Source organism: Chelmon rostratus, chromosome 6, assembly GCF_017976325.1.
Source record: "Chelmon rostratus isolate fCheRos1 chromosome 6, fCheRos1.pri, whole genome shotgun sequence".
Lineage (NCBI taxonomy): Eukaryota > Metazoa > Chordata > Actinopteri > Chaetodontiformes > Chaetodontidae > Chelmon > Chelmon rostratus.
Window position 1 is genome coordinate 20,958,407 of NC_055663.1, and position 71,380 is coordinate 21,029,786.

Consider the following 71,380-nt stretch of genomic DNA (forward strand, 5'->3'; position numbering starts at 1 on the left):
CACTGGCATGCAGATAAGAAGTGACTCTTTACAGTATTAACCCAAATCCTAGCTTCTTGAGGATTGTGGAGGTGGTGTAGACAAGTAAATGCTTCTCCATTAAAACCTTTACTAACAAAGAAATAGTATAAGAAGATACTTAAAGTATCAAAAGTAAAAGTATCACTGGATTATAATTACTGATGTGTAAGCAGCACTTTCATTTTGTAGCTGTTGGTTGTTGTCAATGCATCATATTTTATAAGTGATCACGTTTTGTTTGTAAAATGTCATTATGCAAAGTACTGATCTGTAAAATAAATATGGAGGAGTGAAATGCACAATATTTCCCTCTGAAATGCAGTGAGGTAAAGGTATAAAGGAGCAGGTGGAAATACTCAAGTACAGCAGTGTATACAATGTAATTAGCTACTTTCCACCACTGCTTTTTAAGGAACATGGTATGACACACACACACACACACACACACACACACACACACACACACACACACACACACACACACACCTGAACCGGTTACGTGAGTCAAATAGGTGTATTGCCTTTTCATGCCTTTCCCTTATGAAACCTATCAGTCATGATATGAAAAAGGACAGTTTCAAAACAAACAACCCCCCTCAAATCCATTAACTATTGAAATGCTAAAGCAAATCATTGAAGGAAATAGTTGTTTCAATAAGACACCCTTGGAGAAACCCAGGTTTCTTACAAACTGTTCCGGTAATAATGAAAACTTAAAAACATACCCAAGTATCTACAACTTATTTTATTTAACGTTACTTTACAATATAAACCATTCTATAGATTAAATCATGCTTAACTCTACCAAGTGAAGGAGAAGCATAGTTAGAATAATTATTCAATATTTTTACTCAAATGTTAGACAGTAAAACAATTAATGGCATCAAATGGCATAAAATGAGAGCTGGATAAGGCCAGTAACCAAAAGTGTTATGATTTACTGATAATGGTAAAGTGGAAATAATGCTAAAAAAAATGTTATCATGAAAACAGGATGCCATTAAGTGCAAATAATGATAACAAAATTCAAGGATAAACTACAATTCTGAGATGACTTCTTCATATTTTCTTTCGTAATGCATCATTTATTCTGTGCAGCAACGACCAACTGAGCGTGACGCTGAAGAAACACATAGGTGTTAAAACCCAAGTCACCACAACACGTGGCACAGATCCACTGACATCCGGGATTTAATGCTACAGTTCCTCTTTTCAGTTCATCATGACAGTTCCTTGAATTGAACATACAGCATACGTCTTGACTCCTGAATTCTTTACCATCGTGAGAAGGCAGTGAAAAATACAACCCCGAATGGAAGTGAATGCTATCATATTGGCATGTATAGTATTGTTAGAAAAAACGTGCATGTTGAAGTTTAATCTCTGGTTGAGGCTGTAGAGAGAGTGCAGTAGAACGGGTTGTGCAGACTGCAGGTGTGAAGGTTAGTGAGTCTCTCCATTAACCGACGAGCCTTCGCCGTGTGGCGAGGAGCATCTGGAGACCCCTCGTTCAGTGTTATCAGAGCTTGAGCCACTTTGGCTGTGTTGGTCTGCTGAAGCAGCGCTCGTTGAAGTGGACATGGGCTTGGCTTTCTCCTTAAAGTCTGTGATTATTACAGTCAAGTCTCCTACTGTGACCTCTAGATGCTGGGCGCTGCTCCTGTCTATGTTTTTTAACCTGGGCCTGGTGAAGAGACAAACAGAAACAAGATCTAAAAGCTGTTTGGAAGATGCTAAATATTTCAGTGGTGACAAAGCCCAAAGACCAGTCAATATAACGAATTCAATACCTCAACTTTTTATGGCTTTTCTTTTTCAGCGTTGGTTCTTTATCACTCTTGTCTTTCTCTGATTTTTCTTTTTTCTCCTTTTTAGGGTGTGTGGGTGGTGCAAACTGCTGATTTACTTGCTGTGCAACCAGCTGAGAGACAGGTCGTGGTTTTCTGTAAGAGAGAGAGAGAGAGAAAAAAAGGTTATTGGCCCTATAGTTACCTTTACATTATACCAGAAGAAGTGTGTAACTATTCAATATGACCAGGAAGAGCAGGGGGATTACAACACTAACTTAAAATCAAACAAGATGCTAAATCTCCACAACTCCCTAAAACTGACAAAAAGTCAAAGGATAGGTATACAGTTTTCCCAAGTCTGTCTTAAAACAGTACTCAGGTGTCTATACTGTATGTACACTGAAGCAGGTCTTGCTTGCTGTAATCATTCATCCTGGCCATGAAGAGACACCTCCCTAATGTGATTCTAGTGTAAGCAATGGGGAACAAAATCTACATTCTTCCTTCTGTGTAAAAATACGTTCTTACGTTTATCTAAGGTTAATATGAAGCTTCAGCAGAGTATCGTCCAAAGGCACAGTCTTTTGAATATAAACTGCCCTCTTTCTTATTATCTGAACAGCATTTCCTGGATGCAGTGGGGGTACAGAAAGAGGGAATTTCACACTTTAACGAGAGTAAATTTGGGAGATCAGTCAGTCTTTTTAGTACCAGAGTTCCTCTTTGTGTTACTACTCTGCCACTGCCAGAAACACAAAGAAGGAGAAAGACACCCACTTGATATGATTAACTAAGATTACTGAAGCTTCATACTAACTTGAGATACATTTTGGAATGTATTTTTGCACAGAAGGAGGACTTTGTATTTTAATGCCCCATCTCTTTGATTGGAAGCACACAAGAAAAGATCTCCTCACGGCCAGTATGAAGAGGAGACGTGATTACAGCAAGCGAACCTGTTTCAATGTTCATTTGGACACCTGACGACTACTTACTAGCACTGCTTAAGACCGACAAATGTATAACCTGATCCTGTGAAATATGGATCTGCCAGGTATTTATGCAGAGGTGGAGAAACGTCCTCTACATTCTACCACCTTTGGTACTGTGTTTAATAATAGCAGTTTGGCAGTTTAGGCCCAGCCACAACAAGAAACTGACACAAGCTTTTCTCCAGCACTACTACTGCAAAAAATGGGAGGTATTACTGTAAAGCTGACAATGTAAGACAACACAAAAATTACTCATCTAAAAAAATATATATTGTAAATAATGTATATTATTTATACCTTTTTTGCTACCTGGTATGATGAGAGTTTGTGAATTTTTAGTAAATACATAGATGAGATTACTCTCAGTTACGTCTTTGGCCTAGTTCCCAAACATAGACTCAATTCATTTTGTCCACCTGGCTAAAACTCATGCAGTCTAGTAAAACAGCCTTGCAATAACTCCTTTATGAAGGTTCTCGTGTTGTTTTGTTGGGTTTTAGAGAGGTGTTGATTCAACTCTATAATGTTTGTGATGCTGTTGAGCGTATTGGCCTTATACTGAGGTGCTTCTAATATTAAGTCTTCCCTACCCTCAATAATATAAAAGGAGTGGACAAGACATTTAAAAAAACCCTCAGTATAATGCTGTACAATTTAACAGCTCATGAAATAGGAAGCAATACTGAGGTCATGAGTCAGAGTCCTCGCAAGAAACATCCATTTAGATCACACACCAAAACTTTTCAATTTTCTTTATTCGCTCAACTGTTAAAGGATGGAGCACCCATGCACAGCCTCATATAACGCATAATCTGCAGGTTAGGCTGCGCATGGGTGCCCCGAGTACTAGCATTATACTGATATACGCGCCGCTCCTCTGGGGCTTATTTCTTCAAAATTACTCCAAATGCAACCAAAGTTGTCTGGGTGAGTAAATAGTCGTATTTAATCCTTCAAATAAGGTCCAGGTTGTAAAAAACTAAAGTTATCCTTTGAGGTGTATTTTCTGCATTTTCCCCCACATTAAGTTTATTTTTGTCTGACTAAAAAGTTGTCAAATGTGCTAAATTCCCATAAGAAATACTAAGGACATGACCTCTGTGTCCTCAGTGGTAGATATGGCCCTGACCACAAACTATAAAATGTCCATGACGTTGAACTAACAGCAAAAACATTAACCCTTGATGAAGACAGGGTTTACTGCAGGGCTGTTCTAAGAGATAGTGTGTGTACCTAATAAACCTGCAACCGAGATTTCTTCTTTTTATTTGTAAAAAATCATGTAATGTAAATTAGGACTGTTCTGGTCGTTAAAAATGATCAGCCACAGTTATTCTTACCGAGTTGACGTCCCCTTCCTGACATCGCACATCAAGCACTTGAACGCCTCAGCGCTGTTCCTGAACGTGCACACGCTACAGTCCCAGTACCCGTCGTCAGAGGACGGCTTGGATTGCCGCTTCGGCCTTTAGACAAAAACAAAACAAAAACACTGTGATAACGACCCATTTTTAACGATAAAAAAAGCGTGTTAAATAAAGATGACCAGAACATGAAAGACACGGCTGTAAAAGCCGTTTACTGCTCACACGTCAGACACAGTGGAACGGGGAGCTTTCAGTTTACACGGGCAGTTGCCCCGTATTAAAGCAGCAGCCAGCCGCCATGAACAGTTCAGCAAAACAGCTCCATCCATTGACCGAGCTTTCTGTTATCAAGCGGCGCGATAAAGTCCTCATTCAAAGACACCAGCGACAGTTTTACCTTGTGGGGCTCTTCTTGTCTCCCATTCTAAGAAAACTTCGACTCACTGGAGTTGAAAAGGGGCAATGTTACAGGTGAAAAAACGCATTTAGCTGCTACTCAGCTGTCGTGGAAACTCCTGTCGAAGGACGGTCACGTGACACGGGTTCACCCAATCACTTTTAATGTAATCACAACAGAGAGCAATAAAAGTGACACAGCGCTGATGAAAGGCGCTTTGTAAAATTCACGGCGTGGTGTTCGTGAGGCGCGCGCACGTAGACAGGTTAGAATGAGGAGAGGGGACGTAAAACTGTACACATGTGCACTTTATAAATCTGCACAACAGTAAATGCTCAGGAGAAATGTATGTAGGGTCAACTGACTGAGGTTTGTGGGCTGGTTCTTTCTTATGTTTCTTTGAAGCCTTGAGTAAATGACTTTTTACTTAAGTCCGACACAAAATTACGATTTTGAGATGGTGGGTGTGCATGCGTATTTCTATTTTGTAAGATAAGACAGAAATAACATCACTGATTCCACACAGGCAAGCTAAACTGTCACAGCGAATGGGATCACAATAACCAACCAATCTTACAATTAGAGAGCTGTCTTTATTATGAGTCTCCATAAAATGAAGAATGAAAAACAAAAATTAAAGAAACGATATTCACCATACATATTGGTCAGAAATTTGCTCCCCATGGACAAGCTACAACATTAAAATGCGGGTTAAAGGGCAACATGGATTATAATACTGTCATGATGTATACTGTGCTTTTGATATTTCAATTCCCATACCTTGCATTTAATTGAGTATTTTTAATTGTTATTTCTACTACTATTGGTGAAGAAAGCTTCCTCTACTGGCCAGAAAAGTTTAGACATACCAGCAGTTCCCGCTAGTGGGTGACAGCGTATTGTTTTCCGGAAGCACGTTGTTCAGCGAAGAAGAGCAGACAGGAAACGTAGAATACAGCAAACGAAACATAACTGGCGATGTGGTTTGTTTTGGTTTTAGATTGTTGCGTCTTCACTTGCACAGACCTTTGACTCAGGCACAGGTGTCCTTAAGCTATAGGAGAAATATGCAAAACGCACTTTTTGGCTAGGAGAACTCAGATCAGTGTTTGGTGAGTGAGTTACTTACGACTTCCTCTTGAGCTATGATACGAGCTGGAATTGCTAACAACAGTGCTAATACCATGGCGCTTTCTCATTCAGTCATAATAACGTCATACATTTCAGCAAAACGCAAAGTCGCGTATTACCATTGAGAGCAGCGGCGGTGTCATATGAAGTATTCAGGTACTTGGATGTTTTCAGTCAAAAATGTCAGAAGTTCTGTCGCTATCTTTTTTTTTTAAAAAAAGGGTAAGCAGTGACTCCTGCAGAAGTCACCGTTTGGAAGTAAAGTATGGTTATGGCAGAGTGTGTGAAGTGTATGTAAACTACACCTGTTTTCAATCACTTAAATAGTGTATTGAAGTTTCTTAAATGAATGGATTGCGCTGTTTTGGCATGGCCACCCTGCCTGCTTAGGGCTGTGAATGACATTGGCGGAGTTGTGGGTGGAAGATTTTGTAGAAATCACGAACTGAAGTCTGAGTTCGTGTGTGTGAATGTCATAATGCTAATTTTTCTGTGTGTTTGGCTATGTGTCCAAAAGGGTCTAAAACCTATGCTGAGTCAGTTAAGCAAGGTTATACCCTTTCCCTTCTTATAAGTGTTTCATTCTCTAGATAGACATCTTGAGCATACCAGACGGGGAACCAAAATCATTCCTTCAACAGTGAGTAAGTGAAAACAATTGCAGTTTTACATGATTTACAAGCACAGTTAATTTTATTGTTTTTTTTTTTTCTCATACAAAGTTCAGTCTCTAACTGGATCGTTTTGGCTGTGCCACTTCAATATACTCAAGCACAAGCTCAGCAAGTCATTGTAAGCCTGTTGTAGTGCTTTGCCCTGTGCATATTTTTCAATGTCTCAAGATGCTAATTTTGGGGAGATGGGGTAAATCATCATCCCCCTCTGCAGCCTCCTGCTCCTTCATTGTTTTTCAAATATAGTCTGGAAAAAAATTAACTTAGAAGAATAGAAGTGCAGTACCTTTATCCCACTAAACATATCTATCCAACCCTCCTTTAGTTTAAATCAATGTTATGCACAATGTAAAAGTGACTTCATAGATGTACTTAGAACTCATAGTCTCACAAACACTTCTTTTTATTTTGCAGTGGCATATCAACGCTGTCGAAAATCAATTAGAGAGGAGTATGAGGAGCAGTTCCCCGCATTGGATGGAAGAGAGGTAAGGACAGATGCTGTTTTTTGTTATCAGAGTATTATAGTTTGGAGAGGCCTGTAGTAGTTAGTAGGAAGAACTGGTTAGTTTGTTATCATGGCACTGTTTCTTCAATTGCAGTATTGTGATTCGCTTTTTATGACGTGGTAGGTTTTTATGGTAGTATTCATTTACTTTTTCTTCTATTGTAAGCCACATTTTAAGGGGATATTTATGCTATCTTCTATTCTTGAGACAGTTTTGTATCTTAGTTTGTATCAAAATATTGTGGACAGTGTTTTTCAGCTGTTTTTGTTATCTTAGTCTGACTGAATGATGTTTAAAAGCGGTTGTTTGTATTCTATGATACTATGAATCAAGCTATTCATTGTGCGCTTAGACTGCACAGACCAGTTCAATCCAATAAGACTTCTTTACTGGAGTAGGGCATTGCTAAATGATCAAGACCATGCGTTGAAATTACTTTAAAGATCATAATTTCATTTTGGACAATGCAATGTCGATTGTCATCATAGTAATATGTAACTTTGGGTATAAATTGGGGGTGCTTCCAAGCAGTCTGCCTACAAATTTAATCTTGTGTAAAGAATATCTATATTTTTGAACAATTTATGTTTTTGTTTTCTTTAAAATTGAAATTTATACTTTCACATTGTGTCATTTCAGGTGACAGTCCATCGAGTTGTTAATATTGTTGAAAAGAAGAACCCTATGCCTCGACCAGGGATAGAATTTGACAGAGGCTTTAATGATGACCAGTGGTATGGTGGTCCTCGAAATTACCAGGACGCAAGAGAATGTCACGGTGAAGGCAGTTACCCATCCAATGAACGCCGATACTTTGATGACAATCCCAATTTTCGCAGAAATTCTTCACAGCCTCGAAATGTAAGACAAATTTGATTTCTGAACTAAAATCTGGTTTGTGTTACAGGTTTGAAAGCAAGTGTAAAAGAAATATAGGACTACAGCCAGATCAGACTGACTGTTGAATAGTTTGCTCATATTTAGCTGCTTGTAAGTCATTTTGTAGATTCCAGCGTCATCAACAATTCACCAACCATTTTCCAATTAAAGGGGCCCTGTGGAGTTTTCCTGTAAACAAACAAGTTATGGTTACATTATTTCTCACTCAAGCTCACTGTAGTTTTTTAAACTTTGTCATCCATGCTTTAGAGTCATCCTCCTCTTCACTGTCTTTACTTACACATTGCAGCATACCGTGTCACATTACAACCACCTGTTGATCAGCGGAATATTGTGAAACCATTGACGGGAGTGTGTGTGCCATGTCACTATCATGTATGTGTGTTCTCATGTGTGAGCAAGAGGAAGAAAACAGGGACCCACTCAGAAAAACACCTCCATAGTGTACTGTAGGTCAAAAACTCCACAGGGAACCTTTAAGATTGTTATAATTGTGATTTTTGTTTCAGGAGGGCCCGTACTCCCAACAGTGTTATAGCAGAGATGATTTGAGGCATCAGTTAGGCTCAAGGTAATTCATTTTTCTTTGTCACGTACTTATTATTGTCAGTCGTTCCACTGAATTTCTATGTAATGCACCAAACGGACCACTAGGTGGAGGCAGAGTGTAGTCTTTTGAAAGGTGAATATTATTAGCTTGATAGAGATGTAATGGTGTGTGGCTTTCCTTGCATGTAATATAATTGGGGGGGGGGTTAAGCTTTTAAGTGTAAAATCACTTTAAGTACTAGTACTATTACTTCTACCCAATAGTAAAGAATATAACAGATGTTATTACAAATTGTTGCTTTTGCAAATGCCTTTGCAGTAAAGTATAGCTTTGGAAAATATATTTAGGAAACATATTTTAATTATCTATGACCACAATGCTTAAACTAAGCTGAAGAGCTTAACCCCGCACCGATCAGCTAACAGACACTCTTCACGCCCGGGTCACTTCAACATACCAACAGTTTACAAGCCTGGGCTCCCCTTCCCAAAAGCCATACCAGGCTGGAGAGGGGGACAAAGGGCACTAGTGTCTACTCACTCTGCCAAACAGCCCCTCCACCCCTTACCCCACCCTGAGAGGAAAAACAGCTGGACCACTCCCTCTCCAGTGAAACACCAACACACACCTCAGATATTCTGAGCGGAGTTTATCTTGTGTCTCTTTTGGTCCTCGCTGTATTAAACTGAAATCTGTATTAAGTATATATCAAGTTTCTAATCACTCTAAATTACTCATTACACAGAATCAAAAAACGTTTCTCTGTACATGTGACTTCCTGACGGTTTCTAGACACGTTGATGACACCCATGTAATAATGCTCCATCATTTCACATCACAACAGTGTAACTTCAGTGTTTTTGGTCAGGGGAAGTTTTTACTAATGCTTCCTGATGTTAAGAGGCAGCTGATTACCTCCTCCCTCATCGTATCGCTGAGACAACGAATCAGGAAGTCTGTCCATCGGATCCTTTCTTGCATAAGGTGCTACAGTTACCATGTGGACATGAGGCCACATTTTAAATGGCTCCGTTACTCCTAGCACGAGACAGAAACCCCAGCAAGCAGCTCAAGCCAGGCTTAAACTCATGGGGCAGCTTCATGCTTAGACTCCATAGATACTCCACTCTCCATACCACTATATATCAAGCCTATGGGTTCTGGGATAAAGACGAGCAGTGCGTAAACGCAGCAGTGTTCTGCAATGGTGATGTGGTTACTCCCAGATTATGAAATGAGTTCACTGTCTGATGTGCAACTCCTTGTTATTAACTCGTTCAAAGCACAGTCAAAAGCCCCTGTGCTAAATGTAGCTGTGTCTTGTTTTTGTAAACTGTCTTTTTAAATCCATCCAGTCAAATGAGGTACTGTTATTTATAGACAAGCCAGGTCTTTGTGTAGCTATGAAAGACAGCAAAGGGATGAAAAATACAAATATAATAGTCATTATTATTAGTTTGATTTCTCTTTTGGGACCTGCATTTATTTCATGTCTCACCAAACGATCACATCTTTCTGGTAGTTTCTGAGTGTGCCGACTGTTACTATTACAAGTGTGTTTCATGCAATACATCTCTGCTTCTGTGTAATTTCTCAGTGATTGTCTGATAAGTGCCTTAACTCATTCCTATAGAACTTTTGCTTTTCTAAGATAAAATACACAATTTGTTTTCTGTCTGTAGCCTTTTGATGTCAGTTGTGTCCTGCCTAGATGGCAATTCAGTTCAGGCGAATTCAGTTCAGGCAAATGGCAGGCTTAGTCTTGGCTACTTCAAACAGACCATGCGTCGTAAAAGTTTGAGTCCTTGTTAGACCTGCTCTTTGTTTGAGATGTGACTTGAGTTCAGGCGGAGGTCATGTCAACCAGGTGCCTTTGGCTCGTTTCTACCTCTGGGCCTAAAGGTTGTTGCTTGGACACAAGCTTTGAGTCTGGAAAATTGTAAAAATTAGGTCCAGTTAGCAGAAATGAATTTCAGTACTTGTGTTAGGCCTATAAAACGTTTAATGCTCTAAAATTGGTCTTCACATTACATGGTTGGTGACAGTGCTTTGTGACTTCATCTCCAAATTTATGCTTAGTCATAGCTCTGCCTACAATTGAAAACAGATAGTAGTGAAACAAGCCCAGAAATTGGCCAGCTGTCAGCCAACTGTTGCTTGTGCCAAAGCAGAAGATTGCCTCCATTCCTCAAATTGATCAGCGTGCCACACCACAGTGCCCCACTGACTCTGAATTTTGAAGTCTTTGTGGTTTTGTCCTCTGTTTATCCTGTTTCCATTACCCATCTGAAGGAGCTCACTGACAAACACCCGACCCCTTTTCTTCGTAAACCAGTTACGATGAAGATTATGCATTTAAATTTACACACAACATGCTCTTGATTTACTGATCCTATTTTTTACCGGAGCTTTCTTTGTCAAGCAGCTGTTTCCAGGGTGCGGAGCAGCTTTGCCAGCCATTGATTTATCTGTATTTTCTATGTTTTCCAGGAACAGTCGCAGAACTCGGCCCTATTTCCGCAACAGAGGCCGAGGGTCCGGCCCTCCTCAAAGGTCGGTGCCGGCCAAGTGTGGTTAACTCGTACACATTTAATAAACTGCCAACTGCCAGGGCTTGAAATCAGCTGTCCAGTTTTTGATTTAGAAAGTGGGCTTTCAATTAAAATCGACAAAATTATCTACCCCACTCTTAAAATCGTTTAGAGAGAAGATAGTGTCTAGTGTGCAAGTTATTCACAATAGGTTTATATTTATGAAAAACCTGTCACACTGCAAAATGTCTTTTCTTTGAAAATGTCACTTATTAGGAAAGTCTAAAAACGCATATTTAAAAGACTTATTTTTCAGGTGAACCTACATCACAAGAATTAATGCCAAAGGTCTACAGATCCACAATAATTACATCGTTTTAAGTGCAGCACACTTGTGTTCCTACCTCAAGCTATCATGTGTAGATACAAATGGATAAATGCCTTTATAGATTAGTATTATTGATCTAAAGCTAAATCTTTTGTTTTGTCACCAGAATTCACAACATTATTTTGCATATTTTCGTAGAGAGGACCACAGTGACTACCGGATCTCTGCGCCTGTGGCAGCCAAACGGGAACGCTCTCCCGGAAGCAGGGAAGCCCAGCCACCAGTCCGCTCCGGATCAAACACCAGCAACAGGAGCTTCTCCCCAGACAGGGACAAAGGCTACACGCACCAGCAGGCCCAGAAAAAGCGTAAGACTACTAAGTCTTCTCAAACAGTTCGAGTTTACAGGTTTGAAGCGGCTCACTTCCAAGCTTGCACTGCAATCAGCTGAAAAGAGGGAAAGAATGAATGGCACTGACCTATTTTGTGGAAAATGTGTTAGTTGAGTCTTAACAAGCTTTCTCAAGATCTCTGTTGTACATTTCTAGGCACCTAATATCAATATCAATAATGACACTGTGGTATAATAACAGTAATACACTGTTAGTAGGGTATAATATATGTGTTGTGCTCTCAACCTTGGGTGTGAGAGCACATTTAGTTTTAGTGATCAGTTCATGTACAGTATAACACAGATTCATATATTTGGAGACACTGGGCTGTTCCCTGTTGTGTTTGTAATAAAACGTTCATACCTCTGATATTTCAGCAATCACATCTTAACCTGAGGTTGCTTTTTTTAATTTTATGCAACCAAACTGTAAGTCAATACATTTTGAAACACTCTGAAAGAGGCAGAGAAAAGGTCAAACTCCAAATCTATTACACCTTCGCTTTTAAATCTGTTGCAAAGAACAAGCTGTAATGGACCATGCTGTCTGACCTGCTGCCCGAGGGGATTGTATGACGTCCAATAACTCAGCACTGCTCTGAGCTACCTGAGACTCTGTGATTGGCCACAGCATGCGCAACTGAAAGCATAGATAATGGGAGTGCTACTGTACAGTTGTGAATTTACCCACATCTGATGCAATGTTTGTCTTTGCAGCTGTTGTGTCCTCCGTAATGACAACAATGGAGATAATTTTCCCATTTTACAGAGGCATACATATAATTATAATGTAATTATAATGTCTAAAGGTATTAAGCCGTTCCAGGTGAAGCATCTGTTTTCAGAGGTGGTGTGTAATGTCAGGGGTCATGGTGTGCTGAAACACGTTAAGATGTTAATTACACTGCACACACTTTAGTGGCTGGGAAAAGGATACTCTTGGTTTATGGGGTGGTTTGGCTTTGGATTCAGAACCTGACCTTTTCTTCAGTGAGAAAATAGTTCATGCATTGACTTAACGATGTCTTCAGAATCACTTTGGGTCTGTCATTTTACATGCTTTCTTTTGTGATTTTTACAGGTTTTAGTACTTTTATTAGCAATGCAGAACCAATGAAATTTATAGATTCACATTTTGTGATCTGACATAAGCAATATTATTAGTCTGAGGGAAAACAGTGTGGACAATAATTTCTCCAGTGCTTTGATTTCTAAGATGCACAAACGTATTAATGTGCTGAAAGCATAGCTCTGTGTTGTACCACCCTTTTAAGATGCAATAAAACTGTGAGAAAACAGTTGTACCTCCCACCTCCACTCCCATCTGGGATACTAATTAGGCCAGCACAGCAAAGTACACAAAAATAAGGGTTTGGTTAAAGGCTTTGTCATGCACGCAGAAGCTGTGTACGCTGTCTTTTTGCAAAATCTTGGTGACTATTATGGGTGAGGAACACAGGAGAAGATGCAATGTGAGACCACCACCTGCAAGGCTTGGTGATGGGTCTTGGTGAACAGACAGTAAGGAAGCATTTGGTTTGAATGCTCCCTATAATTAACCTGTGTAAGGTTAATTCTCCTGCCAGTGCTCTTGACCAAGGCATTGGCTTCCAGCTGGATTTGGTCCCTGGGAGCTGCACATTGGCTGCCCAGTGCTCCTAAAGGGTTAAATGCAGACAAGGAATTTCCCTACAGGGATCAGTAAAGGATAACTTAAACCTGCAGTGCATGACTTTTACATAAAAATGAACAACCGTCACATTCAAGCAAATTCACGCTATCACCACTCGGTAAATCTGTCAGCATTTTGCAGAATACAGGGGTTTTTAAATCTGTTGTCTGTGGTGACATCCCCGTGCTGGTGCACCAGTAGCGGTGTGTTTTATGTCAGCCAGCAATGACTGGTGGACCTGAAGGTGGGCCAACCGTTTAATCGCTCTCACTACCAGAAGGGGCAGACAAAAGTTCAGCACTGCAGGTTGACTTACCTTACATTACGTTTAAGAAATCAGCTTGCAGGAACAAACTGAGGGTGTGAGAATACTCGCCACAGAATGAGCTAGTCGCATCTCCTCTACCTCAAGATTTTCTATCTTTCCGAAATCGATAATCTTGAGAAGTGTGAATACACTGTGCAGCGATTTGCCAGGTGTCCAGAGGTGCGAACTACCACAACCACCACTCTCCTGTCCTTGAGGAGAGGCTGTCTACATGTTGTTGTTATTCACATTTGAACAATAATTACATCAAACCCCTGTGTGCGATGGCAGGTTTTCTGCCGCTGCAGGAGTGGCAGATACAAACACTTCTTCCTTTAGACATGATTGAACAACATGTCATATTAGGTAGTTTGTTTTGAGCATACCCCAGGCTGCACCATTCTGTGTCTCTATTGTCCAAACTACAATATCTGAATATCTGAGTAGTGGAGTGAGCGCCACCTGGGGACTCTGTAGTCCTGCCGAGGAACTCAGATTAAGATGAAAGTTTTACCTTGTTTCACTTGAATCACTGCTGGGGATTCTTTGAGTAAAAACAAACAACTTGGCCATATTTGTTTCTTTCCAGACACGTTGGAGCCGCCACAGGACAATATTTCAATTTAAGGACAGCTGAACTCCTCGACCACTATTGTGTGGGAGGATCTAACAAGGGAGTATTTAAGAAAAACAGCGATTTATACTTTTCAGCTGCAGCATAATGCCTTGGCTTCACGATTGTTCACAATGATAAGTGAGTGATTGTTTGATGTCTCACAGTAGAAAGTAATTGCTCTGCAGGGTATTTAAAAAAAAAGTTTTTTCATGGCAGTTTATGATACAACACAGTGGAGAGAGCTAAGGCACATGTGTAGAGAGAAAGGGAAATATAATACAAAATATGTCCCTATCCAGATTTAAACCCGGGATGCTGCAGTTTATGTGGCATGCATCCCGGACCACCGACCCACCAGGATGCTCCCCCAGGGTTTATTTTTATAACAGAGCAAAATTAAAATAAAGAATGCTGTGGTCGCCCACGTGTGTTCTTTAGATCAACCTCTTTTTATAGCCGACCCCCCTTAGTCAGAATTTTTTTTATTTACCATAGTTATCGAAGGAAGATCATCCGCTTGTTTGCTCACCGTTCTTTCTGTCTGTCTCCACAGATAAACCCAATGTGCTGACGAGCCACGCTCCCAGCAGCTCTGTGGAGGGGTCTCCTCACAGCTCAGGATCTTCAAAGGTAAAACCAGAATTTGAGGGTAGTCTCAATCAGTCAGGAAACATGTTGAAAGTAAAGTAAAACGCAGTAACATTTGCAGTACTTGTACTGTTGCACCTAATGTAACAACTTGAAAACACTCTCAGTTGTCATGTCAACTGTGCAGAGGTGTTAATATATTATCAAATGCACTTATATATACTGCAATGACACAAAATTGTTGTCCTTACATCTCCTAAGCTCTTGGTGGAACAAATTTTCGCATAATTCCTGTGGTCTTGCGTCTCCTCTTCCTTGTATATTGATAAAACACGTCCGACCTAGTCATTCCTAGGAACATAGTACTTATAATGGGATAATAATAAATACTATATGTGAAAACAAGGACACGAAACCATCACACTGCCACACATTTATATTATTGCATCAATTGGTTTTGTAATAACGGACATGGCTCTTAAATAGAAAAACTGACAGCAAACTCAGTTCTTGTGTGTGAGTGTCCTTGAATTGATCAAAAGGAGAGCTATTAAACTGTGTTCTTTAATTCGTCAACTTCAATGCAACGATTATGCAAGTTTTAGATATAAAGGTAAATATCCGTATATTATTTGTTGTAAAAACTCCAAAAACAGACACAGCCTGTACTGGTACTGTAAAGAGTAAAGTAACAGAAAAATGTGTTCTTTGATTTGGCAACATTTAGGTTTTGTTTCCTTTAACAGTAAATATAACTGACTGATCTATTTGTGTCACTGGGCCTTTGCTTTGAACCCTGTCTGTAGGGATCCTGTAATCATAGAGATGTACTGTATATGGGACCTCATTTCTGTTTACTGTTGACATGCTGCACCCATAATGACACATGTACAATAACAAGAACTCAACAACCGTAAGAGAGCAGAGTTGTCTGCATTTAAAACACTTTGAAATCAGATCCAGCTTCTAACCCTGGTGACCTCAACTCCTAACCCTTAACCTTTGGCCTGCCAGGAAAAAACCCCTGCATCTGCAGCGGAGACGGAGGAGGCGGTGGCTGCCAGCATGGAGCCAAAGCTGACACCAGAGGACGGCTTCAAGGCTCGCCGGTTGGAGGCCATTAAAGCTAAGGCTCTGGAAATTGAGAAGGTAGTAAGATTTGCTCCAAGAAACAACCTCCCTTCTCTGAATTCTCTTTACTCTTGTTGATTATGCCATAACATCGCCATCACTGGGTTTCTAACATACAGCAAAAAGCTTCATCTTAACCAAACGTCAGCTATGAATGAGGTCTGCCACTGAGTTCAGATCGTTTTCCTGGTTTTCTTTACAGACTCTGAGCTTTAAGTGACATTCTGTTCACAATAAAGGAGCAATCTGCTTTGTTCTGTCTAGTTTCAGGTACAAGAAGCTGCGACTTCTCTCACCTCACTGGCGTTCTTAAATCATGGCATTTATTTGTTGTTAGCAGTTGCATACTAATATGAGGCTGACCCCCAGGTCGACTCCACACCTGAAGACCTTTAATATCATGAGTCAGGGTTATACAGGACATGGGCACAGGTTAGGGAGCAGTTCCCTGTCATGTTCAGTAACACTTTATTTTATTTATATAAAAAGAATATTTTATACACTGCAGCAGAGGTTCCCAATGGCCTCAGCTTGTTGTGTAGTTGCACCATGCTACACGTGTGGGCTTTACCCTTATTTCGAGTTGGGTCGTGCATCCACGACTTTATGATTTGGCTGAGAGTCAGTGGGTTGATGTAAAAGGTGTATAAATGTGCCTTGGCTTGCCACACATAATATTTAAGATGCATTCTATTTGAGAAGCATTTTTTGGTGGAGAGAAGGAGGATAAGTCAGCAGAAAAGTCCTTAGCACCCCAGGTTGTGATGCCTCTTGTGGCCTGCTATTTGGAGTCGCGCTTTTTTCCCTCCCCTTCATCGCTCTCTGCTACAGTGCCACTTATCTGTTCCCGTTAAAGCAGGGCAGGAATTGCCCTGCAGGATGCAGGCGGCCCACCCACAGTGTGTTACGTCTCTTGGCATTAGCACACACATGCTTACCCTGCCATTTCCAAATGCTGCTGCAGACGCGGTGAGAGGTAGAAACCTCTGCTGTGTCTTTACTGAAACATCTGGCCCGGACTCAGTGAAACACACACGGATCCATCGCTGCTGTGGGTTGCCAAACTGAGCCGATCAGGCAGTGGGCAGAGCGGGATGTCGGATCTCCCGAAAGTGCTTTGAATGAACGGCTCTAATCCACAGCAGTTAGTGTAAAATATGTGTCACATACTTCTGAATTAACTGCTCCATCCCTTTTTGTCTTTCCTAATTGGCTGTTCTGCTGATTGGCAATGCTGTGTATACAGCCCTGTTAGCATGGAGCCAGATCAGATGGAAATGGAGTTGTCACACCAGCACATTGTTTTTCAGATAAGAGCTTGTTGTAATGCACATTTTCTGAGAGTTTTGAATGAAATTCTGAACCCTCAAACAAATCCATTGACACGGTAAACATCCCTGTTAATGAGACTGCATGTCATGAGATGTTTAAAAATGTTAAATCATTTCTCTACTGCCGTAATGACCAGCATGCAGTTCTTTTGCAAACCTTCATCACTGTACCTCATTCTGTTTTTGTTTTGTTTTTTTGTGACGCAACATGACGTATGGAGCAATTTATCACTCTTGGGACTGATAGCAGAACAAATCCAAGCATGTAAAATAACAACAAAAACCCAGGAACTTGGAAAATATCAGTTCAAAACCTAGCTAAGTGCCTGGGAGTGATTTTCAGAGTCCATTCATCATCTCAATCAGCACAAATGAAACATATCCATTTCAACTATTAGCCCCTCCATCGAGAGGTCCGGTTTGCAGCTTGAGTGATTAAAATGGCTCTTTTAATATCCCCTAATGTGTACCAGCCCTCAAGTCATTACCCTACTTCCCTTATTATGCAGGACCCCTGCCTGCATCAGTGCTCATTTGAACAGAGCCTCACTAAATGTCCATGTGAGTGCCTTATGTATAATCTCACTCGGCCTCCCAACCCCCACCCGGCATCCCAGCGCACACGCCTGTCGGTATGTTCACAATTTGGACCTCCACAAACATCCGATTTGGGCAGAAGCCCACTTTTTTTAAGGCTCCTCCTTAAGGCCCCTAGTGTTGCTGTTTCTCTCGGGGCTCCAGCCCGTTCTGTGTGGCCCCTTAGTATCGGGCTTCAATATCAGCTCATGGCTCCCACTCTAGGGAGGGAACTTAGGCAGAACCTCCCTGCAACCTTTTCTCACAGCATACAGAGCACACTCAGGTCAAAATCACCCTTCCTGTTTGTTCAAGTAACATGGGAGCACTTTTTACAAAAATAGCTGGCTCTTTGAAGTCACCCCACCATTGTTAGTGCTTTAATAAACGTGCAGCTATGCTCTTCATCTCACACACATTTGTATGTGTAGTCATGTGCATGTAAGCATATGATAGCTCACAGTCTTCTAAGCTCCAGTACCATCAAGGGAAATCTCTTAATTTGAGTTCAGAGTTCATTATAGGGCCACTTTTTCCAGCCCTTAACTCATCCTATTGTGACGCTTTCAAGTGTGCAAAACAGTGTATATGTGATATAATGAAGTGAAAATGTAATCACTGTGAACAAAGCCTGTAGCTTGGGACAGGCTTAGGAAGGTTTTGTTTTGAAAGATGGCAAACATAATCAACCCTAAACGATTAGGGGTGTGCTGGTTTGTGGGACACACGCCACATGTTTGTGTCACATTTAGTCCACGTTTCCTCTCACATCTTCGAACCTGGAACCAATTTTTGCCTCTGCTAAATATTGCTCACTTCGTGAAATGTTTATCAAAGGAGAAATCTCCACTGAAGCTGGAGGTGGTGCTCCACTGCTGGAGATCCACCTGAAATCTAGGTTGTGTAATGTGAACTAAAACAGTTGAGAGTAGCCTGAGAAGGGACAGCTCACACAGTACGCAGACAGAAGCAAACCTGTGCTGTTGAATGAGGTTGACCCTGAGCTTTGCTGGCCACACGTGTCGTGCGTCTCTCACTTCCTTGTGGTCGGGCCTGAAGGCTATCATTATGTGGGGCCGCGAATTCGCTTGACATGATCTGCAGACATTAAATCATCAGCCTGAGTCCAAACATCTCCCACAGTCTGGGATATTTCTGTAGGAGTTTACGTGACTTGCCTTCCTCTGTGTGTGTACAATGCATGTTGTGATACAGTAATAATAAGCTGCATTGCTATAGTATTCATAGTCATAATAGTTATTTTACCCTACCATAACATTTGATGAAGTGCCTACCTGTAACTGGGGCAAGCACTGTTCCAAATACATGTTCTGTAACACAGAATGTGGGTTAGGGATGCGGGAATGGGCAGATAGGTGTGCGTCAAGTATCTGAACATGCTCTAGCTAGTTCAGCAGGGGAATTATCTGGTGGGGGGCGCGGGGAGAAATTAAACTTTAAAAAAGCCATGAAGGAGAATTGAAGTGATCTAAGGGCTGGAGGCATTGCAGTTTTTGATATCATTGTAATTAGCAGGTAGAGCAGAAAATGGAGACCCTTCATTTTGTCCCACAAACTCTTTGTGTGTAATTCTATGGTTTCACATAACCTTATTTAACCTACTTTAGTCCTCGTCTGACGCACTGTCACAGTGTGTCACACTAGGACACGGTATTCTGTCTTTGAGCCTTGTGTTTTTTTTTTAAAACATGGGACCTTTCTTTTGTTGGAAAACACTGTGAGTGGTTCCCATGTGCCAAATTGTTTCCATCCTTATTGTTCCAAGCTGAATGCCATATTATTTGTGTTTCGTTGACCTTTTCTGTATGTTCAGAGCACCACCCAGCGGAGCTCCCTCCCAGGTTTTGATGGAAAAGATCATCTTGATACTGGCGGTTTCTTTAAACACTGGATTTTCTTCCTGTTCTCTCTCAGTAGTGACAGTAATACACGTCAGTAAATCATATATTACAAACACCTTCCTTGCTCAAAATATTGAAATTCTCATCAAGTACAGTTCAGTTATGTGATATAATGAATTTACACTACGGCACTTGTGATCACTGTACAAATTGATGGATCCCGATCAAGAGTTAGCCTAGATACACATTATGTAATGTGTATCTAGGCAAAGAAAGAGCAGTTGTGGTTTTAAATTTCCCCATAACTGACAGAACGCTGGAATATGGCCGTTTAACCGGTTAACCTCACATTCTGCTCAGGACTGGACACTGATTTAAGTTGACAGGCAGCATTTTTCTTTTCAAAGTTAGAAAAGCTGGTGCCTTGTGTTTTATTGCATTTAACAGACAGTTAATGTTTGATGAGATAATGTCCACTGATTTTGTTCTACAACTTAAGTCTGCAGAGCCCGCATTCCTAAAACGGTTATCCGGTCTGAGCATGACACAGATATGCAGTACCTCTAAGGAAGCTGCAACCGTTTGATTAAATCGCTGCGTCGAAGAAGTAGGTCATATCTCTTGACACTTCAGTAAAATTGATGCAAAGATTGACTGTTTTCCATCTGACGAAGTAATTACCTACAGCTGATTCTAAAAATAAAGCATTATTATCTGTGAAAAAAAGATATTTCATAAAGACTGTGTGTTGGGTGGTAAATACAGTATGTCCTCTATGGCCACATTTAATAGCATAGTTTTCGTAAGTAGACATGTATCTCATTTTAACCAGTAATTGGATTTGATTTCTTACTTGTAGTGGCCAAGAGAGTGGTTGTTGTTAAGCCACAGAGAAGCCTTATGGCTGCCCCAGTGACTCTAATTTGAGGGGAGAGGAGATCTGGCTGTAACTCAACCCTGGAGACCCTGATGTCCCAGATTGCTCCTTGACAGGCTGGTGTAGCCCTGAACCTCTACGTGGCTTCAGTGGCGGGGCCCCACATTCACCCTTTTCTCCCCAGGTGATAAAGATGTTGTGAGCTTGCACCTGGGACGCTAATAAAGAACTTAACGGCCGTTTTGGGTCAGCAGTAAAATCTGAGAGGGATGTGAGAGCTTGTTACAATGTGGTGTAAAAGAATGCTGCAGCACCAGTAACATACTCTTGACACCTCATGTCCCCTTTGTTATGGGCGGACATGCGCTTGAATAGGCTCGCATACTCTCATTCACACACCTGTTTTGTGGAACACACCAATTTACCACAGCTTGGTTCATTAAGTTCACAGTTGATATAAGAGCTGGTTTGTAGAATTCAAAGAGCTGTCACAGAGAGGTGCTGACCTATTTCTGAGGTCAAATCTTTGCTCATATATGCATAAAATGACATATATATGTGTTTTGTAACTTGACTTTAACAAATATAAAAATATGTACTTTAGTCAGTAAATTTGAAGAGCAAAATATGTATGTTCTCCTTGTGCAGCAATTTGTAACACAACTTGCTAACTTAGATGTAGCAGTAATAGATTTCATAGTTGTTATTTCAAATAGATATCAGATAGATATTTCAGATTTTTTAAACATGAATAAGCGGGCACCATGTACTCTTCTTAAAAAAAAAACATAACATTTGCAGCCATTTTGCTCAAAGAGTACAGAATACGTTAGACGGCCTCATTTTCATCATAAAACTAATCAATAACTACGACTGCATCACCGCCAAGAGATAGAAAGTTGCTGTTGCTATAGGGTTGGCACAACTTTGTAGACCAATAAACAAATCCTATTATTGTGAACCGATGAACTGATGCAGCTAAAAATTTTACACTCCTCTTAATTATCACGTTACTATAAACTTCCAGATGCTTCACAAATGAATTTATTTTTTCTCAAAAGCAAATAGTTCAGCATGGTCAGAGAAAGGTTCTTGAGATCATGTGTGAGAACTGATGTAGAAGTGAGCCAGCAGATGAGCCTTCATTTGAGTGGCTCAAGCATGGAGGCAGTGCTAACACACCAATGAAAAGGTCCAGTGATGCCTCCCACGAGAGTCTACGACAGACGACCCGCAAGGTTCTATGACAAGCGGTTCATGAGTTATGACGTGTGCAGGCTAAAGTATAGGGGATGGGGCTAACACACCAATGAAAAAGGAACTCTGCTGAGTTCATTGTGTGACAAATGGGTCGTGTGTTATGAAAGAGCCGTGCTTCAAGTGTAGGGTTTGGGAAAATCATCACAGATGGAAAAGGAGCTCTGCTTAGTCCAATGATGCCTCCCACAAGTTTAAATGACAACCGGTTCATGAGGAGTGAAAGGAGAAGTGACAAAATTGTGTGCATGTTCGCCAGATTTCAGCCTCCTACTGAAAACTGTGGTGCAAAAAGTTTTGAGGACCAACCGACTAACTAAAAGTAAGCTACAGAGCTGCTGGTCGGAGCTTAAAATGACCAGTAAACACACTTGGGTACCTCAAGGACAGAGTGTGTGTCATGCTTCATTGCATCATTATGAATATTGACGTTCCTGACAGTTTTTTTTTCTTTTTTTGTTTTGTGCAGCATTACAGGCAGGACTGTGAGACATTTTGCACAGTGGTGAAGATGTTGGTGGCCAAGGAGCCCAGTTTGGGTAATCTGCTGCAGGCTCCACTGGATGAGAACCTGTTGGAGATCAAACAGCGCTGCCTAGAGTCCCTAAGGCACTTTGTGAAGGAGCTGGACGAGGTATTAGAAGCCACAGGTCACAAAACACTGAAGTGACAATATGGGTCTGAAAATCTTAGCTTTTAATAAGTGTTAATAATAATGATAAGGCCAAGACTGCAATCTGCCAGTGTTCGCCAATCTTAAGAGACTGAGAGACTGACGAGCTGAAAAAACATGCTGTTATTTTGGATTTGCTCAAAAAAACAGGAACTTCATCCTGTTTATGTAAATCATGCATGAATATTCTCTATAACCAATGAGGATCTTTGTATTCAGTTTTAACCACATGCTGTATAGGCAAAAAACCCCTGTTATATAGAAGGCATGGTAACCCTTTCAACTCCACTCTTTAAAGGAATGTAGGTAGGACCCTATCAAATCCATTTTAATTTTCATTATGTTTTTCTAGCTTTTTACAAATTTTGTCTTTAGAAAGAGTGTATAATCATGTTGTGTATGAATAAATCAAAAATTCAAGAAAATATTACAAATTTTAATGACTATTGAGGAATTTGAAGTAACACTACATTGCACAACTTTTTGTCAAACGCATCTTTTGCAAGACAGCCTCCAAATGAAACACCAGGTAAGTGGGTTTGATGAAGGCTACTCTTGCGTTTGGACATTTCTCCTTGTTCCCTACAGAGATGGACCTTTTTGTGAAAGAATAAGATCCTTTTTGTTTAACCAGAAACAGCTGCTATATCACTCTTGCCAAGCCACCAGACTCCATTTACAGAAACACAAAAACACACTTCATTCAAACTTGAATAAAACTCACCAAAACCCCCTTTGCTCGTCTTTCCACTGTTCGAACAATCATCACTAGCTCTGCTTTGGTCGAAGCAGACCCTTAATTCACTGAATCGGGAGAGGAGCGAGAAAGAGGGCAGACAATAGAAGCAGCTGGAGAAAATGTGTGGAAATGTGGATATATCTGCAATTATTTTCACTTGATATTATGACAGGAGACGTTAATGCCAATAATATGCTAGATTTAAACATTCAGCCTAGAGGAAACCCTGCTAGCACCATGAAGGCATTATCCTCTGATATAAGTTCATTAATAAAATAATGAGAATACATTTAAATGACTAGTATTCTGGTGACTTCTAGGGAGTGTAGCAAGGTTTAATCGACTAGTCAACTAATCATGTGCACCGCTAATTGCACATGAGGAATATTGATATTACAAACTTCTATGGCACAAGTGAATTTGTCAGTTTTTGTGTGTGTGGTCTACTGGAAGCACCGTGAACAGTGTCTTTAACCATAAGAGAAAAGGGAGGAGAGAACCTCAAGGCAGAAACAGACATTTGCCAGAAAATGAAACGGTGAGGAAAATCCCTGCTGGGGAAGTCAGACGTACACGGCCACACAAGCTAGCCCACAACTACGTCAGGCATATACGTAGTCGTGTTCTAAGAACATAAGGTCCCTTAGAGAGTAACAAACAGGACCTGGAGCATGATTACACAGTTGGATTAGGGATTGTCCCTCCCTACTGTCCCTACACCACCAGGGAACAGTATTAAACAGTGTCATACTGTGACCCTCTTCTGATGTACTGTGCGGTATTATATGAAATATGCCTGAAGCACAACAAAATGAATGTGCCCTGAGAGGGAAATCACAAAACAAACCCTCATAGGGGGGGCCCCTAATGCCCCACCTGGCTCCTCTGAGGGAATTAGTACACCAGTTGCCAGAATTAAACCTGAAAGATCCATAGTTACAATGCCCTCAACACCCCCAAAGGGAACATATATCTCAACAAGTACACATTTAGTCAGCTCCCAGATTAGGATAAATGGTATTGCCCAAGGCCACAGCAAGCATTGGAGGTGTCCCCCTATTAGCACAAGGGGCTCGAGTGGCCACTAAAGCCACAGAAAATCTCACCTAGGCACAGGGAGGATACACCCTGACAAGACAGGAAAAAGGCAGTAGTATGGACACCTTACACCCCCAGGTCTTGTAACTCAGTCACAGCAGGAGTCCACTGGAGAGGCCCAGTTAAGGAAGTACCCAAAAAGGACTCAGGTAATTTGCTGGTTCAACATAAACAGACAGGGGATAAAAGGAGATAAAGTCTGTTACTCCTTTAGAATGGAAAACCTTTTGTTTTTGTTTCCCACCTGCCAGAGTGGACTCTTATACCTATTCTCACCAAAATTACAGGCCTTGAGAACCGTCTCCCCAGCCAGCCTGAAAACATGACAATTGCGGTTTTTAACGAAATCTTGTATTCAAAGTATAGTTCACTGATTTCTGAGTTTACGGGATAAAATGTATTTGAAATCCGATTTTTTTGATACTACTACTACTACTACTACTTGAAATACTTACAGTTGTAGACAATGGTCTACACTAGCAGTTGTAAAGGAACAGGTTGTTGGTAGAATACATTTTTTTGAAAATTGGCAATTATTGACTTCATAACTTGATTTGCGTCAGTTTCTTCAGACACACTAAAAGCATTTTATTTTAATTTGATCAATCTAAACAAGTTTGAAATGTCGGTGATCACCAAGTTTAGTAATAAAATGTATTATACAGTGGAGGAAAAAAGTATTAAATACATCCACATTTTTCACTAAACATAATTCCAATGTAGCTATTCACGTAAAACTGAGACCAGACATGCCTCTATGGAGGAAGTGATCACTCACAGTGTTCAGGTGTGATTCTTCCACACAGTCTTCTTTAAGATTCTCGCTGTTGAATCTTGATCTTCAGTTCCTTCCATAAATGTTCTATTGGGTTTAAGTCTGTTAATTGACTGGGCCATTCCAGCACCTTTGTTTTCTTCCTCTGAAATCCATTGAGAGTCTTTTTTCTAATATGTGGTGGATTTTTGTTCTGCTGGAAGGTCCACCCTCATCTCATGTTCATTGTCCTGGTGGATGGAAGTAGATTGTTCTCAAGACTTTCCTGGCAAATGACTCCAATCATCTTCTCCTTGATAATTTGGATTCAGCCAGTGCCATGAACACAAACAGCTTCATACCATGATGCTTTTACCTCTCAGACTTGCTGTCTGTCTAGGGTCACATATTGAGCCATTTTTCCTCCAAACATGACTTGTCCTATCGTTGCGGAAAAGTTTGATATTTGTCCCATCTGACCACACTCCATTCTCCCAGAAATATGGAGCTTTCTCCAAATGATGTGTGGCAAACTTCAGATGGGCTTGGGAAGATGAGCAAACGCCTTTTCTTCAGTAATGGAGACTTGAGTGATTGTGCATGGTGGTGGTGGATGCATTGCCTACTGTTTTTTCTGTGATAACTGTACCTGCTGCTTCCAGGTCTTTGTGGAGCTCTTATGGAGTGGTCTTTCGGTCTTGGCCTACTCTTTTGACTAACTTTTTCACTGCTCGGTTGGAAATCTAGTGAGAATCCTCTGTGCGTGGTCACTTGATGATGGCGTGATGTAATGGCCCCAATGGTGCGTATAGGAACATTTAGGAGTTTGGAAATCTGTCGTAACCAGTGCCATTGTTGCTTAACAAGTTGCTGTAAACGTCTTGGAAAGCTCTTTGCCTCTCCCCTCATGAAATGTTTCTTGCGTGACAGCTTGTTAACAAATGATTTGTTTACTTACATTGAGAGGTAGGTAAGCCCTTCTCAGCAAGTGGAACTCCCAACCTACCAATGTGCCCTAACCCAGTTGATTCAAATTAGTACAGGTAAGAAAACGAATCAGTAGAGTCAGCTTGTTTAGTGCTTTTTCTTACTGTCTTCAATACTTTTTTCCCATGCCATTTTAAAGACATTGTATGTATTAGTACTTGGGTAAATTTGGGACAATAATAGTAAACAAGACATGTAGGTTTTTACAGAAGAGTTTGCAAAATGTAAAAAACAGTCATCAGGGCATAAAACCGATGATCTTTGCAAATCAAGACTACATAGTCTAACAAAGGCATAGCGTCAATGCTGCTGTTGTGTAAATGTTTAAATCAAATCATGACCTTAAATTGGAGAATTGTGACACCCCTATAAATAAGCCCATATATATATATTTATATATATATATATAAGTATGTGTAAGTAAAACCATGTAGAGTTGAATATAGGGCAACTGGACTGGAAGCTGCGATTGAAAAACACAGGCATGTGGTGTGCACCATGCTTGTCAAACAGGCAACATATTAAAACAAAAGAAGAGCAATCTAGTGTATGCATTCCAATGCAGTAAGGAGTGTATAGACTTGTGTATTTGGGAAAGTAAACTACCATTTAACAAACACCTGGCTCAATCTGGGAGGGCTAACTCCTCAGGTTACGACTCAGCAGTTTACTTACACCTGAAAAATAAAGGGACACTCCTCCAAGGACAACACTATGTATTTTGATAGGGAAGGAAGATGGTTTGAAAGAGGCGTGAAGGAGGATATTTACATCAAAGTAGAGATGCAATTCCTCAACAGAGGAGAGAAAGTCTATAACATCACTTATTCACCACCTACAATGTTGTCCTTCCATCCCCGCTCAGGAGATTTAACAATGATTCACATTTGGCCATGTTTGGCCCCAAATTAACTATGTGTTGTACACTGTATATGATCATAGTTTAAAGACTGCTGTGGCCGCAGTGATGTCAACATTCAGACGTTGGTTGTGATTGAATAGTGTTTTTTTTTGCTGAGAAAAGTTAGGCAACTCATGCATCTTTAATAGTCTGGTTCAATTTAAACAATAGCCCCTTCATATGGAGGTCACGAACTACATTCAACCTTCCTATATTCTTTTCAAGAAGAGAATATAGGAAGGCCTCTAATGAACTAATATTACTTTTACTACTGTTTTAAACTGATGTCTACTTATATACAGCTTGCATGAAACAACACAGTGAGAACGCACAGGAAGAAGTATCTGATGCACTTTTAGTAGTCCATCCTCATAACATTGTAGTTGCACCACAGCAGACCACGTCTGTAACATCCGCCATTGCATTATTATGTTGCCTTGTTTAAATGCTGTTAAATTCTCTCAGCACCACTGTTGTCTTTTCCTTAAATACACCATGACAAGGCGTTATGAATTTTCCTTCACATCTTTAACGCATTTGGCAGCTTGACAGTGTGACAAATTGATGAGGACAGACTAAATACATGTACTGTCTGGGTACAGAGCCTTTTAAGAAATTATGCTGAAATCATTTTTTTTCAAATGTGAAATAAATGTTGTGAGTATACACGATTCTTTTACATGTAACATTTAAGGAGTTTTATTATTGTCATTTTTTTAACACAAATCTTTTCTATGTAGGACTTGTTGTGTCTCTTATCTCAAGAATCAGTGAGTTATAATTCAAGAGCCCCTGGAGCAGTTCCAACCTGGTCTAGATACTGTCCAGGAAACAGATCACTAATGTGCTGTCTTACCCCTAGACCATTGGCCGAGGAGGAGACAGGCCTGACCTTGGCAGCCCCCACACATCGTCTACCACACACATGCAGACAGAAGAGGATTTTTCGCACCAATGTTGCACCAACACCACTTGCACTGATGAAAAACAAGAGGGAAGTAGGCAACCTGCAAATAGAGGGGACTCTGCCCCTGTCCCAGCCGGGAATCAAGGAGAAGGAAGAGGAAAGCACACTGGGGACACAGAGGATTCCACATCTGTCCCAGAAACATGTAGACCTGGGAGACCAGAGAATCTGGCTACTCCTGGATCAGAAGATAGTCACTCTGAGCCGATGGAGTTGCTGTCTGTGAGCCCCCTGCCTCCTGCTCAGCAAGGCCTTCAAAAGCGCCTGCAGCTGTACAACAGCAAGGGTGAAAAATTCAGTTGTACCCATCTCTCAAATCCTCAGGCCTGGCAGGATATAACCTATGCAAGGCCAGGATGGATACCAGACCACCTGCCATATCTAACACCGGGTAAACGGTATTGGGAACTCAGGGCTAACAGCACTGTTGTCTTTAGAGGTACTCCGCCATATGGAGAAGGTCAGAAGAAGGAGAAGGTTGCCTGTGGAGTCACCTGTTACATACACGTCGAAGGCCCTTGGTGCGAGGTCCAGTCCCACAATGGGACCAGGATCTGTGCCCTCGCTGCCCCTCCAACAACTGCCTGGATCTCACCTGTGATCATGCAGGGACCACCAGAGCTGAATGCAAGAGAGGGTTTAAGGAGAAGGCCAAGAGTGCATTCTGCCAGCGTTCCCTATCTGAGCAAGCAAAAGGGGAGTCAAGCTTAAGAGATGAAAAAACATGCTCTAATTTAAGCTTTTCCTCAAAAACCATTAACTTCACCCTGCTTGGGTGAATCATGGATGCATGTTGTGTATAACCAAAGAGGCGTGTTGTATTCAGTGTTTAACCATGTATAGACAAAGACACCCTGTTATACAGCAGGAGTGGAAACCCCCTCAGCTCCACTGTAAAAAAAGGAACAGTAGCATAAAGAGAGCACATGGAGAGAACACAGAACACACAAGAAGAGTTTAGAGAGACTAAAGCAGTACCCTTCATGGGGCAAAATCTAGAAGCGCAGCCTTTAATACTGTTGACCATATAATCTTTCGTCAGTGCCTTGACCACTCTTTAGGCCTTAGGGGCACAGTTCTTAACTGCCTTTGCTCTGATTGTACTGGAAAATCATTCTCTGTTTCTATTGGCAACTTTGAATCAGATCACGTCAGGATTCAATATGGAGTCCCTCAGGGCTCAATTCTTGGTGCACTGGTGTTTAGTTTGTTTATGCCACCACCTTGCTTTTTATTTTGAAGTGCATTGAGTCTACTCCTTTTGAATGAAATAGGCTATATAAGTATTTTGATCGTTTCCATTCTCTCACCTAAGGCTGCTTCAGTGACACTTTGGTCAATTTGAGACCCCTTGGCTTTATGATTCTCTACAAAAATTCAAATCTTAGCCACTGAGACAGATGGGCTAGCACTAGAGGTGTTGTGACAGGAGCCCTAGGTAGAGAGGTACTGATACTGATAACCTCTAGAAGTAAAGATACCTTCTTAACACATCCTGAAAATCCTGATCAGCTGGGCAGGAGGTAGTGTAGTAGATCAGTAAAGTATGTATTAAAAAATTCTGAAGGTGGCACTTTTCCACATCCTGAGGCATAAATAGATTAAATACACAATGCCAGATTAAGTAACTGTTAAAATGGATGTACTGTTGTGGAGTACCTATACTATTATTCAAAGTAAAATCAAAAGGGTCTTAACACTTAATACACCCTGAAATTTGCTGTGTAATGTCCTGCAATTTATAGTGTAATTTCATTTTATGAATTGCTACGTATAAAATACTTAGAGATTCTTACTGGTACTTAAAGCAGAATAAACCAGACAAAGGGAAATAAGAGGGAAACAAGTGGAAATTTTAGAGGAAAGGAGAAAAAATAATATTGTGTAAAGTATTGGGTACCTGCAGGATACAGTGCTGGTAAACACAGTATCTATACAGTATCTAATAAGTAATGATGGTATAGCGTGATGATGACTGTGATGTGCCACCAAAACATAGCATAACGATGAAGTGCAGTAAAAACAAGTGCTTATGCCTTTCTATCATGGCAGCTGTGACAATCATTTCTTAAAGGTGTGGCCTCATGAGGTGAGCTACACCCACATTCCAGGCATAAAGTATTCCTCTGTCTTCTACTTCATTGTATGATTTGTAATAATAAGTCAAAAAATGGATCTATACATTTGAAAATTTGCTCCTAGCAGGAATGTTTGTCCAGCACTACAGCGGGTAGGCTGGACATAAAAAACATAAAAATGTAGTGTGAAAATATAATCCTGCACGTACAAACCGAAGGACACACAGGAAACATTTAAGTGAAACAGAAGTTCTTACTAATTAATTAACTGTCATTATTGAATATGAAAATACTATATTAGCATAATAAATATTTTGAGGGCAATGAAAGTGTCAGTACTGCTCCTCTGATTGACACAGAAGTGAGCCAATTGGGTGAATTGTTATAGAGCAGAGTCACCAATTAGCACTGCTTGCTAGCTAACGGGGTGTCTTAGCCCAGACTGCTGTAGGGGGATTCCTCATCGAGGTTTTTTACTTTTTACAAACTCTATTTTTATGCTTTTTTTATGCACTCTGCCACCTTGTTTGGATTCTAAATACATGCCTTAATCACTGAAAAATTGAAATGTGTACATCAAAAACTGTTGCTTACTTGATGATGAGAGACACTGGTTGAATGGATGGTGAGCCAAGCTACAGAAAGTAGTTGGACTCCCATTCTTCCTGCATGCTTTTTTAGTTTTCAATTCACCTGGTCTTTCAGATTTATACTATTGCTGAACCTCTTATTCAAATCTCAGGCTCCTGTTGTCCTACTTCTTCTGACACTGGTCCACATTCACAGTCTTATTGATAAGACTATCTTAATCCAGGTTGCACATGGGGGTTGTGCAATTAACCCTATATTTGAGAAGTATCTAAAATACTTTATTCCCAGTGTGAAATGTTCTCACGAATTGAATCCATTCCCATTGCAAGGAATGAAAGCTCACCACAGCTGCTGTTCTTCATTAACGAGCAAACTACAACAGCAGAAAAGAAAGCCGGTGGCTCGTTCCTTGTCCTCATCATCATGTCTTCATCGAAGGAGTAAAAGAAGAGGAAGAGCATGAAGAAAAAGGAAGCTCAACAAGAAAATCAAAAATGTTCAATTTTGTTTTGGTATATACATAATAAAAAACTTTTATATTCCAGCCTGCATACTTTGTTCTTACTGCATAATTATAGGGTAAAACGGGGAGTACAGTAGATACTCGATAATCCAGCCCGCACATGTAATATTATTGTATAATTATAAGGTAAAAAGGTGGCACCCCTGGTTAGGAGCTGCTGTGCAGTGTTGGACGAACATCCCTGCTAGCAAGCTTCATTTTTCGACATATTCAATACAAACAATGAAATAGAAAAGGGCAAAATCACTTGTTTTTATAGCACTTAACAAACCTTTTGGTAGCACATCACAAATGAAGTACTTAATTAGTGACTAGATAATGCAGAGATGGTACTGCAAGATGCTGTTGTCAACCATTCAGCTCTTTTTACCAGCACTATACCCCTTCTTGTGGTTTGCATACGTTTAAGTACCAGTGGAAACCTGTAACTATTTTATACTAAGCACTGATTCATACAATGAATTTGTCGTAAATTGCAGGAAGCTATACAGTATTATAGGCAGTATTATGAAGTGTTATAAGAACGCCTGAACAACTTAAATTTGAAGCTTCAGCTGCATTTTCATCACGGACCATGTCGTGGAAAAACAGTCAGATATTAAGTTCAATCGATTGCAGGGTCTACGAGGGCAACTAACACTTGGTACAAGTCTTCTTCAGCCAGTATCGAACGACCAAAATGTATATGGAGTTTTTCAGTGCAGCACAGTTTTTTTATAGGACAGACTGACTTTTTATATTTGGTTCATGCATTTTTGTCTTGTTTTGAGTTGTAATTATCAGCTTGTGAGTATTAGTTTTTATAAATCTTGTAAATAAAAGTTGAGCTAATGTCTCTTGAATTTAAGAATCTTTAAATACTTTTGTGCATGAAAAAAAAAACACCAATCATGATATATAGATATTTTTATTACAATTATCATCTATCTTAGCCTTATATTCCAGTTTGTACATTTATACAGATTACAATGGTTTGCTTACAATACAGTGACCCATAAATACACCACTCAGCCAGGCCTTTCAATACACACAGTTTTTCTTTTATGTCAGCGCTGCACAAGCCTGGAAGAAAAACATATGAAGAGCTTGGGTCAGAGTGGATTTGTCATGAAATTTCTGACACCCTCATGAAAAAATGGCTCTGTAACAACTGCCAATAGTTTAATGTTAATGTGATTTTGGTACAAAGCACGTCATGAGCTCAGGGGTATAAAAATATCCATTTTGGGTTTTTTTTAAATTCACAATATATACAATATCTTCACTGTTACATCAAGACAGTTTAGATGGTGGTTTATAAATATGTAGTTTGTAATGCCACATGTACAGATTCCAAATAAGGACTTGTGTCTTACACAAACACCTTGATAAATTGAGTGCTGTGAATTATATAATAGCAAGCAGGCTGTTATCGCATTTTAAACAGTGGATATGAAAGGCAGAGGTGAGTGACAAAGCATTACCCAAAGCTGAGGATATGAGAATATTACAAGTCTATGAAATTATGCAGTTTTTCCCCTTGTGCCCTTTCTTCTTTTTGGACTTAGTCCGTTGGCCATAAGGAGGAGAGGACATGCCTGCCACAGGGCTGGGCAAGTCATCGGTGTAGTAGTATCTATGAGGCCTGGGCTGAGGGATGGGCTGACCCAGGAAAAAGCCCTCTTCCTCAGAATCAGAGGAGGAAGAAGAGCAAGTGGAGCACCAGTCATCATCATCCCCATACAGCCCCAAGAATCTCCCCCCAGCTGGGCCCTGCAGCCCGTAATGTGACGTGGCAGCAGGACTGGGGTGGCCGTAGAAGGCTTGGTGCCCCTTGGGGCCGAGGGCATTGCCTCTATGGTCCACTTTGTAGCACATTTGGGCCCTTTCCTTGGGCAGAAGGTTAAGAGCATTGTCAGAGCGAGACTTGCGACTGCGGTGCCTCCTGTGGTGATGGTGGCGACCGGAGTGAAGTTCCTGGCCCTGCTCCTCAAAGTGGTACACTCTCCGGCGAGTCCGTTCACTCATAGGTGGCTGGCGCACTGGCAGATCGCAATACTGGTCGTTGTCCATCACGTCATCAGAAAATTTGACTTGCTGCGGCCTAGATTGTGAACGTGTCCTTCTGAGGGCAGGAACCTGAGGTTTGGGTCTGTCCTCTGGCAGAGGCACATCCTCTTCCTTTGGAACATTTTCCTCTACCTCCTCTTCCTGCTCAGATACAAGGCTCTTGAGGGAATTTGCACTTCTGTGTAACATAGAGGAGTTAAGGGTTCCCATATTACTGGTTTTCTCACAGTCTTCTGTCTCCAGGTCATGGAAGCCTTGCAGGGAATATACCAAAGGTCTATCTTTGCTGTCACCATCTACTGAGGCGCCTGGAGAGGAGAGAGAGAAATTATAAAATCTTTGCAAGTCGACTCAAGACTTTAAATACTAACCACTGACAACACATGAATGATTATTTTCTAACGTGTGATGTATCATGTCAAGTCTACTCACCGGTAATATTGGAGAGTGCCAGTGAATCCATAGAGTCTCGGACACTCTGATCTGTCTTCTTCAACTCGTCCGTGATGCACTCCAAAGAGTCATTATACCATTGTGGCTCCTCACCCTGGAAGCCTCCTCCAGCCCCATGATCCATCTCCAACTCCTGGATCTTTCTCGCTGGGCCTGGGTGACTACCGTAAGCTGAGTCTCCTAGCCCATCCTGTGACTGGGCCCAGTACATATCAGCCTGGTACTTCTTACTCGCCAAGCTCCCCCTTCCTCCTCCGCCGCCACTGCCAGCTTTTGAAGATTCCTGCTTGGACTTGACATCTTTATCTGAGATCCAGAAATCTGTGGGTCTGGAGTCATTGGCTTGCTGGAAGATCCCATGTTCCCCGAACTTAAGTAACAGTTGAGTCATGTAGTCTTCATGCTCAGCCCACTCCTCCTCCTGGTCTTCAGGTGCCTCGGCCTCCTCGCCACGTCCTCTCCAGAAATGCTCATCGGATAAGTTCATGTGGGCAAGCTTGTTGGTCAGGGTGTCGTCAGCGTTTCCACTGAAGCCAGGGAACTTATAGTTGACAGAGGGTGAGAAGAGGAGCGACTGTCGGCATTGGTCGGCTGAACGACTGCTTTTGCCCATGCGCACGCTGCGGCGAGATTCACGTGAGCGTGCTGACTGGAAGGCAGAGTCTGAGGAGTCAGAGGCATGCACATCTTCCCCGAGGCTGCAGGCCTTGGAGCAGTAAATACGGCCCTGGTGTGGTAGGAAGGGGCAGCCCAGTAGAGAGCTCTTACACTGGGCACAGCTGAAGCAGCTCTCAGTGGCATGCCAGTGGAGCCCATCATAGGTCATCTGAGCATGATCAACACCTGGAAACGGGGAAATTGTGAGATGGTTTGCAATAGTGCTATAGAGAATCATGACAGGTTTAATTTTAACTCTAGAAAATCATCATCTTACCAATATGCTCTCCGCAGGCTTCACAGTACTCGGCATAAAGAGACTCAAAGCAGCCACAGCAGTATGGTCTGCCGTCCTTCATGATATAGCGCTGGCCCCCCAGAATTGTCTCACATTCAAAGCAGGAGAAGTGCTTCATGTGCCAATGGCGTCCCTCTGCCTCTGTGCACTCATCAGCAAAGATGATCTGTTGACATAGATGCGCTGGATGAGACATAGATGTACTGCCATCTTCTACCTTTATGTCTGTCTTAAGTCTATATACTCGAGTTGGATTTATTAAAGACAGTCGAGATAGAAAATAAATGTCAACGCTACCCAGAGGAAATTTGGAAAGGCATAAATTTCAGACTCTGGATGCTTTTCCTTCACTACGTGGTTTTACCTCATCGCAGGCTGAGCAGCGTGGTTTCAGTAGCTCAGCATGGTGCCTTCCACAGTGGATCTTTCCATCATGGTAGAAGTAGATCAAATCCACCAGTAGTTCACTACATGTGGAGCAGGAAAAGCATGCCGGGTGCCAGCACAGCCCAGGGCCAGCCCTCGAGGCGAACACTGCCATTTCTCCACCGTTGATGTTGTCACCACACTGTAATATGGAGACATGGTTGAACATCCTGTAATTGAACTTGAGCTGTATTTCCAAAACACCCTGTGATAAAATCCTGCATAGGTAATTATATCTATCATATAACTCAATGGACATAGCTTTGACTTCACATCCAAATTTGCTTCTTATGTACCACAAAGCCTGGCCCACAGATACTAGAACATTATGCAGCTTCCATTTGCTCTGTTGATGAGGGGGTATGTATGTGGCCCATCTAGGTTGTCCTAACTGCAGTCTAAGAGTGGCCAATTTTTTGTTTTTTTTTCCTGACCTGTCTTCCTGACCAAGTGAAGACATGACTTTTCAAATCAACCACAGTGACTAGAAGAAAACAAGAGAAAGCATGGACGTCTAGTGGAGAGCTACATCAGTGTTTCGACGATTTTTATGGGCACCCTCTGGCTGTTCAACAATCATTTTGAATACTAAATGAAACACTGTCATGAGCCGCTCCAAACCACTCAGCAGTGAAGACTTTTTAGTCTGCGTGGCTGCAAATCCAGCTTGTGTTTAGGGATCTCTTAAATAGCATGGCTGACACTCAGATCTTTATTTCAGCTTTCCCTCTGGGATTTAGCTAAAAATTGATCCAGATTAGACAGATTTCCATGGAGGAGATGTACAGAGGACAGGCAGCGAATCGTTTTTTAATACTGTAGTTGAAAAAGGCTCTTCGATTTGGAAAGAACACGGGTTAGGTCCTTGACTTCAAAACTACTTCATACCATAACCACTGTCCCAGTCCTCTCTTTATTTAAAGTAGTAAATAATACATGCAGAACAGGGTACATACATGCTCACAAATGCTGTTCAGAAGGCTGCGGGGCAGCAGCTTCACTGTTCCCCTCCCCAGTGCTTCCTTCTTCCTCTGAACACTGAACATAAGTAGCTCCTTCTTCTCCTCCTCGCTGAGGGACTGGCAGTAACGCACCTGGGAAGGAAAGCGATAAGTTATGAGTAAGAAGGCCAACTCCACATTAAACACTTTAACATCAAGGAATGGGATTTGTTCAGGTCTAATCCTGGAAAAAAAACAAAAACTGAAGGGTGGAATATGAATTCTGTTCAAGTTCTGTTCAAGTGGCCTTTTTGTATTACACCCTTAGACAGATCCAATTGCAAGTCTGTTGGCCACTAATAAAAGGTTATAAACTTAGGTAAGTATGAGAGGGCAGAGTGCATACCAGAGCATGCTGAACAAAGGCAACTCTTGACCCCAGCTTGCCCTTCCTACACCCCTACATATCTCCACCCACAACCCCTGATTGAGAACATCATTTTTACAACAGGCCTTTTTGATGTTTCCCAAAGCCTTAACAAGAGGGAAAGCAGACGTTTACACAAACAAGGCCTGTGTTTAGAGTGAAATCAAGAGGACGGGCAACAAAGGAGGAGAGACAGCCGAGTCGAACTGTGGTGCCACTGCGGTGGTGGCATCACATAAAGCCTTTTTCAAGCAGCGTCCCTCTCTCCCGCTGAGCACTCCTCGTAAAAACCACTGCTATGACAGGAATCCTGCTGGCGGGGGCTCCCGGCAAACATCATAAAATCATCAAGTCAAAAGTCACATTGTGCCCACACTACATGTCTACAAGATTGTGGAACAAAAATCCCCTAGTGTGATGTCAACGTGAATGCCAAGGGCTCACATTAGTGGGATGGCATGGAGATGGTGAGGCTGTTAACACTGTGGGTTTAGCGGGTAGCAACAGATACGCCTGCTCAAACGAAATGGAGAGTGAATCTTTTCTGCAGCTGTGGTGTAAATGAGAGGACCTGCTGGGATGAATTTTATGATACTTGCATTTATGCACGCGCAGACAAAATAGTCTCACCTCATTATCATGTGGTGGGAGCTGGTAGAGGAGCTGCTTGATTCTAAACTTCTCTCCCGGACTGTTCACATAGGGGATCTTATCCTCAGGAAGACAGGAGAAATATAGCTGGACCTGGAGAAATGATGGCATGGAGTGAGAAGATCTCAAGACAATGTAGTAAGCTTTGGTGACACTGCAGAAAAACATGTATATTACTGATGATGAGGAAAAAACATTTGAAGTTGAACTGAAAGGTTCAATGAATCCCCACACAAGACAAATGGACAAACCCTGTCCAAATTACATATTTTCAAGAATGTGGGGTCATCAATCTGAACATATAGCTGCGTTTTGGTTCCCCACGAAGAGAAGAAGCTTTTTTTTTTAAACCCAAATCTATCGAACTGCAGCAATATATTATTGTTATGATCTTGGACAGAGCAGCCCGTGTTTATGAACACACATTACTTTCCAAAGAAGCAGAGACCAACACATTCATTTGTGATGAGACACATTCTGGGACAGCTCTGTGTTAAATGTATGGAAGACTGATTTTTGTGCAAAGAGTCTGTTCGAGTTTTTCCTGAACTCCACATCAGCTTTATTTGACAAGGACAGCACAGTGCTCGCTGATGAAGGCACTGGAGGAATCATTTTCTTCATCAATCCGTGCTTAACAAGTCAGAGCAGGGCGACAGGTCAAATCAGTTTAAAGGTTGTGTTTTTCCACTCATATGCTTGTCTCTATAGGGACAGGACAAAGCAGCCTGTTGCAGTGGCACTTTGACCCTTGGGGCTGACCACTGAAAACTAAACTTTATGAGGGAGGGGCTATTACAGCCAGCCAGATAAAGAGGTGGGATGTGCTTGTCTTGTGTGCTGGGAGGGCTTCCTGCAGTTTTGGCTGTCTAGAGGGGGAGTAACAGCAATTTACCCTGACAATCAACCCAACGTTTGCCCCCCACCATAAATTATGCACATTTTCATGCTGCTATTACCCCTCATCTAGCTCCCTAGGGGCTGGGGAACAGTCAGCTATCACCCAGACCCTGTGTGTTTCTTCACTGTAATGATGACCCATAATACATGGCCCATTCAGGGCAATGGCTGCAGTAAAGGCATTACAGTTGACCCATGCATTTCCAGAACAAAAGGCCCTGCATGTTTGGGATTTAAGGTTTTCTTTTGCTGCGAAGCCATCACTTCTTGCCCATCTCCCCCTCATTGCTTCCATGTGTGTCGTTTAACAAGGGAAGCGGGATGGGGAGACGTGGAGGGGAAGAGAGAAACCCGGCGAGAAAAATGCAGCAGGTTTGGGAAAAGTGCCACATCACACTGGCTGCCCCGCGGACACATCTAACAGCCCTGCCTGTGTTTGTGAAGGAGACGGCTTGTTAAAAGACGGCCCCTTGATTCCTGACGCTGCAGGCAGCAGTAGGCTCGACCCACCAAAGTCCTCTTCTTAACAGATCTCTGATAATCACAAGCAGGCTTCGCCACACCGCAGTTTGTAAATAAAAGTGCACACATCCTGCCGTTAAGTGGCTGCCTGCTAGAGCCTGACAAGTCTGCCTCAAACAAAGGGACCAAGCAAAAGTTTTATGAAATATGTTGCCTGTCCCATATGTGCCATTATCCAGAGACTCTAGTTGGTATGTTACTCAGTAATGTGCTGAATAGCATTTATCTGGGCCAGGCAAATGGGCTGGAAGGGAGTTAAAATCAGGTCAGAGCTGTTTTTATTCTCTGTCAGAAGGATATTAATAACTGTGGTGATTTGGGGAAATAATGATTTGTGAATCAAGGAGAGAGAGGCACCACGATTAAAGAGAACAATATCAAGCTTTTCTTTGTATTACAACAAATCCAAACAATGCAGGACTTGTTTAAGCTCATTTCAGAACACCTTCATGAATGTCATGAACAACCGCAGTGAGAATAGTCCATTGTGAGTAATAATGTGCTCACCTGTTCAGGCCTCAGGCCGGGCGGAACCCAGGCGTACTCCTCCAGCGCGCAGCCTGAGTCATCATCAGAGGTGGAGCTGCGTTGGAAGCCAGAGGTCAGCTTACTGACTTTCTGCTCCATCATCAAGTCTCGCTGGCGCGCCCCGCCCTGGAAGCCAGCCGCCGACACTGCCGCACTCGCCAGGCTCATCAGACGCTCTTTTTACTAGACAGACAAACAAAAAAAAAAAAAAAAAAAATGGAGAGGATGAAGTGCAGGACAGAAAGAGGAACTTGGGTGAGGATACTGAACTGGAACTGGACGAATGAAGCGGACAAGAAAACGAACTGTCGGTTAACAAGCCATCGCATCAACCAATCTCCACATAATTTTATCCTCACTCCATCTAATCCTGCGCTCTCGTGTCAGTGCCATTCCCCTGAATGTTAACCACCAGCTGAATCACACCATCACTGTCTCTTTCATGAGGCCCACAGCCCCCCTCAAAAGCCCATTATGGTATCTGAGCAAGCTTTTCTGGGTTCACTGCTGGTGATGAGTCTACTTCATAAAGACACTCATAAAGAGAACTATACCCTTTCACTGCTATTGTGGTGGCAGTTAAACATGTGCCCTCCTCATGTGGCTTTTGAGGATGCAGAGACCATTAGGAAATTCCCAAAGCTTCATGAGGTGACGTCCAATCTCATTACAGTGACAATAACAAGCAGTTAGCTATTCATAAATACATAGTGAATTCAGAGTTACTTATATGTTCGCCCAGTCTTGGGCAATGTTTCACAGACCCCACATTCCTTTCCCGTACTGTAATTCAGCTTGCCATCGACTCAAAAGCAAGAACAACACCAGACGCTGGCTTTTAAAATCTTTAGGTTCGACCTTATCTGTGGAGCTAAGGTCTGAATGAGTCATCATTCACCCTGATGAAGTGCTACGTCATACTATGTCCCAAGAGAGGCCACCACATGGGACCTGATGCTGGCTTGATCAGTTGAGCCTGCGGTCTGTGTAAACACAGGCCTGGCCTTAAGACAGGGCCACCATATGGGGAATGTCCACAAGCCTGGTCTCTCCCTTCATCTCCGCTTTTTCTTTGGACTGTTTGTTTTCCAACCTGCTGCAGTGAGTGTCTGATCATCCTTTCATCTCTTAGATGGGCACAACAATGGCAGACAGGTGAAGTAGTTGGAGAGGCAGAGATGGACAGAGGGAGACGAGGACGGATGGTGGTCACTGACAGTGCAATAGAAGGCAGGAGATCAAAGACTGGCACAGGGTTGATCTATGTGTGTGGTGACCATGTTTCCAGTGCATAGCTGGATAAAATACAGAAAATCGTTAAATTAAGCGCAACATTAAAGCAAACAAACTGTATGTAAATTTTGCACAGCAGCAGACACTGTGGTTACAAATTTTCCATTGCAAATTAATGAAAAATTATAAAACATAGTTCAATGGTAGCACAAGAACAGAAGATTCACCAAGTCAGCCAACAGCAATATCAGTCTTAGGCTTGCTAACATTAGCTGCAGTGCCACTGCTCATGCCTGACCAAGGCTGCAGCGCAAAACCGCATCATTTATTGAACTGAGCAAAAGCGCAGTTATGACATATGACTTCATTTTTAAAAGAAAGAACGTGTAGTTTGTTCTTTTACAGGCTACATAGTCTCACTTTATGTGATATATTAGCATTGAAAATGTGCAATTTGTCAAATTGGGGAGTCAGAGTTTATAATAATTGTTATTATTATTATGATCGTGACAGCTGGAGAGAAACAGTACAGGAAGGGGTGAGAAAGAGGTGATGACAGAATCAAACCTGAGCCACCGTAGTAAGGAGTCAGCCTTAACACATGGTACATGCTCTACTCTAGCTACTGGAGTCAGTTTTTTTTTGTTTGTGACAAAAGGAAATGACACAGAGTTTAAGCTTGCCGAATCAATCAGCGAATCAATTCAAAAACTTTATGTGTTTGAACTAATTATGAATAATCACCAACCAAATCACTCATGTAAGCCTACGTTTTCTCCTGAGCTGCTGTAAGCTTTGCACAACCAGGCACACATGGAGATGATGAATGTGTGTCCAGTTGTGGTCATTTCTCACAGGCCAAGGGCTCTAGCTGAGATCAAATGGGAGCCCAGCCAGCGTCCAGCAGCCTGGCTCTTACACCACCTTCCCCCAAGCCTCCACCCCCTATGGCCGGCAAAGGGCACGGAGGGCCGCGGAGAGACAGCTGAGAAAACCAGACGCACTCGAGTGCAGCCTTTGAACACCGGCGTGACAGTAAAGGGGCCTGAAAATGTGCGCTCTCTCCTGGAATGATTTATATGGCTGGCTGCCTCTGGGAGGGTGCTTCTCCTAAGCATACATGAAGAGGGAATGCACACATTTGTGTTGACGCTAACCCTGACACAGAATAGACACAGGCTACTATAGGCTAAGCTGGTCCGCACACGTAGCATAAACACCCTGTCAGAGTCAGCTGTATGCTCATGTACATAGTGGCACACCGGACCCTCCTGTGGATGATTAACTGCTGCCCACACTGCATGTCAGACCAGGCGGCTGCAGGCCATTCATATCGACTCATCTTCCCAGAGGACAAGTCAGCCCCCGTGCCAACGACTGGCCTGTCCTCCTATAGCCTGGAGTCGATTCGTGGGCTTTTTTTGGAATTCATTCGTTGTGCCACAAAGTGTCAAGACAGGCGGATTGTCTTATGACACGTCCCATTAAGATGGCCCATGTCCCAAACAATGGCGCCTTTGTGAAGGAATCCACTGGAGGCTTGTTCCATCAAGAGCCTGTTTATCTCCCTTTAAGTCTTTTTTTTCTCTCCTGAAGATGTGGCGTGTTATCTCCTCATACATGACAGTTAAAGCCCTCAAACCCAGATAACCTGTCTTCAGATGAGGGAGGGGGGCAGAAATAAGACACTCTCTTGTTCTAGTCGCATCTATTGACTTGCAAATGAGACCAAAATAACCTGCAAAAATGTGTCCTTGTTTGAGAGCGGCTTGGGTTTCACACGGGAGATGGCTAACTATAGGCAGGTTCTGTCAGGAGCCGAGAGACTCCGACTTCACAGCCTCACATTTTATCGGGCGCAGACTCACTCATGCGCTACATTTGTTGGAAAGCTGTTTGCTTTCGCGTGTTGGCCAAGTCTCCGCAAGGATGCATCACACAGCCAAACCTGACTCACAGGAATGTCAGGCTTGAACTTAAGCGAGGCCCACAAAGAGGAATATGCACAATGTTAGGCAACGCTCCTTTCTCATACAACATCTGCTTGCATGCTAATTTTCCCTTTAGATGTCAGGCAGTTCATTTCCTCTGACTTTGCCCAGAACACTTCCTTAACCTTTTGAATGACAGAAGCACTGAGCCAACTAACTTAACCATGCTTACGCTGACTTGCCAAGTCACTGACTCATCACTTGTGCTGGCTTTTTAAGTTCGTCTCCCAACAAGGGGCCTATAGTTTGTGAGATTAGTTCCTCACTCTCCCCCATCTCACTGTTCCACTCCCCCTGCCCTGCCCTCCTCCCACACTAGCCAGACCCCTGCAGTCCTGAATGTTTAACAGCCCCTCACTCTTTTGTAAAGGTGCTTGTTAACATGGCTTTGGGAGCTGCAGGCCTGCATGTCTGACTGATCTGCCCACAGAGGGCCAGAGGGTGGAGGAGGTGATATCAGACTGAGGCTAAACTGGGGTGACCGACATGTATGAAAATGTTAATGTGTCTTTTCCACAAAAGAGATGAAATGTAAGTCGAGGCAGGTGAAAGAGGGAAGCTGGAATAGACGCCTGCTTTGAATGCTTTGATTGAAGATTTTAAAACATCCCACAAGATACTTATAATGAATGAAGAGGTCTGTGTTGTAGGAAAAAAAGAGCACAATGACTGCGATAGTCTCGCTGCACAGAAAGCTTATTTCAAGAAGCTGAATATAACCAGAGCTCAGCGAACAAGCGGGTACATACTTAACTCATTAATGAACAAATTAACCTCAAATTGTATTCGCCCTTAAGGAAGCACTGCAGAGACTCTGCATCATGCATTAACAGTGTAATGTTATTTATCGCCCTGTGGAATACAAACCTCTTGCAGGACCTCATACTGTGACTGACCAAGAAATATTGCCGTCAGTGACATTTTAAAGAGTATTCAACAGCACTTTAACCAGAGCCCCCCAAACTCCAGACACTGGAGCATTGGATTAGCAACCCTTGAGAGAGTGCACAGGAAAAATAAGCAGCTTCTGGTCTGAATTACTGTCTATATTCCTCTAGGAAATGGATGATGGACATGCACACAACCCAACACAGTGCTCTCTGTCAGCTTGGACTGGCCCAACATGTTTAACTTGGCTCATGCGAGCTCAGCAATGCAGGATAGGCTCTACTTGAAGAGAAAAACAAGATTTTCTGTTCATAGTCCCTGCTTACTTGAGCTTGAACTCAAGACAAATCTGTTTTTATGTCAGACAAGATATGGCTTAACTTTAGAAGTATGCAGCATGTTATTACACCCTGCTATCCCGGTATACCTAAATATTTTCAAATGACTTAATATATTGTGTCCCATGTGAAAAAAAATCTTTGTCAAACTGCAGGCCAGACCGGATTGGTCAGAGAATTAGATCATTTTGTGAAGCAGCAGTCTCACACGTATACTTGAGTTAATCAGTATTTAAGGTTAATCTTGCAATAGGATGATCCAATGAACCAACTAAGCATCATAAAGTCAAGAACTGAAAAACAACACTCAGGATGTTCACTCATGGCATTTCTGTCTGCAGAAGATTTGAATCCAGTCAGCTTGAAAATGCCAAAGTGGAATCGCTGCTGGAAAGCCTGAGCGTGGCTGACAGGAGACCCAGAGAGGAGCTCGTTTTATGCAGCGTTGAAGTGCTACATGGCTGGAGTTAGGTCAGCTTATCGAGGCCTCCTTTCATGGCCGGGGGAGTGTTTTTCCAAGACCAAATGGATGGGAGTGACATCTCCACAGAGATCCGCACTATGGAGACCACCTGCATGCGCCGGCCAGACTGAACTAAGACTCAACACACACGTGCTGCTGTCACATAGCACACATCAAACATCCCAGTAAATTCAGTTTGCTGTATGGGGAAGCTGAAATCAACTCTTTGAACCCTGGCGCCCTTCACACCACCTCAGTTGGAAAAAGTCCTTCTGAAAGCAGATTTTCGATTTAAGCACTAAGTTGGACAGAGCTCCATCTATACGTGTGATGTGCTGTACGTCTTGTGAATCATGCAAAATGCAGATTAATAATTAAAACATTGTTCCATTAAAGCAAATTATCCAGGATATTTCAGATACATTTTTCAAGTCTTTAATCTGCATTAGAGTTAAAGAAGCGTGTTTCATCTTGTAGCAAAGATCAGTTAAGGATGATTTATGGTGCAATCCTTTAACATCTCCACTTGTTCAAGTAGCTTTCTGTCAGCCTCACTACAAACAAAAAGCACATTCCTCTGAAAACACAGATTACATCTTCAGTCATTTCCCTGCTGGTCTTACCTCAGCGGAGGCCAACTCTCCTGTGGCAGGCAGAAAAAAGGATCTTATCACCGTTATATCCAGTCCTAGATTCTCCTCCAGCCTCTGAGCTCCATATCTAACAAGATCCTCAGAGGTCTAGTTCCAGGACAGAAGCAGCCAGCCTTCTCTATCAGAGCTGTCAGCACAGTAACAGCCCATATCAAAGCTCAGACTGTAAAAAGACAGGGAGATGTCTGTCTGAGTGCGTGGGAGAGAGTGTTTGAGAGGGGTGTGTGCGTGTGCGTGTACATGGAGGAGCTCAACCAGATGGTCATCCCGCCCTTGTCTCTCTCACCCACTCCTCCTCCTCCTCCTCCTCCCCCTACCCAACCCTCTTAACCTCAGCCCGGCCCCTTAACCTCAGAGCAGCCAGTCACGGCAGGGCATGGAAGAGCGAGGCGTCTCTCCTCTGCTGACCCTCCCCTCCTACCTCGAGCATATGCTCCCAAATGAGAACCACCGGTAGAGCTCCAGCTCACAGGAACTGCGCTTTTAAGTAGCACATCAGTGATGGCAGAGCTCGTTCTACCACACTGACCGCCCCGTCTCCACAAAGGCCTTCACATGACATTCTTCTCTCTACTTCCCTATCAGCAGCTCAAAGATGTGGGGAAGGTGGTGAACGTTACAGTCAGGCTTTGGTATATCTGGTGGTTTGTCTCTCCTCTCTCGCGCTAAAATGTCACTAAGTTACAGAGAGCTGTTTGCTAACTACAGCTTTATGATTATAGAGTGATTGTTGGTTCGAGTGAACAAAAGATGCTTTATTTATCCTGCCGCGAAAAAATGACTTCCTACCGTCTACAACATCCTGGCTCAGCCTCACATAACCCTTCCCTGTAACTGAACATGATGTCAGCAAGTCTGCATGAGGCCATCTATCAGGCCTTTAACATATGAATCACAGAAGCTCTTTACAAAAAAAAAGAAGACTTAAACCACAAAGCTGTTATTATCAGCTTAAGTTAGGCAGAGTGAGGGTTAAAAACGTCCAACATTGTGCAGCTCAACTTTGCTAAGTCATGCAAAATGCAAGATGTAGCCGTACTGTGGGAATCTGTGTAGTCAAACTGCAATGTAAGGTTGAGTAAAAGAGTTCACACTGATCTGAAAGAACATGATCAGTGCATTAATTGATTAGCTAATTGACCAAAAATAAATCTACAACAATTTTGTACAAAGCCTCTATAGTTGATTTTATCTTTTTCTACCTCTCCTTTGTATTCTTGCTGTTTTATCTTATTTTGCTCATTATTAAAGCAAAAAAGTCACTGGTTCCATCTTCTCAAGTTATATGATCTGCTGCTTTTGATGGTAAGCCTAATATTTTTGTGTTTTTTAAGATAAAATAAACAATCTGAATATGTCAACTAGGGCTCTGGAAACTTGTACTGAGCAAGTTGCATGTATCTCACATCCCAAACATGAATATGCAATGTCTATTGAAACAACCCTCACACAGCAGATTAGAATTACATTGCTAGCACTGGCTGATACCAAAGCTCCCTGTTTGTCTTTGCTATGTACCAGCACTGTAGGACAGGAGCTAAAATTATACACGTGTTCTATAAAACCCAAATGTACATACACGCCCAACCAGTGAAACTCCCCAGAAGGACGCAGTTGACCTCTGCCTCTCCTTCACCTCTGCAGGAATGTCAGAGTGTGATTCTCTTCCTGTTGCCTCAGAAAACAAAAGTGACCAGTTCAGGTCAAACTCTGGACAGTTGCACCTTTTGCATGCTTCTGCGGTTGTTTGGTTGCAAAGTGTTACTTTCTCCCAAAGGGACATGTTTTATGGTGGATATAATTGTTTCTAACAGAACTAAAAAGTTTGTCCTTTTCAACGCGAGGTTTTGCTGTAGAGGGTTAACATACTTTAAGACTGTAAAACAAAGCAGTAGAACATTTTACTAGGCAGCACGGAATCTATTAAACAGCTAGAATTGCTTTCTTTATTAACATTTTAGCAGCTGTTTAATTTTGTGGAGATGACGTCAGGGTGTAATTCTGTGAGCAAGAACACATGCGTGAAGCATTTACGCTGTGGGGTGCTTAAGTGGGGGCTGATATAACGGGGTTCACAAGGGTCAATACTGTTATGAGCGATGAAATTGAAAAAATGTGTCTTCGCAGCATTACAAATGGAAAAAGCACTACAGAATTGTTTATTTACGTGCACAGTTCTGCCCTTTACTTCATCATTTATGATAAATCCACGGTATATTCAATGCTGGTTTCGGCTGATTCGTCAAACTTTGCGTGTAGACAATGATGTTCTGCTGTACTAACCTATAGAAAACCCTCTTTAGCATTGGAATATCAGACAGAAAAGAAGGGAAAAAACATGGCTGCTCATTCCTGGCTTAGCTCTCATGTGCATGACTGACAGCATGTGATTGAGAGGCACCTTTTCCATCTTCTGCTTGCCCACACGGCTCACACTCACAGCGTTAAGTGCTGAAATATCACAGCGTGGGTGGCGCTGACCGTCATGTCACTGTCATTTAAATTTTTAACAACTGCAGCTCAGACAGGTTGAGGTTGCTTTTAGCGAAAAGATAGCAGAAAAATGTGATTCAGTGAAGTGATGTTTGATGCTCTGGGGCTCGCAGACAGCTGCGCGCTGCATGTACTGTAGCTGTGTGTGGGTGTGTGGACAAAGCCATTGTAGCAGCCAAGGCCAGGGAGGAGAGGCACCCTTTCACAGCAAACCTCAGGCCTTTGTACTGACCCTAAAGACTCTGCACCCTGCTCCATTAGCAATTCTTAGAGGGGAGGGACAACACAGCATCCTGGCTTGGGGGGGGGGGGGGGGCATTCATGAAATGCAAAGCTAAGATGTTGAACTGATCTAGAAAAAAAGTTCCAGTTTGCCTATTCAGCAAAGATAGCATGAGTAAACAAAATTTCCCCCAAAATGCAGAAATGAACCACCTTTTTATTTATCACATTTAAAGATTTAAGGAAGGAGTGACTTATAGTTTCTTCTCATTTCAAAGCTGCAGATTTTAAAAAGCTAAGGAAGGAGTTGCAGATATCTTTGAAGTTCAAATTGTGAGGACATCTAACACTGAAATTGCGAAAGTGGCCTTTGACAATGACCTTAGGTGAGGACAACTATTTAACGGCACATGTGGATCATCTTTTGCCTCTCCTGTATCAGAACAACATCCTCATTCTGAGCTCGTACAACTATAGTTAGAAGAACCTGGCTGCGCAGTTCAAGGTTCGCCTCAGATAGTTGAATAATATGAAGTTGGACAAGTCATGCATCCCTGACCTTTGACCTTAGAGAGCACCAGATGACCCATAAATCTATGGCCCCGGGGCTTTACGGCCCATTCCCCTGTCATAGCCACAACGACCTGAACAGCACCTCACACCTGGTCTGCACCTTCTCACCGCTGTAAAAAAAAAAAAAAAAAAAAAAAGGAAAATCGCCTTGCGCTGGCGGCGAGGGAGTCCATGACACCAGCATGCCCTGACAATGACAGGACAGGGGTGATGATCATCAAAACCAACGCCCAACGATAAAACTGCATTCTTCTCTGGTCCAAACACGTCTTTGGAGACGGGGACCCATAAAACAAAGCATCTAGTCAACACTGTATCGCAATGTAAACCCCATGTGAAACTTTGTGCAGAGATGGACACTAACATGCTTAATGAGACAAATTTAAGTCCCAAGAAATGCCATAAAATGGGGTACCGAGGGGGGCAAAGGGAAGGTCAGTCTCTAACTCACCGTCACTGATGACCATTGTTGAGAGCAGCTCTCACTGGTGTGTCAGCTACCTTATAAAAAGTAGGCATTCTCAAGGTTTAAATGACCTGCCAATGGGTATTAGCAGGACACAGGCCCAACAAAAGCCTCAGTTATAAAGGCCAATAAAAGCCTATCACTCTACTGTAACAACAATCCTTTTTACGCCTTGAAAGAGGGAGGAAAAGGTCAACTGGTGGAGCAGTCAGCGCATTGATATTGACTTAGCTAGATTGGCGCTGACAAACTCAGGTCAGACTGTGGGCTTGTTAGCCCTATAACCCTCACATAACCCCTTTTACTGTTTCACTCTGACACGTTGGAGGCAGCTGAGGGCAAGCCTTAGATCTAAGCTTCGTTTCTGACAAGAGACATTTGTAAAAATTGAAGAGAAATATCTATCCGGGCGACACTTGACCTCACTAAAGTGCATGTGGGTTCTGAAGAGCGCTGAGTAGGAAAAAGCCAAATGAAACGAGGTAAGGATTCAGGATTTGCTGGACTAAATTGGTAATGAGACACGGTTACGTCTGAAAATCTAATTTTCTGACTTAACAAACAGAAACACAACAACAGGTCAAAACACTTAAATCCGTCACAGTCCACAACCAAGCTGTCTGGGCTTAATTAGCAAATTTCAGTATGTAATGCTGTCGTATAAAACCGACATAATACTTGTTAAGTAGATGATGTCAGTTTGAATAGGCCCGATTTCGTGGAAGCAATCTATGATCATATTACTTATCTACCCATTTATTTCTGCATCTAATTTGCTGTAACCCTGTTGTGTCACGTATGATGCAACACAACATGAATGTCTGGTTTCCATGGAGTAACCTGCGATACGTTACAAAACGCCAGCATCTCTGCTCAACAGAGCCAGCACACAGGTTGCTCCTTTGCTTTATCAAAAGCACGCCGCCGCTTCGCCAAACACTGTACGACTGCGACAGCTCATATTTCACCCTCAATTTGACACCCTCTCACCTAGCTGTAAAAGCCGGACCTCATTGGGAACAATGGGAAGTGGAGCGACAGAGCTCCTGGGGCTGTTAACGGGAGGAAGCCCCTTTATTTGAGGACACTATAACTCAACAAAAGCCTGTGGCTGTCTGCACACAGAGCAGCCGAGGATGAATGGGCTGCTCTTACACTACTCACTTGCACTGACAAAAGCACTGGATCAGCAAAGGGAAAAGCTGTCATGTGTGGTCCCCTCGGACAAACTGGGGAGAATATAGACATGAAATTACAAAACAGCCCTAGTAACACCTTAAACCAACGAGTTCAGCCAGCAGGTCTCAGTTTTCACCATCATTTTTTATTTCTTCAACGAAATTTAAAAATTTTCCCCATGAAGACTAACCAGTTTTCAATGCCGTGTGAAAGGTTTTGACCGATCCTGCTGAAACTCGTCAATCTCCGGGTCGAACACTTGTGACCTTTAAGGGCTTCACTAAATGTTTAGCTTATGACCTCACGCTTTCAGAAAGTCCAACTCACACACCACTTAAACCTCACACCTCACACATCTGGGCTTTTCCCCTCAACTTTCCTCGAAGTTCAACCGTATATCCGTCACACGGCCAGAAAACTATTTCCTGTGTGTTTCCAGCCCCGGGCTCAAACGGACACATGAATGAGGCCGCCGTAGCAAAACAGGCAATAATCGGGCGCGAGTACTGCGAGCAAGTCATTGTAGAAGAAGAGGATGCAGCTTTTTGTGGAAAAAAAAAGAAAAAGAAAGAGAAAGTTGGCAATTCCCACACGTGGAAGCATTTTCCTGCGCCGCACGGCTTCAAAAGGCAAACCATGGAATCCAACAATACTCTGAAACAGTTAAGAGCTGCTCAGTCAGGATCCCACTAATGATTAACATTCCTGGAGAAACACTCCGTTACAGTCTTTTTAGAGCGTTCTAATTAAGCACATGCTCCAGTGCCACAGCACAGAGGGAACTCTGAAGACTGAGAGCGGGGATGCTTCTTTCCAGCTCTGCTTAATTGGACACAATTTAAGTCATTAAGGTGGTAGTAAAAACAGCAGAAAGAGCAGAGGAGAGGCCCGGTGATCTACCCTCCAAGGCTCCCTGTTGCTCTGATGTTGTTGACCCTTTCACCTCCTCATGTGACTCACATTCAAAAAAAAAAAAAAAAAATGCTACGCCCACTTTCATTATAAGATGTCCGATGGGAGATTTAGTCTGATCTGACAGTGAGAGTTTATTGATACTGGCTGTAATGCGCGCATGTTTCATTTCTGAGGAGGACAAAGAGGTTATACGTGTTTGGAGGTCCTACATCTTGGGAGGCAAACTTATATCTAATTATCTATGCATCTGTGTTCCACATTGAGCTGCCTGTCTCTGTGTTGATTTATTGCCTATACATGAACTGCTCTCACCCCTCATTTCATTGCTGCTCTGCTGTTCAATAAAAGCATATAAAATGCCCAAAAAATGCATAAAAAGAAGAAGAGTGTGTGCAGAATGTGCATTATCAGAAGTGTCCAGATCTTTTTTTTTAGTCTTGAAGCTAAGAAAAATGTTGAGATAGAAGTCTGCTATAAGTAATACTAAACAGTTACTCTGAATTACAGATGCACTTATCCAACCTCTCAGCAAAAAATCCTGACTCCAATACCTCACTTCAGTGTATCGGCCATTAACGAGAGCTGATCTGAAATTTAAATTCTGCATGGCTCATTGCATGTTTTTTTTTTATCCTGGGAACAGGAGGCCAGGGATAGTTGTGGCACTAAAAACTTGGGTTTATGGCCTGTCACGACTAAACGAAACTGTATTAAATGTGAATCGGATCAGATCCGGAGTGTCGGACCGGTGCACTAAACAGTGATGAAACGCTTCTCATTTCATTTTGACAAATTCAGCAGGAAGATGAAACTGTGGCATCATTTTGTTTAACTCTCAAATTTCAAGATTTCAATTGCAGGATTAATGAATTAATGCAGTGCAGATTCAGATGCAAGTTAGGTGCAGTAAAGAAACTTGTCTGTGGTAGATAGGTGTGTGAGCTGTGTGTGCATGTTATGTACTGTATATGTGTGTGTGTGTGCATTCAGGTCTGTGAGATCTGATCTGAAGCCCTCTGGAGGCCTCACTCAGTTTAGCAGATAGACAGGCCAGACATGGGGTCACTGGTGCCTGGGATCTGTTTGTGTGTGTGTGTGCATGTGTGTGTTTTGGCACTATGTACATATGTGTGCAATGGAAAAAGGACACAACTGGCTGCCTTATCACCCCCCCCCCACCCCAATTTAAGGAGAGCAGTCCTCCAGGCCAGAGCTTATTCTTAGAAACCCTGCATGTAATACGTCTGTGTCTGACAGCATCAGTGTGTTATTTTTGGAGCTGCTAATACCGAGGTCGCTAATGACACCAAACCATTTCATCATGGTTCCAGCTTAAAGTCACACGACAGAGTGGGCATACATGCTGTGTGTGTTTTACAAAATGTTTCAATAAAATCTGAGAGGCCTTTTCTTCAAGATTTTCTTCCTTTTCAGCATCATAAAACTCTCCCTGAATGGTCAAATGTGTGTTTGCCTGTGGACAGGACACAAGCGCATAGGTGTACACATCTGGTGAGCCACTGCTCTTGTTTTCTTTGGGAGCCCAGCCCCTAACAGGAAGACAGCGCGAGCATAGCAAACAACAGCCCGGCTCTTTGAACCGGCCTCTCTCTAGGAGCCGCCGTCAGGTTGTTGTGGCCAAACGAACTGTTTCTGTGTCAGCTCAGCGGGCCCATTGTGGGCCTCAGGCTGCTGCTCCGCAAGACATGTCCTCAGTTAGCCTTTGTCAGTATTGACCCATCTGTACGTAATCCCTCAACGTCTACCGTCACTGTGATGTACGACTCTTCCAAACTGATAACACATTCGCTCTGTGTGAAGAGATGAGTTATCAGTTCACAAGGCAGCAAATACTAAACAAAAATGTACAGAAAAAGTTACTGCACTTGACATATTGTCATTCAGAACAACACTTCCTGAATCTATTACCGTTATTGTATTTACGCATTCACAGTTCACCTCAATTTACTTCTCCTTAGTATCTCTTAGTCAAGTGGCCACATCAGCTTGGTTAGGTTTTGGTTAGAGTCTGATTCAGATTCCTTTTCTGTTCTATTTAATCCCGTTCTTAAAGAATCCCGGCTCTGTTTTTTGGCACATTATTTGACGGAGAACAGAAACAAACGTATGTCAAAAGCAAAACCACATCTTTGGCAGCTTATCTGTGGTGCAGAAAACAGTCATTAGAGAGATATTCTTGCCTTGCACAGCTTCAATGTCTGTAATTTTACACTTGTTTTTACTTTACCTGCTTGTTTTGATTGCTAGCATTAGCTGTTTCTGGAGCAACAAGGCTCAGCTGAGATAACAGCGTCATTATGTTGGATGGACTCTCTTACGTGAATTGGTTTTTGCTGTGTGCCTGCTGTCTTCGTGGGGGCTAACCTCACGTTTGAATGTCATATTTCAAATACAGTATAAATGCATTGAAACATGCATAAACAGCAGCGCAGATGGGTTCATACTAGGCCTGAACTTTGGTGTCAAAATGCATGTTTATTAGCAAATGCCTGAACCTGTTCCGGACTTCCAGCTTGAACTCTTGTTTCTACCTACTGTGAATGGGTTATAATATAAATGTGCTAAACCTCAGAAGAAAAAAACACTTTAATGCTTCAGATGAAATGGGAATGGGCCTGTTTCATTATGAATGTAAGGCATGTGCTGTAGCACTGGTGGAACACAGAACACTCACTACTCTCGGATGGAAAATCTCGTCAAGGAATTATCTTTGAATTAGCAGACATGAAAAACCCCTCCAGTGAAAAACAAAGAAAAGAAGCAGCAGCAGTTTAAATCTTCTCCCCAGAGAGCCAGGAGGGGATAATCTATTGATTTATTGCTCTGTCTTCCTGTTAATCTTCTTATGATGTATTTTACGAGATATTTTAAATGAGTTATTATAATTAACATTCAGCACTGTGTAATTTGGGAATATGGCCAAACTCTTGTGTGCATAAATTTGTCTTGATTTATGGCGTTGTAAAATATGACAGGATCAAAGTTTTAATGAGCAAACGTTCTGAGAGGAATCTCCTGGCAGGCGTCTGGCTGCTGTCGCCGTGGCTGTGACCTTCCTGAAAAACCTCAGGAAAGAGCTTTGTTGTCAGTCCAAAAATCCCTTGCCCTGCAGAGTCCATTTTTAAACCCTGCTGACCTTTTCCATATCATCCACGCTCACCGACTCCACCCCTGTGACAATGCCAACAGAGCAGGAGGAACAAGAGCCACAGGAAGGGGAGGGGGTGGTGTGTGTTTTGCATATTTCCAGCCGTGGGGTCCGGAAAGCTTTAACTGAATCCCCTGTTGTGTCCCGGGGAAATGAGCTGGGCTTTTTAATGACTATCTCAGGGTAATATGTTTTCTTTTGCTTCTAGCCCTTGATGCTGTGATTGCTTGGATGGCTCCCTATAGATGTGGAGGACAGAGGAGAAAACATGCCCTACTGGAGGCAGCCATGTCTGTCCAAAAACCTCCATCACTGAAGCTGCTGACACTTGGCATCTCTACATCTGTTATTCCCCTTTATCAAAGACAGACATGTCGATAATAACCAGTTTCGTAGCACTGTGGTTATTATGCAGTGTTCACCCAGAGCTGAGCATCTTGCCTATACATGGTGATGATAATGAAACATGTGTGTCGAGTATAACTTTCATCATCGTGGTGGTCTGATGGTTAGTCCCGCAATTATGCCGTGTGGTTACCAGAGATCTTCTGGGGCATTAAACTCCAGTGTGAGAGCCAAACCCGTTTTCCTCTAACATCATCCTGCAGCTCCTAATAAACAGAGTTGTGCCTGGAAGCGCTAAATCACTAGCTACCTTTAATCACTTTACAATAATGCTTAGCATGTGGATCCAATGTGTGCCACTGCTGCAGGCAGATCCCACTGACTCTCATGCATGATGCCGTCTGAAAGCTACAGGAGGCGCACAATGCTGTAATCTCTCCAGCAGACAGCAGCATCCACAGCGGTTTTCCAAATCTCCTCCACCGCGGTGTAACAGTGCCCTAAATTTGACCATCCAGGCCACCGTCCATTCAGCCAGGCCCAGTGACCACAGGCTCAGGGACCACCGGCGTTTAAACAAGCCGTACTTCATCCAGCCTCCTGCCAACCTACCACAAACAGTTTACAGTCAACGTGCTCTGCTCTCTGGAGTTTGTCTGTGGCAACCCGACTCCATGCCACATCTCCCCGTCCAGAGCCATGAAAGACTGGCCTCCTCTGACAGCTCCTCACAACACACGGCCCTGTCCCGCTCTGCTTTTAGCCCTGCTGCGGCGAGCTGGACCACGTCTGGGGATAAAAGGCTGCCAGAGTGTTTGGCTTGCAGGCGATTTACACGGACGCGAGGGTGATTCATTCTAGCTTCGCACAAACAGGCCTCTGTGTACATTTCACTGGTACCGGGCTTTTAAATCAACAGTCGGGAACGTATACACACGGGCACTGGGACTTACATTCTGCTCATTCACACTCTTGGAGTGTATGTGTGTGTGGCAGACGCCCAGCTGACACCTACAGACAGTCATACACACACACTGCAGGTGACCGCTGTGTCTCTTGTGAGGCCCCCTCATTGACATAATGCATTCTCAAGCCCCTTACCTTAGCCATCACAGCTAAATGCTTAACCCCAACACTTAACTTAACCCGAAAGTAACCCTCAAAACCAAGCCTCAATCCTCAAACAGCGCCTTGAAGGTTTGTCCGAAAGCGAGGCCAAAACGTCCTCACTCCCACTGTTTATGTCTGAGACTGGCTTCACGTCTGTGATTTGTCTCCACCTCCACCGCACTAATGCAACGGCACACAAATGTGCTAATGTTGTAGTTCGCTTCTCCGGTTGAAAGGCGCACTATGAGGCGCTCATACAGAAAACAGGCCTTCCTGCTGCCCTGTCTGAAACCCTCCAGCCTCCACGCACTTTGGCACGAACCATCAACATATTCCACATTTATTAAGCGAGCGCTCGTAAGCATCAAATTGGCCAAACTGATCAGAACTGTTTCCACCGCTGTGTCCAAGAAAATTTCTGATAAGGCCAGCGATTTTATTTCCTAGAACTAAAGTCTTATGATTCCATTTATGGCACATTTGATTCACTCGGAGGCTTTTTGAAATGAGACGTGAACAAGCACCGTTTGACGTGCGGAGCTGCTCCCAAAGCACTGCTTGTAAATCATTTTGTCTATAAATAACTGAAAATCCACAGAGAGCCCTCACCTGCAGCAGATCAGTGAAAGTAGCTCTCCCCTAACACATGCTTCGCCTGCTAGATCACCTAAAGATGAAATAACTGCAGCTGCGGAGGACTGAGCCCAGACTTCATTTACAGTGCATTACATTTAAACCACTGATTAGAATTTGTGTGACAATGCAGTACTTGTATTTTTGCATTAGCTGCGCCCTCATCCTGTATTTGTGGACACTTAGAATCCAGAGTTTACATGACAGAATAAGGCTTGTGTTGAACGGCTGTGTGAGCTTACACAAAACCTCAAATGATGTTTTGGTTTGCTCTTATTTAAATGAAAATGTGAAGTAGTTCAAGTTGTAAAGACAATGCTAGAAATTCTGTGACTCCTGAGCAGTGAAGGTGTCAACCTCGATTCTAGCCACTAGGTGACACCACCACCTTGGTTCTGTGCTCTGTCCTGCCTGTACCTCTGTCCACAACACTCACACTCAGTATTTCTTTCTTTACCCTCTTCCTTTACTGGCCACTGTCCAAAGCAAGAATAAATCTACCAGCGACAGGATGGTTAAAAGTACTGTAATCGTGGATGGAAGTGACCACTTTCAAAAATACCTCCTGGAGCAATTAGGGGAAGATTTTGACGCAGTGAGCTACACACGGACAGTGCAAAGGAGGAAGATTAACTGTAGGTTCTGCACAATGTCAGCAGTGTCTCCTCCTCAAAGTGCTCCAAGGTATAATTCCATGTATTTACACCCATTTTCACTTGTGTTGTCCTGCAGCACCTCAAATCACTTCCACAATCTATCCATCGTGTCCAAATGGAGACCGTGGTGCCTCCTGGGTCCGTCCTCTCACCTAGCTGTCAGGCTTCAAGCTGAACTGTCCTGGGATCAGCCCTGTTTTTGTCAGCTGCGGCCATAGTGACAGATTTCAGGCCAGCCTGACTCTGCGTTCTTTTGCGCTCGGCCTGAGCCAAGTAGGTCTGTCATTCTGTCAGACCCCAAGAGGGGCCCGCACAGGATTTAATGGCTTATGGTGATGTTTACCGTGCTCCAATGTGAGCAAAACATTATCCTAGACAGCCGTGGTTAAATATAACAGTCAGTGCTCTCCTGTGCCTTGTAGGTTTAGCACTTTCTGTCACAGCTGAGAATAGAAATGTTTGAAACTTGAGGGTGTGTCATTGTTCTCCAAAGGAAACGCTTTATGGCATGTTCAGCTCTGCGAGAGGTCCATAAGGACTGATGAATTCACTCAAGCAGCTTGCAGGGTTATTTTAATTTAACGAGTTGCTGCAGAAATATCCATCCTAATAAGTCTTTAAGGACCATGCTCAGTTTTAAAAACATTCACCAAGCGGGGATGTTTTTGTTCTTTATCGAGAAACAAAGCAGAGTTGTGCAGATCTGGAGGATGAAACCTGAGTCCAGAAGTTTCTCAGAACGTTGATTTCTGAGTTGCCTGATGTTTTCACTGTAATGAAACATTTCAGGGCTGAATCTAAGCTCAAATGACTGATCAGAATATATGGTTCTCATCTTATCCATCGTGGTTAGAACTGAAGAAAGTGAGTGACTCCCCATACTGTATGCGGCCGGGGTGTTTGACCACACTCTCCCTCACTCAGCAGCACTCCTGACAGCTATGGAGCCCCGCAGCGGCGGGCGAGCGGCGGTCACGCAGCCCCGACCAGTTGTCACCAAAGTGACAGGCGACAGCTGAGTCCATACATCTGGAGGCCCCGGGGACTGCACGCTCCCACCAGCCCACTCTCTGACCAAGCTTTTTCAGCGCCGGAGAAATGAGGTTAGTCTGGCTACACGCGCAGGGAAAGTGAAACGTGTCTCTTTGGTGATGTTGCGGCGCAAAAGCGCAAAGCAGCGTCGGAGGTTTGGGAGATTAAAGCCAGTCTGACGACTTTTTGGGCACAAAGAAGCAGCAAGTGACACCTACAGAGTCTCTACAGAGTCCATCAATTCAGCTGATGAAAGTTCGGTTGTTTTAACTCTATATCTGTTTCTCCTTATTAAAGTCACAACACCACTGCATCATTTAGAGACCTTTCATTGCGTAAAACTCGAAAATAAAGTGGCCATAAAAGTCCGAGAAGACTGGTGGAACCACAGGCAGTGAGGTCATTTAAAAATTACCCCAAATCCCGAAATCAATGTGCAAAAACAGCTGTTAAAACACACTAAATGTCCACTCACCCCCAAAGCGCTCAGCCGCAGTAAACCGAGTATCCAGAACCAATATTCCTGAAGTGAGAAAAGCGACTCACGCTGCGTCTCATTGGCATAAGATGAAAAGTCCAGAGAGGGTGCACAACTGTGCCGCAAAGCTGAGCCCGGAGCTGTGCAAAGCGATAAGCTTAACCTCCAGAGACTGGCCGCATTGGTCTGATCTGGACTGACTTCGCCCGCTGTCACCACATCTCACTTTCAGCGGCGCACGGTGCGCTGTGGCGCTCCTCTGCGCGGTCACTGGGAGATGACATTAGCGCTGCTCCCTGCCTATTGGCTTAAACAAGCAGCCCCCACCAATCCTGGAGAGACGGACCAGTGTGGAGCACAGTGGACAAACGCTCCTGTGAGTTTAACTCCTGCTGCAGCAGTGGGGAGCTAAAGAGGAGCTGTTTGTGTGATTTAGCTGCTTGGCAACTATAGGTGAGCTAATCTCTGTTGCCTTTTAGTCGGCCCTTACCTTTATATGAACTTTTGCCTTTATCAAGGCTACTATACATATGAGCCAATAGAAAACTGTGAACTTTAAAAATTCATCTGTTTCAAATCTGAACCACAGCTCAATAGCAAAGAGCTGACGTGCAGAGGCGCCCTCTTTTGCACCTCCATCCGCGCACACAATTTGTCACTAAGCTATAGAAATATGATCTCTTTTTCTGCAAACCTATTTGTCCCTCATGCCATCAATATGGAATTTTCACAATGTGCTTTATGTTCTCCCAAACAGGCTGTGTAACAGTACTCCTGTTGTCAGTGGGCCAGGAAATGAAAGTCTATACGCTGAAAAGAGGCTATTGCTTAGCCGTCTATGAGCTAGGCAAAATGTTCAGGGATGATCAAAGATTTGACGGGAATGGCCACCACCCATAAACCATTGCATGAGCATAAGTCAGTAGCTAAGATTCAGGTTTGTTCTGCACGTAAAGGTCGTTTTTTGTAGATTTTGCTTGTGACAATCCTGAGTTCTCAATGCAATACCTGTGGGTTCAAATGAACTCATGTGCTGACAACCTAAATACAACAAAGATTTTCACCTGGTGGACCTTTAAAGAGCTCTCTGACCTGCCTCGACCTGGAAAAGGCCTTTCCATGAGATCAAGCGTGACACTGCGCCCCCAAACACCTCAACCAGATCTGGATCATTTGTTGCATTTGAAATCAGGATCTGAAAAATGTCGGCGGAAACATGAAACAGAAATGTGACAAATGCATCGATTGCATCGCGTGCCCTTTGACCTAGTCGCCTCTCTCTCGCACGCTGGAACAGACGCTACATCCTTGGCTGACCTGGGTTACGACCCGGTGACCGTCGCGTAGATCTGACTGTGCGAATGCATGTTAAGTAAGAACAGGTTTGGCGAGCTCAAACCTGTCAGTCATTCTCTCCACAGCCTTGGCATTAAGCAATGGAAAGCACTGCAGTCCCAGTTCTTATGTGGACCAGATGGATATTAGCTGCTATTTGGTATCACACTTCACTGCAGCTACATTTTTTATCCGAGCTGCAGATATGAAGATAATTCACACAATTCCAGCTCATCTAAATGAGGTATCGACTGAGTGGTACCTCATTTAACCCATCACTTCACATAGGCCAGGTAATCTGTCACAAAGAACTTTATTAAACTAACCTTATGTTATTCATCTATTTGTGTCTCTTTTTAGCGTCGGAGCTGGGAGCTTTAGCTGCACCTTGAGACATTTGACCCAGTTCTGTTCTACATATCCCTGCTTCGTCTTTCAAAACTACACTGAAAATAAGTCTATATAAGATAGCAGGGTTGCATTTTCTGCCTACTCTAACATTATCCTGAGGCGTGGACGATAAGCGACAGTGCAACATCTGAAAGGAGGACAGTTATAAACAAATGGGGTGTGTATGTCAGGTTCCTGTAACGCAGCACCGAGGCAGATAGACACCGAGGAGCCTTTTTGCCTTAGACCAGAATGTTGGACTGGCTAGACCTGAATGTTAAAACCCCTCTCGATCACTTATCTCGCCTCTTATCTCCTGCTCGTCTAATGAGATATTTATGACGGCGTTGGGGAAAAAAACTCAGCATCACTTGCATGACTTTGGACCATAAAGATGCTCGGCATACTTTCCGGCGCATCCCTCGTTAATGCGCCATGTGACTCCCCCCTGATTTTAATAACATAGAACTTGATTGCCGTGTATCAGATGTAATCCTGGTGAATTGCTGAGCATCCGGGCATCAACTGGTCAACAAACCGATGTGCTTTTTCCAGTCGCAGCTGCTTTGTGTTTGTCATGCTGTGTGACTGAGCAGCGGTGAATCTGTTGGTGAAATTGTGAATCCCTCTAACAAGATTAGGAGCTTAAGGCACCGTAAACCCTGAAACAGGAGCTCACCAGCAAATCTGCTTTAATTATAGATGATGACATTTTCTTCTTAATATATTCTATCTACTGTTTGCATGTAGACCCATGTAAGACTGCGATGACTTTACACTTTTCTTTGTTCCTCTTTGCTCTCTCACGTCTCTGCCTTGCAGAACGTCTGTCCTTCAAGTGGAAGCTCTCTTCTATTAATTATTGAAAGAAAAGTCCTATTGTGAATCTGTGTGTTTTCAGCTGTGCAGAACAAGCATCGGAGCACTCCTCAAAGTCAAGCTATCGAGTTGGAGACCCAATTTTACGAGCTTGTGGGAATTCTGCATTCAGCTTTCGTGAACCCCATCTGCATTTATATTTTATGCTCAGGGCGAGTAAATGCATCCGGTTGAGTGGTAAACAGTGTCATACATTCAAGAGCGCGAGTTTTACCACTAGAGCTGTTTGATATTTGGCCTGAAATTATAGTAATTAGGCTGTCTAAGAAATACAAGTCTCTATTTAACACCTCAAGCCACAAACAGTAATGTAGTTATAACCTTAGTTGCCAGGTTGAGTGAGGATATTTGCTGGAGTGTTAGTGTGGTCTTAATCAAGCGGCTTGCTCTGCCTTTCATGTTTGCTCTACTTTTATGTGCGGCTGGGTGTTTACTTGGAAACAGGGTGAGTGAATATGAAGCTGCAGCGCATGTGCACACTAATTTTGCTGAGATAGTTTGATTTTTTACTACGCACGTTATGACTTCCTGCAACCTAGCGGGGTATTTGCATATTGCAATATGTGAGATAAAGAGATACAGATGGGAGCCGTGTCTGCCCCAGAAACATATTCCATACACACACTTCCCTGTAATTTCATTAGAGGTGTGTGTTTGCCTGTTGCTGGTACATTACTCCCACAAAGAGAGAAAATAAATCCACATTGAGGTGCATTTAAACGATTTTGGAGGGAATTCTGTTTCTGAAGGGATCTTGTTTCTTGGAGTTTACACAGGAAATCTCCAGTCCAAACAAAGGCAGGAAAACAAACAAACAAGTGACTGAGACAGAGGCTAATGGCTGAAGGCAAAGGCGGGACCAGTCAACAGAGCAGCTGGACCTCTTGACCAGTCACCTGGCTGCTGTCCATACTCAAACACTGGTGACCAATTAGGGACCACTGGACATCCCAGAGCCCCAAAAGGCCCAACTTTACTCAGTCTGTCCTCTCGATTTGTTGTTGGACAGCTTGTCACAGACTCACAAATGGGATCACATTACTAAAGCAAACAGGTTAATGTGTGAGCTGGAGAGATCCGGATTGGTCTCCACTGTCTCTGCAGTGGTGAGTTCACACTATATGATTGTAGCCCTGATTTTCCACTTGTTGACAGTTTTTGGAGATTGCAGACAAAAGCTCCCAAATCAGCTTTTCTTTGCTATGAACTGTTCAAAGCCGTGACCCGAGAGCTCGCCGATGCCTTACAACAGCCAAAAGGTATCAAGCAGGTTAAATAAGTGGCTGTGTCGGGGAGCCATGCTAAAACTGCCAATGAGAGCAGCAGCCAAGAAACCACATGCAACATGACACAAACAAGCGCATCATGGCTGCAAATCAGCACACAGACAGCTTGGACTGCTCGTTTCTTGCGGACTTCCATTCTGGAAGAAAAAAATCCCACCCCGCACATGGTTTCATGTCATCTCCAGCATCCGTGACAAAAAGGTGCTTCAGAGGCCAGGCAGACTCGTCCAGGATTCCTCCTGGTGACAGATCCCGTGATGTGCGACCCCCCCGGCGCTGATCACTCATGTAGTGTGCAGACCACAGCGACTTCAAGAGGAAGTTGTGCAGTGTGAACAGTCCAGCGATCTGACGGCTTCTGAAGTGATGAAGTGTGGCCAGGGCATAAGAACGGCAGTAACAGACTCCAGGGTCCACATGAACTGCTACAATAACAATAGCCTATTGACATTCTGTTTGCCTTGTTCATCAAGCTTACTGTGAACACCAGACTACTATAATTGATATGCTACACTTTAGCCTTTGTAGTCTCTAATTGGCTGTTGCTCAAGTTCTCCCAAAATAACTACAAACAGCCAGTGAAACAAGAGAAGGCTTGTTTGCTGACAGCGTGCTAATTATGGAATTGTTACAGGGTAGAAGTAGTAACCGACTGCTCATAGTAGGGTCATAATGCATGCTGGCCTTCATCCATGCATCTCTATTGGGGTCTGCTATTATTATCATTGTTTGTTACAGGCTGAGCAGGAGGGAGTACAGAGGAATCCTTTAACCATTTGGTAGATGCTTTGAATTTAAGCGCATTTGTGTGGCCAGAGCACATGCATGCTCTGCTCCCGAGGTTACACAAGAACATGCATGACATTTTAGTTCACATTGGATTGGAGAGGCTCCTATTCAAAATTAATGTCTTTTCCTGCTACTGTATCTGCCATCTGCAGTCATGCTTCTGCCTTTCCCCCCCCAGCATTTATGAAAGAGCTGCATCCTTGAAAAATCTTTGTAATAGAGGTTCCTCTCTTTGATTTGGGTGTATCCCGAAGGAAGTTTACATATGCAATAATCCTGATCCCTGAAGCATATATTGGTTAACGGAGTAATGTTTCCACCTTAAAATAAGGCTTGGTATGACCAAATTATGATGAAATAGCTGTTATATACCAAAAAGTATTGTTCTAGTACTGGTTTTATACAAAACGAGGCAACTTTAAAGACCTTTACCTGTTATTCAAGCATAAAGCCTCTGTTAAAGGCTGGGCAGAGCTGTTGTTTCTGCATCTGCATGATCTTTGATCTTTAAGTTGGGTAATTTAAGCAGGGAATGTGTAAGTGCAGGTGGAGAGTCTGAGGGATTGCACTAGTTGCCGTGCACAATGCTCTCCCAGTCTGAGGCACGCTGACTGAGGAAGGTTTGTAGGCCTTCGGGCAGGGAAACCGGGGAGCTGGGGGGAAAGACAAACACTGAGAGGGTTGAACCGAGCCGTGCCACCAAACACATTTCAACACATTATCTTCCCTCCTCCAACAGTTCGCTCTGCATCTTTGTTCCTGTGAACGAGCTTCCCTGCTGAATTTTTCACGCCCCTCTAAATGTTCTGCCTCAAACATAAATTGTCAGAGGATCAGACCCTGATGTTGGCTGGTTTCCGTTGCTTTTTTCCCCATCTTTGTGTCCTCCCACAGCCTTTCATTCTCATCCCAGACATCGCAATGCTTCTGCTATTAATTCCCCAGCGGTGGACTGAAGCTCCTTTAGGCATGCTGCATTCCCCAGGCCGGTCCTCTGTCGCCTGTGAGATAGCGCAGAGCACACAACCTGCCCTACTATTAAGATTCCTTATGTTAGCCAGATAAGGGACATAAGGGGATCTCTGCTTTCTCTCTGCCTCTGCTTTCTTTTGGTCTCTATAATGTCTTCCTTCCTCTTCCCCTGTGTCTTCACTAAGGATTCCTGGTGCCTGTATTCGGTCTGTCTCTCCCTGAGTTTTCAGACCCTATCCAATCAGAGCTAGCTCTGGTGTTTGGTTTCTGTATCACTGTTGGTGGCTCTTTGACACTCAGCTTTTTTGGCACCCCAGACTGCAACCAACACTTCCTGAGGGATCTCTCCTCCAGCACTTATCCCCTTGTTAAAAGAACTTGGGAAGACTGACATTATACTCTAGGCAATGTAGATCTATCCACAGTGCGTGATTAGATGATTGCAACTCCAGGGAAGAAATGGATGAAGAAATTCACACCTTTATAAACTCAACACAAGCACGAGAATTGCTGTGGTTAAGAGATGTCGCCTGGAAGCTATATAAATTCTTACCCTGCTATATAATCCCTTTTCAGCATCATCTTCTCTTTACTTGGCAACGGGAACCATTTGCAAAGGGCCGACCCAGTGGATAGTGTCTGTTTCCCTCATAACAGGGGCTGTACATCTTCAACTGCAATCCTGTGCAGCTTTCAGCGGCACTAGGCTGTAATTTAATGTGTGCCTGTGGAATTCAGCACCGGGTCATATTGCTTCAGTAAAATACCATCAACGGCTTTGTTCCGCCACAAAAAAATACATTAACAAAACGAGGTCAGCCGCACTCCTGGGCGACACTTTACGTACAACACATTACTTTTTACGGACTTGTTAAAGGCTGGAAAAGGCCAGATAACCTGATTTACCACATTGGTTCTAGTATCTAGCACCAGCAGGCACAGGTTTACACTTTTCACTTCAACTTGTGGCACAGTGATCGTGGAATTTGCTCTGATGAAAGGTTTCTCTCCATGCAAGGTTTTTTCATGTTCTTGTAGATCAGTATCCTGAGTATCATCAACATGCGGCTGCGCCAGTACAACTCTGTCTGCACCTCTGCAAGACTGGCAGGCTGATGGAGGAATGTTTTTTTGGGGGGTGGGGGTGGTTTTGGAAAGGTAGTCTGAAGGTAGCAGCCTCTCAGAGGAATCGGCCCCATTCCCGAAATTCCTTGCCAAGGCAACCTGCTGCACAGGGACATGTTGCAGTTGAAGATGCTTGTTTGTCCAGTAGGAGTTTTTGTGCAAAGTTGGGGTCCTTGTTCTGCACCTCTTTCCACAATCGCTTAAATGCTTTCTCCCTCCATGCATCCCTCCCTCCCTCCAACCCTCTGTCCCGTGGAAATGCCCCATTGACAGATCTTTATCAGCAGCCCCATCCCTGCTCAGGCTCGCCGCTTGCCTTTGTTTTATTTCACCGACCAAGCGCTGAGCCAGGATGAGGGATTTGTGTGTGCTTCCCTCTGCAGCTCTGCAGCCCTAATGTGAAACTGGTGTATTTGTGGTCGTGACAATCCTTTTCCACTCTACGAATGTTGCTCTGGATGATAATAACATGGGTCCATGCCTGGGGGACAACGCAGTGTGGTCGGGGTCAGCCACAGATGGTTGTGCCTGTGGAGGATATAAACAGCGGAAACGTCAAAACAACCCTCAGACAAGTAAAGGCAGGAGGAGCGAAATACTGAGAAAGTGAGACAGAAAGGGGGACGAAAATACACTAATAAGCAAGAGTTAAAGACAGATGGAAACAGGCAACACAAAGAAGAAGAGTCAGCTAAATATAGACAACATGTAGAAGACATGTAGAACTGACCGCTTGTCTTTGATGATGCGATTAATCGGTGATGGTGGATGGAAAGTATGTTGAGCAGTCTATAAAACACAAGGCTGTGGGCAGGAGGTGTTGCCTTTCATCCCCTGGGCTGCAGACAAACAGGCTGGATGAGTCTCTGGAGTGGAATTGAGCCAGCCGCTAAGGCCTCACCGGACTCCACAGCTACACTACATTACCCAGAAAGCACCCAGACTTCTTAAAGGTTGGAAAGGACAATGAGGACACAAAGCGGTAATCCATCTCAGCTCTCCCTATTGGCAGCAACTACATGACACCATATGTGACGCCAACTGCCTGTGGTTTCATTTTTTCTGTCCACCATTCCCTGTTTGTTAACATCATTCATTTTCACATAGTTTGCCCAATGTGGAAATTGTTAACTAACATGATCTGAACTCCAAAATAAGCCCACATACAGTAAAGTTAGGTTTTTTACAACCTGCAACAACACTAAAGTCACCAAAGTAACTGCTGAGGAAGAAACACAAACAGTCAGGTGATCACTTTGGCTAAATAAGACGCACTTTATTTGTAGGTAAAACCAAGATTGTCTGTAATAATCCCTCATTGCACAGGAAAATCATCTGCGTGGACAAATATGGTGTCAAACTGCAGCAGGAGGTCAGACTGTTGCTGTGTCTGCCTCTGTCTGATTTGTCACCACGTTCCCAGATCTCAGCAATTAATGTGGCATCCACAGTGTTATTATTGCGGACAGCACTGATGGCCAAAACTGCAAAAATAAAGCCGAATTTGTAATAAGCCGCAATTATCCTTTAAGAGGCTCATCACAGTACGTTATTTCATTTTGTTCCAAGCGTTTCTTTGAAAGAAATGTCATCATTTGCTCAACCTCAGGAGGTCACTTGTCAGACATTTGAACAACTGATGCTGTTGTTTTTCTCTGTTTGACTTCATGTCGGAGCTATAAAATATATAAAAAATGTGCTTCAAAGCTGTCGAGTTCTTTCACAGTGCTTGAGTGCCTTTCTCATATTTTATGGCAGTGAACACTGTGTCCTTGATGCGCTTTTGCCAACTGAACACTGACGACCAGATGCGTGATTTGAAGGAAGGAGCCCAGAATAGAGACGGGTGACACATCCCATTGCACCACCTCTCAGTCTCTGTCTCTTTGGCTTGCATGCTGTTTCTTATACACACACACACATACACACAGGCGCTCACACTTAAGGTGGCATCAACTGCTTGACCGTGAACGTTGCCTCACAAAGACAGCTTGCCTGTCAATCAACGCCTTCCTAATTAGAAGCACTGTATCTGTGAATGTCGTCTGTTTTCATTTGGCCGTCGTTGCTTTCAAAACGATCCGCGTCTCTCACTTAGTTAGAATTTAATGAGGTGGGGACAATGAAAGAAAGCTGTAGCATGTGGACGGCTTCTGTGCTGCTCTTAATGACCGAGCTATTACTACTGTCACAGCACATCATTACCATTTCCACTGTGTGACTTCTATTGTACACCGCACTCATTAAAAGTGTCACCGGAGAGATTTCACTTCTTTAGCCTGAAATAAGCCAACTTGTGGCCTTTGAGGGACGGATTTCTCTAATTAGCCAAAAAGAGGCCTTCCCCCTGAGATCAGCCTCTAAAAACACACACTTGACCTTTTGAAATTTGGAAAACAATCTAACACCTGTGCCAGGCAGGGAATTAGTTGAATCTGATATCAGAGGAAACAATCATTTCCTTTGATCCTGCTTGTGTGTGTGTGTGTGTGTGTGTGTGTGTGTGTGTGTGTGTGTGTGTTCTGTGTCAAGGTCGGCCCCTGTAAGAATACTGCGTTTTAAGGGGTAAATGGAAGGTCTTGTTGTATTGCAGGTGGCTGCAGAGAGAGAGAGAGAGAGAGTTTCAGGGGTCATGCCGGGCCATTAACAGCCAGTCTTCTGTGACGTTCAGAGACAAACACTATTATAATATTTATGACTCATTTTCAGAAGCTGCCATGTGCGGAAAAGTTAGATAAATGTTTTCTGGGGATGTGATGTGTGGGTGATTGTGACTTAGGAAACAGTGATGGATTGTGACCAGCTGATGAAATTCATCAATCAAACTCTGGTTTCAGTTTTCCGCACTGAATATTGCTTGTACTTCATACTGCAGATCAATACTGTTTGTCATATTTTTCTTAGTATGATTCCAACCTTGACATTAAAGTGAAGGTATATCAGCACTTCTATGATAAACTGAGTGTTTTTGCATGCTCCTTTCTTTAGGCAACCCTGCAAAATTAGATTTGCATATTAATACATGTTAATAAAAATCAAATAGGGCATGAAGTGTTGAGCCACAAAAGAAGACAAATTAAGTTGCGCAACAGAGCTCAACGCATTATCAGGATATGGAAACACAACGTCCCCTGACACTCACTTGTTCTGTGATTCAGATCATACCGAATGCATGCAATCAGACTTTACATACTGCATGACAAATGACAGTTTTTCTAAAAATATAAGTACATACTTAAAAAAAAGCTGTTTAGATTATGCATTTATTTTAAATACAAATTAATGTCTATAGAGAGTTTTCAACCAGCGCTGTAGAGAAGAACAAAAGACAGCACCTCCAAAATCCTCGGTGCAGACCAGCTCGGTAGCTCAAATGCGCATATCTCAGCCTGTTTAAGAACCTAATCGTGTGCAGTCTATATTGGGCCTCATCTGCATCGCAGGGCGTATAGAGGTCACTCCTACTGTAGTTTTCCTGCATGGCTTTATGGAACTTGTTACATAAAACCCTGCATTTCTGCTCATACATTGATACATTCAATTCACTATTGAACTAACTAATTGAACATTGTGAGGCAGGTAATGGTGGCTGGAAGGGTTCAACAATTAAAAATCATGCTCGCTATCTAAATCACTGACCTTGAGCTGTTTTTTTTTTAAGCTTGTCATACAATAGAGGCTGCAGCCACTTGGAGATCAGTTATAGCAAAGTCTGAGTAGCTGTCAGGGGAACAAAAGGTGTTGCCACTCAGGTGGTGTAGCATATCGTCTGTGTATACACCCCTGTCAGCTGCTCTCTTTCTCTTGTTCAAGTGCTTATCCATCAATTTAACCCAACACTCCTCCTGCACAAAATACCGGTGTGGAGTGATCTAAGCACCCAGCCGGGATCAGCCAGGAGCAACGGGGAGTGTCATCGCCCTCCTTTTTCCTACTTGAGGCGCGAGGCATTTGAGACACTCTGCAATGGATCATGTGTGCAGTCACACAGACACAAAACTACAGCTACACACTTAAATGTCAGCGAGGTGACGGTTGGAGTAGAGCTGTGTCCGTCACTGCGGATATAGTCTGTCACCATCATAATGGGGTGGGATTTAAAAATATGCCTGCAGGAGAGAAAAATAAGAGCTGCGCCACAGCTCAGATGCAGGCAGCTTGTTTAAGTGTTCGCATTTTCTGCAGGCACGTTTTGATGAAGACAAATTATTCCCTTTCAGCCGGCACTGAAACAGCAATTGAGTTGGACAGTGGGGCCGATCGGGCCAGTATGAAGATATAAATACAGGGTAAACTCGGAGCATAATTCATTGTCAGCGCATACGTATTGTTCTGGGTTATATTAGGCAACATTTTTTCCAGAGAGGCAGAGTAGGCCAAGACTGGATCACACTGTAAAAAATATCCATCTTTGAAAATAGGCACAAAAAAACCTTTTTGAAAAATTATCATCTAGTTTTTCACTTCCTTGAAGGGAAACACTATTTTTAGATTTAGTCCAGAACACACTCACTTGTTTAGGTCTTTTTGAAGTCCTACAAAGTCAAGCAAAGCAGTGCTTCAGCTGGACCGTGACGCTGGAAGCTTTAAAGCTGCACTACTCAGTTTTAGAACAATGGGTCAGATGGCTGCGTGTGATGTGAAATGAGTTGCTTACAGTGACAAATCGACGTGCATGGATATACAAAGGTTGATGTTTGATTTCTTCCAGAAAAGGGTCATGTGATCGGGGTGTGATGAATCAGGGAGGGACACATCGTGACTGACTAGACCCAGTCAGGAAGCGAACACGGATGCCCATGTTATCATTTCTAAAAGTCTCTGTTTCCACCCGTCACAACGCAAACCAGCAGCGTTTCCAAAAGTCTCCATTTAAGGGCTTCTAAAATGCTGGAGTTGTGTGGACAATATAAAACATGTCTTATTGTGAATGTAGACGGTGTCTTTTAGCTCATTGTTCTGTTTTTACTTCCAGAGCTTTAATGTTTTGGCTCTGCTCTTAATGCACCTTGTTTCCAGCTGCAGCAGGCAGCTGTTTTCATCAAAAAAGAGAAACTCACTGCACCACCTCCCCGACAACAGATGAGAAGACAAAGTTGGCTGGTAAATTGCTTAAATTGGACTTAAACAAGACTCAGAATTAAATTTAATGTTACTCCATGTCTGCTAAATGTAAATATAGGCAAGTGTTTGCTAACGTGTTAGCCATACTGTCAGCTTATTTTGGAGTTCTAGCCCCCAGTGGATCAAAAAATGCATTAATGCTACTTTAAGGCATTGTTAGCTTTCTCATAGCTTCAGCAAGCAAAAACAATTTCATACAATATAGACATGAGCAGAAATGGTTGCAGCTAATCTGTGAGTTTACCCATTTTATGACAATTTAAGATCCTAAATCGTTTTGATAAAGAAAAGTTAAACAAACCAAATAAAGAACAGACACCAACCAGACCAACACTAACCCTTCGCAGTGACACTCATGTCTTTAAAGCAGCTAAAATGTACACAAAAGCCAAAGGTGACTCTTTAAGTTTGAGCTAATGTGAATGGCTGTGCATGACTTCCCTTCGGGGCAGTTAAACCAGACTGAACACTACAATAAGACATCAGAGGAAAATGAGACTTGTTCCAGTCTGTTATTATGGTGATACCACAGAACAATGCCAGACAGATGTCGCTGCGAATGAGACAAGCTGTGATGAGTGGATTGAAGCGGTGTCATGAGTGACATAGTCTGCACAGTGACTCATGCCTCTTAAACTGTTTCCTCACTGTTCTTTCTCACACTCAGCCATCTGACTGGCTGCTTTGCCCAGGCAGGAGATGTCGGCAACAGAGCTCTGAGCTGGCAGGATACAGGAGTGTGTGTGTGTGTGTGTGTGTGTGTGTGAAAACTAAGAGAGAGAACAAAAGAGAAAGAAAGGAAAGAGGCAATCGGGTCCGAGCTGAATGGGTTCACCATCATTTGTAAAGTCTTCCCGATGATGAGCCTCGATTAATAAAGGGCTGCAAATGGGTTTACCAGCACCAAGAAAATAAGGAAAAAGGCAAGCAATCCAAGCTACATGTTATCTTTTGAAAATGAGTCATAGAATATTTCTTTAAATTAATAAGGTGGCATTTTATTAGTTTATGATTAATCTTAAATTACCCCTGCTGCGCCATCCCTCCAACATATCTGTGGTCGCCCATCATGAAATATAAAGCACATATCAAGTGCACTGTGTCATAAAGCCAAACTGGAAACACAAGAAGGTCTGACAGTCTGTACAGATTTATGGTGGGTTCACGCTCTGAGGATTTACACCCTTCTGCCGGAGCACAAACCACAGCTGAAATAACCCAAAATGGTCCAAACCCTCAAGCAGTCAGAACCACTTCAAGTGGTGCAAGAAAGTAGCGTGAATTATATGGAACAATCTCTTTTTGTGCTATGACGGAATAAGCAGAGGAAAGAATGCTGAAATGGTGTCTTCCTTGCAGGACATCATAATAAAGCAACGTTTTTCTCCCATCGGCATGCAACAAAAGGAGGGTTTGTGTGTTTTGCTTTGCGGAGGGACCGGTGATACTTGATTCAACCTGATCTTTGTCAGAGCCCGTGGCCTGTCCACCAGCTGTGTCCAAACAACCCACACCCTCTGCCTGTGTCTGGGAGCTTTGACCGGAGGTGGTGGTGGTGGCGGTGGTGGAGGGAGGGGGGCGAGGGTGTGGGTCAGCTGAGGGTGTACCGAAAGCTCCCTCTCTCTCTCCACGCTACAGTAACTTCTGCTTTTGACATGTGGAGACCCTGGGCCCATTCATCC

At 43.0% G+C, this 71,380-nt stretch overlaps 3 protein-coding genes across 11 annotated transcripts; 1 reads left to right on the forward strand and 2 right to left on the reverse strand.

Annotated features, from left to right (window-relative positions):
• Positions 1-751: 751 nt before the first annotated feature.
• Positions 752-4,705, reverse strand: LOC121608159 (YY1-associated factor 2-like). Of its 2 annotated transcripts, none has more exons than XM_041939327.1 (4): positions 4,568-4,705; positions 4,144-4,269; positions 1,812-1,964; positions 752-1,705 (listed from the first exon to the last, which is right to left on the reverse strand). In XM_041939327.1, the coding sequence occupies exons 1-4, from the start codon at positions 4,591-4,593 to the stop codon at positions 1,465-1,467; spliced, it is 546 nt and encodes a 181-aa protein (XP_041795261.1). In that variant the 5' UTR covers positions 4,594-4,705; the 3' UTR covers positions 752-1,464. The 2 variants fall into 2 exon arrangements, with proteins under 2 accessions (XP_041795261.1, XP_041795260.1); XM_041939326.1 differs by lacking the exon at positions 4,568-4,705 and adding an exon at positions 4,393-4,558.
• An 814-nt stretch (positions 4,706-5,519) lies between these two features.
• On the forward strand, positions 5,520-31,775 carry LOC121608445 (periphilin-1-like). Of its 7 annotated transcripts, none has more exons than XM_041939721.1 (11): positions 5,520-5,679; positions 6,289-6,342; positions 6,787-6,860; positions 7,521-7,742; positions 8,291-8,352; positions 10,822-10,884; positions 11,389-11,558; positions 14,730-14,806; positions 15,779-15,913; positions 22,268-22,432; positions 27,813-31,775. In XM_041939721.1, coding segments are annotated over exons 2-11 (1,785 nt in total). In that variant the 5' UTR covers positions 5,520-5,679; positions 6,289-6,341; the 3' UTR covers positions 28,629-31,775. The 7 variants fall into 7 exon arrangements, with proteins under 7 accessions (XP_041795655.1, XP_041795659.1, XP_041795656.1 ...); XM_041939725.1 differs by having other exon boundaries at positions 6,289-6,338; XM_041939722.1 differs by having other exon boundaries at positions 6,293-6,342.
• Positions 31,776-32,018: 243 nt separating this feature from the next.
• prickle1a (prickle homolog 1a) lies at positions 32,019-58,025 on the reverse strand. Of its 2 annotated transcripts, none has more exons than XM_041938746.1 (8): positions 57,796-58,025; positions 38,941-39,144; positions 36,991-37,104; positions 35,949-36,086; positions 34,931-35,134; positions 34,546-34,732; positions 33,591-34,454; positions 32,019-33,466 (listed from the first exon to the last, which is right to left on the reverse strand). In XM_041938746.1, the coding sequence occupies exons 2-8, from the start codon at positions 39,127-39,129 to the stop codon at positions 32,604-32,606; spliced, it is 2,559 nt and encodes an 852-aa protein (XP_041794680.1). In that variant the 5' UTR covers positions 39,130-39,144; positions 57,796-58,025; the 3' UTR covers positions 32,019-32,603. The 2 variants fall into 2 exon arrangements, with proteins under 2 accessions (XP_041794680.1, XP_041794681.1); XM_041938747.1 differs by lacking the exon at positions 57,796-58,025 and adding an exon at positions 44,498-44,627.
• Between the last annotated feature and the right edge of the window lie 13,355 nt (positions 58,026-71,380).

Excerpts from the sequence above, each read along its gene's own strand:
- LOC121608159 (XM_041939326.1), bottom strand. The coding sequence starts at position 4,499 with ATGGATGGAGCTGTTTTGCTGAACTGTTCATGGCGGCTGGCTGCTGCT. Across the intron at positions 1,965-4,143 it reads AGGAAGGGGACGTCAACTCG|AAAACCACGACCTGTCTCTC; the intron begins GTAAGAATAACT and ends TCTCTCTTACAG. Across the intron at positions 1,706-1,811 it reads AAAAGCCATAAAAAGTTGAG|GCCCAGGTTAAAAAACATAG; the intron begins GTATTGAATTCG and ends TCTCTTCACCAG.
- LOC121608445 (XM_041939720.1), top strand. Across the intron at positions 15,914-22,267 it reads AGGCTCTGGAAATTGAGAAG|CATTACAGGCAGGACTGTGA; the intron begins GTAGTAAGATTT and ends TGTTTTGTGCAG. Across the intron at positions 22,433-27,812 it reads TTGTGAAGGAGCTGGACGAG|ACCATTGGCCGAGGAGGAGA; the intron begins GTATTAGAAGCC and ends TCTTACCCCTAG.
- prickle1a (XM_041938746.1), bottom strand. The coding sequence starts at position 39,129 with ATGAGCCTGGCGAGTGCGGCAGTGTCGGCGGCTGGCTTCCAGGGCGGG. Across the intron at positions 37,105-38,940 it reads CCGGCCTGAGGCCTGAACAG|GTCCAGCTATATTTCTCCTG; the intron begins GTGAGCACATTA and ends TCATTTCTCCAG. Across the intron at positions 35,135-35,948 it reads TGAACAGCATTTGTGAGCAT|TGTGGTGACAACATCAACGG; the intron begins GTATGTACCCTG and ends TCCATATTACAG.